This window comes from Castor canadensis, chromosome 2, assembly GCF_047511655.1.
Source record: "Castor canadensis chromosome 2, mCasCan1.hap1v2, whole genome shotgun sequence".
Classification (NCBI taxonomy): domain Eukaryota; kingdom Metazoa; phylum Chordata; class Mammalia; order Rodentia; family Castoridae; genus Castor; species Castor canadensis.
The window spans coordinates 94202559-94274647 of record NC_133387.1 but is presented as its reverse complement, the minus strand read 5'-3'; the positions used below and the strand labels follow the sequence as shown (position 1 = coordinate 94274647).

The window sequence follows — 72089 nt, the reverse complement described above, 5'->3', positions numbered from 1 at the left end:
GATGGCAATTTGAGGCTAGTGTGGACAAAAAAGTTGGTGATACCCTAGATCAACAAAATAAGCTGGGCATGGTGGGTCATGCCTATAATTCCAGCTACACAAGAGGCAAAAGGTATGATGATCATGGTCCAAGGCCAGCCACATTTTTATAGCTTTATAGCTTTAGCTATAAAAATAGCTAAAACAAAAAGGGATTGGGGGTGGGGGCCACGGCTCAAGTGGTAGACGGCTTGTCTGGCAAGCACAAGGCCCTGAGTTTAAACCCCATTAGTGCCAAAAATAAAATAAAAAAGGAAAGAAGTAAAGAGAGAAGGAGGGAGGAGGGGGAGAAAGGAGAGAGGAAGGGAGGTATGGAGGGAGGGAGGGAGGGAAGAAGGAAGGAGGGAAGGCCATAGTTAGGAAGTCCAGACCACCTAATAACCTTCAACCCAGCTTTTAAAAGCTCTCTCATACTAAAATACAACTGTTGAGCTAAGTTACCAGGCAATGGAGACTTTGAGCATGAAATAAAGAAATGAATACAACTCAGGAAAGAGCTGGAGGTAACAGAGACAACACAGGAAGCAGAGGAAATTTCAAAACTCAAGATTCTTTAGTTGGAAATCTCACAGGAAGGACAATAAGGTATCACAGACAAAATAAAGGAGGAAAGAACCCTAAAAAAGTAGATTTTAATCAAAAAATTCTAAGAGTCAAACAATGGGGTTCTGAGGAAGAACAAAAGTGGAGAAGAAAAACCATGTGAAGAATGGTTTTTCAACCTGAAGGTGTAAGTGCCCAGACTGGTGGAGTGCAGCAAACTAACCCAATGAGAAAGATGAAACAACAAGACCTTGCAGGGAAATAAAGTTGACACGATATACCCAAAGCTGTGAGTGAAAAAAACAAACCACAGAAAAAGGAACTGATGGCAGATAGCCCCAGACTTCTGAAAACTTAAGCTAAAGCTGAGAAGACAGTGAAATGACATCTTGAAAAAGTCTGAAGAAAAATAATTCTGTAACTAGGCATACATTTATCAAGTATAAAAGTAAAATAAAGAGATGTCAGGGCTGGACATGGTAGCTCACACCTGTAAGCCCAGCTATTCCAGAGGCAGAGAATGGGAGGATCATAGGTTAAGACAGAAATGGTCAAAAAGTTATGGAAACCCCATATTAACAAAAAAGCCAGGTGTGGTAGTACTTGCTGATAATCACAGCTATGAAGTAGGCACAGGTAAGAGGATTGTGGTCCAAGCCCAGATCCAACAAAAATGCAAGACTCTATAAGAAAAATAACTAAAGCAGAAAAGGGCCGGGGGACATGGCTCAAGTGGTACAGTGCCTGCCTAGCAAGCACAGGGCCTGATGGAGTTCAAACCCCAGTACTGCAAACAAAAAGTTCAAACATGCAAGATGTACATATGGCCTCCAAGCACACTCACACTGTTTGGAAACTTCCTGAGAACGTCCACTCTGAAATGAACAAGTAAGAAAGAGGCCAATACGGGGGTCCAAGCAGCAACCCATCCACGCACGGCTGTCCTCCTACCCAGTCAGTGTCTAAGAATCCTTCTATGATCTTCCATTCCAATTAACTAATGAAACACTTCAACTCCCTGTTACAACCCTAAAAGAAATTTGTTAGTTTACTTTCTTGTATATATGAAGACAAACCAAAGAACTGGCAGTAACTCAAATCATTTATTCAAATTACATTTGAGTTCTTCTCAAATCATTTATTAAAATTACATAAAAAATCAACACTAACAAGTTCCATACACAATTTAGACCTTCTATACAGCCAGCTTTTCTGTCCTCAAGTCTTAATCATGTCAGCCTAGGACTGTCAGATCCTTAAGTGGAAGGTGGAGACCAAAAGAAATAAAACAAGTTAGGATGGGTACCAGTGGTTCATGACTGCAATCTTAGCTACTCAGAGGCAGAAATCAGGAGGATAGCAGTTTCAGGTCAGTCATAGCAAAATTGTTTCAGAGATCCTGTCTTGAAAATACTCAACACAAAAAAAGGGCTGGTGGACTGGCTTGAATGGTAGAGCACCTTGCCTTGGGAAGAAAATCATTAATACCCTTAAAAAGAAATAGATTCATGAAACAAAAATAAAATACTACTTTTAAAAAAGGAATGTTCACAGAACAAGTAATTCTTGAAAATTAAAAGCATAACAAAAACAGAAAATGCAGAAGGGTTAGGAAATAAAATTTTTCAGAATATACAACAAAGTAAAATTGATTACAACTGAAAAAAGAAAGATGCAAAAATTAAAGAATTAAGAAACACAACTTCCAATAATAAAAGTTCTGAAAAGGAAAACAGTAAGTAAAGAAATAACACAAGAAAGTTTCTCAGAAATTAAAGAAACAATCCATGAAATGAACTTTCACAACAAAGAGAATGTTCTTTAATCTTGCAGAAAGGAAGGTGAGAAAAAGGAAATACAACTAATAACTGGCAACAAATACGGATGAACTCTAACATCAACAGGAATAAGCCATAGTGAAATCTTGGAGAGTCCCCGGAGACACACTTTGCAGGCATAATCACTGAGAAGAGGCATAACTTTGACCCCTCCACACCTCCAGCCGGTGCAGAGAATCTCCACTTCATGTTAAAGGGAGAAACAAGGAGGGCCCCAGGCCGCCAGTCACTGGCGCCCAGACGGCTTGGGAAGACACGGACCAGGTAAGTTTCGCAGTGTGGTACTCCCAAAGACAAGCCTGGGCCAGAGCAGCATAGCCCCCTGGACAGACTGACCTCCACCCGGGAAAAAAGAGAAACTGAGTAATAAGCAATAAGAACAAATAAGACACGCAGGAAAGAGGGTGGGGCGCACTGAGTGCCAAAGATTGGGGGAAGGGAATCCTTCCTGGGACTGTAAATAAACAAGCCAGCCTGGCTGGAGAGCCTCCGGTGGGAGCGGGGGCGGGGCGCACACCCAGCAACAAGGAAAACTCCACAGGAGAGGAGGGAAGACCCACTTCCCACGTGAGCTGTAAACAAACACTAAGGCCTGACAACATGGGGGCAGTGTCACTTTTCCCAGTGCTTGGAAAGGGGAAAGCTTGTAGCAGAGGCTCCCGCACAGGAGAACTCTGAGTAAACAAAGCCTACAGGGCCAGGTGAGTGCTAAGCTCACCCCAGAGATCTGCATAAATAACGCCTCCAGCTACAGCAGGCTGACAGCAGCAAGCAGGCAAGCCACAGCCGCAGATACCATTCTCAGAACTGTCTCCAGACTCTTTTTCTTCTTTTTCTCCCTACCTTTGATGAGAGAACAACCGAATTACACCTGCAAGTGAAAAAACTTACTGAAACTGTACTGCATTTGAACTTGGGACACTAGGTGGGGTTTTTTTTCTTTTTTCTTTTTTTTGTTTTGTGTGTGTGTGTGTAGTTTTGTTCTACTTTATGCATCCCCTTTGATGAGACAACTACAGAACAACATCTGAGGCACCATCTCTAGGATTGGAGACTGAGACAGACACCCAAATTATTGAGACTGAAACTTCATTGCATTTGATCTTGGAGATTTTTTGGTTTTTTGTTTTTTTTTAAATTTTCTATTTTTCATTTTATTTTAATTTATTTTTATACATAGATATTTCTTTCATTTACTTATTTTTTATTTTTATTCTTATCTTTATTTTTTTTATTTTTGATTTTCAATCCTCTCTCTGTCCCTCTAATGTCTGTTCAGCTTACTGTCAATTACTACACTAACACTCTGCTTATACCTTTGAAACTTTCTTGTCTGAAACCTTGTTCTGCTTTCTCCCTCTTGTCTGTGTATTTGATTTTCCCCTTTTCTTTAACTTCTTGCTTTCCATCTCAGCTCACCCTTCCATTCTAAATATTACCATTGTTATTATTACAACCTAGAAGATACTTAATTGCACACAGTACAGGGAGAGTAACAACACCAAAGACAATGAAGGGAAGACAGAAGAAACAGGGAAACCAGTTTCCCCACAGCAAAAGATTAGTACAGGAACCAGAGGGAAATGAAGAAAACAAATACTCAGATTCAGATGCCAACAAAATGAAGATAAACTATGCCAAAGGGCCCAATGAAGCCCACAAGAATAATTTAAAAGAAGACATACTACAAGTACTCAATGAGAATTTTATAGAGATGATACTGGATAGGGTCAACCAAAATGTACAGGAGACACTCAAGAAATTCCAACACAACAAAAATAGAGAATTTGAAAAGGCAAAAGAAGAAATAAAGGAAACCATAGAAGCACTGTATAAACACCAAAGTGAAAGAGAGAACACAATGAATAAAGGGATAAATGAACTCAGGCAAAAACAGACAACATTTAAGAGGAAAACAGCCAGGATATGCAAAACCTCAGAAAAAAGAACGAAACAGAACTGCAAAACAAAACGGAAGGCCAATCCAGCAGAATAGAACAAACAGAAGACAGAATCTCAGAACTTGAAGATGAAATGGTAATTAAAGGAAAAACTGAAGAACTATTAATTAAACAACTCAAGACCTGTGAAAAGAAAGTGCAAGAACTCACTGACTCCATCAAAAGACCAAACTTGAGAATCATGGGCATCGAAGAAGGAGAAGAGGTGCAAGCGAAGGGAATGCGTAATATATTCAACAAAATAATAATGGAAAATTTCCCAAATCTAGAGAAAGATACTCTCATACAGATGCAAGAGGCCTCCAGGACACCAAATAGACCAGATCAAAATAGAACTACTCCACGACATATCATCATTAAAACAAGTTCAGAAACTAAGGAAAGAATATTGAAGGCTGTAAGAGAGAAAAAACAAGTAACATACAAAGGTAAACCCATCAAAATCACAGCAGATTTCTCAACAGAAACATTAAAAGCAAGAAGAGCGTGGGGCGAGATCTTCCGGTTACTGAATGAAAATAACTTCAACCCCAGGATACTCTACCCAGCAAAACTATCATTCAAAATAGATGGGGCAATAAAAGTCTTCCATGATAAGCAGAAACTAAAACAATATGCGACCACAAAGCCACCACTACAAAAGATTCTTCAAGGGATTCTGCACACAGAAAGTGAAACCCAACTTAACCATGAAAATACAGGCAGTACCAAACCATAGGAAAAGAAAAAGCAAGACAGTAGAGAGTAACCTCAACTTAGGTACACACAATCAAACCTTCAAACAACTAAGACAACTAAATGGCAGGAATTACCACATACCTATCAGTACTAACGCATAATGTTAATGGACTTAAATCACCCATCAAAAGGCACCGCTTGACGAAATGGAATAAAAAGGAAGATCCAACAATTTGTTGCTTACAGGAGACCCATCTCACTGACAGAAATAAGCAGAGGCTTAGGATGAAAGGCTGGAAAGAGATTTACCAAGCCAATGGCCCCCGAAAACAGGCAGGAGTAGCAATACTTATCTCTGACAAAGTAGACTTCAAACCTACATTGATCAAACGAGATAAAGAAGGACATTCCAAACTAATAAAAGGGGAAATAGACCAAAAGGAAATAATAATCATCAATCTGTATGCACCCAATGCCAACGCACCCAATTTCATCAAACATACCCTGAAAGACCTAAAAGCATATATAAATGCCAACACAGTGGTTGTGGGAGACTTTAACACCCCATTATCAACAGATAGGTCATCCAAACAAAAAAATCAATGAAGAAATCCAAGATCTAAAATATGCAACAGATCAAATGGACCTAGTAGATGTCTACAGAACATTTCATCCAACCTCTACATAATATACATTCTTCTCAGCAGCCCATGGAACCTTCTCCAAAATAGATCATATCCTAGGGCATAAAGCAAGTCTCAGCAAATATAAGAAAATAGAAATTATACCGTGCATACTATCTGATCACAATGCAGTAAAAGTAGAACTCAACAAAAGTAAAGACAAAAAACATGCAAACAGCTGGAAACTAAATAACTCATTACTTAATGAACAATGGATCATCGATGAAATAAACGAGGAAATTAAAAAGCTCCTTGAAGTCAATGAAAATGAAAACACAACCTATCGGAACCTATGGGACACAGCTAAGGCAGTCCTGAGAGGAAAGTTTATAGCCATGAGTGCATATATTAAAAAGACTGCAAGATCCCAAATCAATGACCTAATGATACATCTCAAACTCCTAGAAAAACAAGAACAAGCAAATCCCAAAACAAATAGAAGGAGAGAAATAATAAAAATAAGAGCTGAAATCAATGAAATAGAAACCAAAAAGACCACACAAAGAATTAATGAAACAAAAAGTTGGTTCTGTGAAAAAATAAACAAAATCGATAGACCCCTGGCAAACCTGACTAAAATGAGGAGAGAAAAAAACCCAAATTAGTAGAATCAGGAATGCAAAAGGGGACATAACAACAAACACCATGGAAGTCCAGGAAATCATCAGAGACTACTTTGAGAATCTATATTCAAATAAATTTGAAAATCTTAAAGAAATGGACAGATTTCTAGATACATATGATCATCCAAAACTGACCCAAGAGGAAATTAATCACCTGAATAGACCTATAACACAAAATGAAATTGAAGCAGCAATCAAGAGTCTCCCCAAAAAGAAAAGTCCAGGACCTGATGGATTCTCTGCTGAATTCTATCAGACCTTTAAGGAAGAATTGATACCAACCCTCCTTAAACTGTTCCACGAAATAGAAAGGGAAGGAAAACTGCCAAACACATTTTATGAAGCCAGTATTACACTTATCCCAAAACCAGGCAAAGACACCTCCAAAAAGGAGAACTATAGGCCAATCTCCTTAAAGAACACTGACGCAAAAATCCTCAACAAAATAATGGCGAACCGAATTCAACAACACATCAAAAAGATTATTCACCACGACCAAGTAGGCTTCATCCCAGGGACGCAGGGATGGTTCAACATACGAAAATCTATAAACGTAATAAACCACATTAATAGAAGCAAAGACAAAAACCACTTGATCATCTCAATAGATGCAGAAAAAGCCTTTGATAAGATCCAACATCATTTCATGATAAAAGGTCTAAGAAAACTAGGAATAGAAGGAAAGTACCTCAACATTATAAAAGCTATATATGACAAACCTACAGCCAGCATTATACTTAACGGAGAAAAACTGAAACCATTCCCTCTAAAATCAGGAACCAGACAAGGATGCCCACTATCTCCACTCCTATTCAACATAGTACTGGAATTCCTAGCCAGAGCAATTAGGAAGAAGAAGGAATAAAAGGAATACAAATAGGTAAAGAAACTGTCAAAATATCCCTATATGCAGATGACATGATCCTATACCTTAAAGACCCAAAAAACTCTACTCAGAAGCTCCTAGACATCATCAATAGCTAGAGCAAGGTAGCTGGATATAAAACCAACGTAGAAAAATCATTAGCATTTCTATACACTAACAATGAGCAAACAGAAAAAGAATGTATGAAAACAATTCCATTTACAATAGCCTCAAAAAAATTCCATTTACACAATGGAATTCTACGCAGCCATGAAGAAGAACGAAATGTTACCATTTGCTGGTAAATGGATGGAATTGGAGAACATCATTCTGAGTGAGGTTAGCCTGGCCCAGAAGACCAAAAATCGTATGTTCTCCCTCATATGCGGACATTAGATCAAGGGCAAACACAACAATGGGATTGGACTTTGAGCACATGATAAAAGCGAGAGCACACAAGGGAGGGGTGAGGATAGGTAAGACACCTAAAAAATTAGCTAGCATTTGTTGCCCTTAACGCACAGAAACTAAAGCAGATACCTTAAAAGCAACTGAGGCCAATAGGAAAAGGGGACCAGGAACTACAGAAAAGGTTAGCTCAAAAAGAATTAACCTAGAAGGTAACACACACGCACAGGAAATCAAGGTGAGTCAATGCCCTGTATAGCTATCCTTATCTCGACCAGCAAAAACCCTTGTTCCTTCCTATTATTGCTTATACTCTCTCTACAACAAAATTAGAAATAAGGGCAAAATAGTTTCTGCTGGGTATTGAGGGGGTCGGGGTGGGGGAGGAAGAGGGAGGGGGCAGAGTGGGTGGTAAGGGAGGGGGTGGGGGCAGGGGGGAGAAATGACCCAAGCCTTGTATGCACATACGAATAATAAAAGAAAAAAAATCAAGATTAAAAAAAAAAGTCTGAAATCAAGACAAAAATAAAATGTTAGCAAAGCCTACAATTTAAAAATAAATAAATAAATAAAAACAAGAAAAAAAAAAAACAGGAATAAGCCTCACACAAACGTGCTTCTTCCAGTGAAAATCGTCTACTTCATGACTAATTCTTTCTGAACTTGATTTCCTACTAACAGAAATACTTACTCTCCAAAATTTTGACTTCAATTCCAAATCCAAATTAAATGACTACAAGTAATGGGAGTACAACTACTAGGACTAACACACTCATGCACTTACACACACACATACACGCCACATAAGGAGAAGAGACAGAATGGGAAATCAATGGAGTAAAACATGGAAAGACCCCAAACCCCACGTGATAAAGGCTTGGTCCCCAGCTCAGTGCTATTGGAAGGTGGTGGAACCTTTAAGAGGTGGAACTTAGTGAGAGGTTTTAGATGTCTGGAGGATGGGTCCTCAAGGGAGATCATGGGAGCCTGACTCTTGCTCTGGCTCCTTCACTGCCCAGCCACTATGAGGTGAGCAGCTTGCTCCATCACATACTCCCCACCATAACATGCTGCCTCATAACAAGACCAAAAGGAACACGTCCACCCAACCATGGACTGGAACCTTCAAAACTGTCAGCCAAAATCAACTTTCTCTTTATAAACTGATTACTCAGACATCTGTTACAGTAACAGAAAGGTGACTAATATAATAGGACTTCTTGGTTAAGAGGACTTTGGAAATCTCAGTTTCAGTATTCATGAAGCTCACATACTTTGTTTCCTGTCTCTGAATCCACAAACCTCTGTACCCAGTATGGCTCTCCTTCTTTTATTTAAACCAGTCAAGAGCGTTTTTTGATGCACTATTTCCAAAAAGAAAGAAAAATATTCTTTTTCGGAATTCTATTATTTGTACACATCTTTCATATTAGTGAAAGTTATAATAACCTTCATGTGCATTTGTATCTTTCCAGACAGTTAGCTATAAAACATTTACCAATGTACCACTCCCTAAGGGTAAAATATTAATCATGAAATACCATCCAATCTATTCTTACCCAATAAAACACAATGACTTAGCCTGTGTTAACTCCAAACTCTAGAATAATACTAAAATCAAACTAAATAAATAAATGGTTTAGTTTACACACTTGCTATCTGCCCCGGGTTCCAACAACAAAAGGTTCTGGTGTTTATCAATCAGAGAATTACATACCCTGTGGGCGAAGTTTCTAACTTAAGACCAGGGCCTCCATACACTATTAGACTGTAATAGACTATAGCTTAGAAATATCAGGGTATTTTATGAAATAGATAAATGTAGCTATGAATTAACAATACAGCTTTAAAAATACTTAACAATGGGCATTTTAAAAAAATAATAAATAACTTAGAATTTCAGAAAAAGAATTACACCAAGAGTAGGTTGTGCTTGCAAAACACATCTCACTTTATCTTCTCAAGTCAGAGCTTGGCAGCCGGGCCCCATTCACCCTATGGTTATTTCCTATTTTCTCTGCTACTTCCATTTCTGGTTTTAAAAAAGGACTAGTTATTTGGCTTTTGAAAACTTGCATTTGTATTATTTTAAAACAAACATACTTCTAAAATAAAAATTTTCATACTCAGTCTGTTCTGCGAATTTCTAATGTGCTGGACAAATTTCAACTATTATTTCTCAATATACAACACAATTTGAAAAATTCTAATCACAATTTTGATAGCCCTCTCTTTTTTCTTAACTTGCATTTTAAGAAGTCCCAGTCATAAAATTAGAAGGGTGATTAAACTAACTATTGAAGAAGAAAACATTAAGAACTAATATGAGACCATTAAAAATATATCACTTGACAACATTTAAAACTGCAAGGAAAAAGTGATAGAAAAGAAGCCATAAAAAAAAATATTCAACATAATGTACACACCAGGAACGGCACTGTGGTATCATTTACACCTCTGCCTTGGGGAGTAACGGAAGGTCAGAGCTTCCTGAGAATGCAAGTGGTACCATTGTGCACAAGGATTGCAAGCTCAGCTGGGGTTGGGGAGTTCTAAGAGAACTGTGAGTTCAGAGTGCTGTGAAATCTTTGAAATCTCCACAGGAACAAGCGTTTTTCAATGAGTTGGTTACTTGTGGCAGCCCCTAGGTAGCATTGAACAGAAACTGGTCATAGGAAAGGCCAAGGCAGAGTTAGGATTTTTCATGCCCACTTACCCCCAACCTCCAAGGGAGAGAAGAGGGGTTAAAGGCTAAGGTGATAACCAATGGCCAATGATTTAATCACTCAAACCTATGTAATGAAAATTTCCATAAGAAGATAAAAGGACTTGATTTGGAAAGCTTTCAGACAGTTGAACATGTGGAGATTTCTGAAGGTCACTGTACCCAGAGAGGGCACTGTACCTCTTCCTAATGACTCACCATACACATCTCTTCATCCATATCCTTTGTTAATATCCTCTATAAAGAACCAGAAAACTTAAACAGGTGTTTCATTGAGTTCTGTGAGTCACTCTAGTAAACTGATCAAACCTAACAAGGGAGCTATGGAACTCCCATTTACAGTCACAGTCAGTAAGAAGCACAGGTAAAACCACCTGGAGGTTGTGATTGGCACTGGAAGTGGAGGGCAGTCTGTGCAACTGAGCTCTCACCTTAAGGGATCTGGCACTATCTCCAGGTAGTGTCTGAACTGAAAGGAATTAAGAGGACACAAATGATGGTTGATGGTGGGTAAAATTCCCACACTTCTTTGGGACCAGTGGTCCCAGAAGTCTTCTGTGTTGATTATATAAAGTAGAGGCTATAGTAGGAGAGACTGAGTTTGTCTTCCTTCTCTCCTCAGTTATCTTTGCTTAGGGCTAGAAGAGATTCTTTGGGGGTAAGAAAAAGCCTACAAACTGCAAAGACAGAGCCAGAAAACAAAAATGTGTGCTAATAATGCATGTCACTGTGGGGTAGAGGAGCTGGACAAGGGATCAAAACCAGTAAAGTGACACCAGGAGGAGAGCTGGAAACGACCATTTGGAAAACCCAAGTGTTCTAAAGCTCCTTGGACCACCCTACACTATAGTCTACAGCCTTTAATTTTATTTTTAATAGATAAATAAATTGTACATAGTGTACTCTGAGCAAATTAAAGACTTGTAAAAATAAAACTACAGTAAAAAATAAGATAACTCAGAGCATTTGCAAAATTCATACAACAAACCAAAGATCCCCTGACACCCATCCTACTAAATATGGTACACTCCCTACTTTTTCTTTTTTTGATGATACAAGGGTTTGAACTCAGGGCCTTGTGCTTGCTGGAAGGCACTCTTCTACTTGGGCCACATTCCAATCCTTTTTCGCTTTAGTTATTTTCTGGGCAGGAGCTTGTGTTTTTACCCGGGGCTGGCTTGAGACTTTTATCCTGTTACATATGCCTCCCATGTAGCTGGAATTATAGATGTGCATCAAGGTGCCTAGCTTGTCTAGCTAACTTTTTGCCAGGGCTGGTCTTAACCCTGATTTCTACCTCCTGGGTAGCAGGGATTAGAGGCATGAGCCATTGCCTCCACCTAAACACGGTATACTCCATTTATTTTCAAATTCTTTTATTTTTATGTAAAAATAGTTCCTGGGAGCAACCCAGGTTCCCTGAGGTAAACCCCTCAGGTCATATTCTGCAGTTTTAAGCAACACTGTAATGGAGCACTTACTCTTGACTATGGGGACACATGAAAGCCAAGGGTCCTGCAAGACCTAGCTCAGCCTGAATCCTGACCCTCAATGGTTCAATTTTCTGATTTCCTTCATTTGTTTTGGAGTAAGTTTCAAACTACCTTGGCATGGAGTCTTTCGCCATCCGGCCCAACCACAGTTCAAATTTTAATGGCCCACCACACCAGCTGCTCAAGAACATGTATTTCAAGATCAGGCTAAAGCACCCCTGCACTCAGAACAAACCTCTGCTGACTCTAGAATTCTAAAACTTTATCTTACTGCCTCTCCAGCTTCCATTCATACATATGCAGCCATCCTGCTCCACCCCTGCCATCAGAGTCCAAACACACAGGATTATAAAAGATACTGCTTGGTATGTACTTAATGTGCTGACTGAACAATTGAACATGCAGCTCCCATGAAGAGAGAAAAGACTATCTAGGACAGTTTGGGTTAAAGACTGAGAAAGTTCAGGTCAGAACCTAAATCACCAAGAAACCCTTTCAACTAAACCAGAGCCTTAAATCCCCTTCAGCAGATATTGCACCTTCAGCCTTTGATTAAAAGGTTGTAACAAGCATTTCCAGAAGACAATTTGAATATTTATTTAGTAAGTGTTGAGAAATACTTTCAATTTAAGAAAACATAACTATAGATTAGCAGTTGAGCAGTAACACCATGTTTCATATGTTAATTTCTGTTACCTGAAATCTAACCTCCCAGATGTGATCAAAGCACCTGTAAGACAACAGGAGGTACTCCACAAAACGAACATGTCCCACTAAGTGCCTCTCTCTTTGGCTCACTATGATTCTGGGCAAACTGGCCAGATGCCCAGCCCATCAAGTCAGCTTCCCTTCCTGATTACCACATTCTTTTGGTTAAGTTATTTCCGTATGTCTTGTTTCATAAACAAAGTCTTTCACATCATCTTTTAATCGTGCATTTTCATTTCACTTTCCCCAATTAAATAGTTAAAATAATTTTCTTAGACCTGAGCCAGAAACATTAGCATCAAAGGGTTTTAAATCTATATGAAAACATATTTTAAATCAATCCAATTGTTTCCTTGTGTGGTATTTATTGAGTAACTACTATATACTCAAATACTAACCTAGAAACAATAGATGTTTGAGGAACTAAACCAAAAATATCACTCTTCCACAGCAAAGATAATGGAATAACAACAGACTCAAACTAGTAATCCCACATACTTATACTCGTATTTCTGTACTACAAAGAATCAGTGAACAGTAACAAAGAAAATTCTAAAATTTCTCTCGAGATCAAACAGTTCAAATATATACATAATGTGGTAAGTTGTCAGGGCACCAGTGGCTCACAGCTGTAATCCTAGCTACCCTGAGGCAGAGATCAGGAAGATCACAGTTCAAAGCCAGTCTGGACAAAGTTTGCGAGACCCTATCTTGAAAACACCAACACAAAAAAGGGCTGATGGAGTGGCTCAGATGGTAGAGTGCCTGCCTAGCAAGCATGAGGCCCTGAGTTCAAACCCAGTACCATCAAAAAAAAGAAGAAAAATTAACATAAAACCCTTAAAATGGCATCACTTTTAGTTTTAGGAATGCTGCTCGGCTGTAACTCAGGTCTGATATTAAATATCCATGAAGAATAGACTTCTACTTTAACATTAGCAAACAAAGGTCATTAATATCTTCGGTAATAAATTACTTTTCCCTTAGGTTTTATGCAAACAGTATATATTGTTTATTCTCAAATCCCTACAAATAGTTAAAATTTATCAAGTACCCCACCATGTTCCATTTAAGCCTCAAACATATTTAAGTGTGGTTGGCCATACCAATTGTAAAATCAAGCAAATATGAAATAATTTTGTAACTGAAGTAGGTATTTTAGGTCTATTGTTATAAAATTGAACAATAAGTCATCAACGACTATTAACTAGAACTGTTTTTATTATATCTTATAAATAAGTACTAAAATATTCTTACCTTAAATATGTGCCATATATGAAGAATAATGCCATCATTAGTCCATTTAAAATAAAAATTACAGCAACATAAAAGCAAGCAGGATCTCCCAATCCTTTAAAAATAAACAAAACATAAGTTCTAACCATAAATTGCTTTATATGTGCAACAATTTATATTAAACTGCACTTATTTGGAAGGCAGTTGCCAGATAAATTAAATGGTTGCCTTGTTTTCCACATAAAAACATGACATTAATGCAGCACAGAGATGAGAACAGAATAGCAGCTGTTCTGTTTAAAACAGAGCTGAAAATATGCCTGCCTCCTAGAGAGGTACAGAGCCTAGGCCCCATTTTTGGGTCTGGTTGGGCTGCAGTAGAGTAAGGGAACGGCAACACCAAAAGTGCCTTCTGGGGCGAGGGTATTGGAGGATGCGTGGCACACAGCGCTCCGGGCCTAGAACAGAAAAGCCTGGCTACTCTGAGGTGCCTCCCTTGCTATACAAAAGCCTGAGGCACATGGGAAGGCCATGTGAAGGTGTTCCAGCTGACAGTCCTAGCTGAGCTCAGCCTCCCAGTCACTCCAGCCCAGGGACAGAAATGACTGAAGCAGCCTGTAGTTCCGCACACTCTGCCCATCCATGGGAGCCTTATTTGCTGAGGACCTGATATCACAGAGACAAATCAGCCCTGATATAGACTGCCCAGATTTCTGACTTGCAGAAACTGTAAGCATAATAAAATGGTTGCTATTCATACCACTAAGACTGGGGTGAGTTTATTATGTGACAACAAATGACTGGGCAATGTTACAGAAAGAAACTCACCTTCACAGCTTTCAATAGGACTGAGTCCTTCTCCTCTGGTAACTGTCCAACATATCTTGGTTTGAATACCAATCAAGTCCATTATTTTAGTATAAATTCGGTACCAACTGGCCAAGACCACCTATTTTTTAAGAAAATCAAGGTACCAAGAAAAAATTATCCTAAAGAATTTTCATTATTAGAGTATTTTCCTAATTACCCAAAATCCCCTTCCTGTATTATCTACTTGACTCCCTTTAAATCTAGTTAAATAAGGCTCAAAATCTCTTCCACAGATTCTTCATGGGTTAATCTTTCACTGGTCATCCATGGGTAAGAATAAAATATAACAAGAAATTTGCAAGATTTGTTTTTAAAAGAAGAGTCAAACAAATAAGTAGATATTGTGTCTACCTGAATAGCTCTTATTTTTCAAGATATGAATTCTCCCTCAAATAAGAAAACATAAAACAATTCTTATCAAAATCCCAAGAATTTAAAATTTAGCTAGAAAAAATTTAAAAAAGGTAAATAACTAAAGGGAATATTCTAATAGATATCAAAGCTAATCACTTAAAATAATTCAACAGTGACTGAGGATCCATGTAACTGTTCTGGAGGCAGTGGCTGAGCTAGCAGGTCCTCTTCCAGGCAGAGATACTCACTGCCCCAGTGACTGTGCAGAAGGCTAGAAGCTGACACCACAGATGACCCCCAGTGGGACTGGCCCGTGGATTGGAGAAAGTAATGCTGTCAAGGTCACACCCAGTACACACTGGCAACCTACATACAATGCCTGATTAAGCAATAGAGGAGAATGGGGGTGGGGGTTTGCCTCAAGGCAGGATAAGTCTGTAGAGCTAGCTAACAGGGTTGGCTGAGGCCTTTGTCTGTGACTGCATCACAGCTCAGCTAGGCCTTGGCCTCATTCTGCTCCATTCACCCTCCTTCAGGTGTTGACCCCAAGGGCACTCCCTGACACAGTTCCTGCATGCAAATCTCCATCTCAGAGTCTACTACCAGGATCTCAGCCTAAGGCAATACTGAGCTGGAATTCCAAACACAGGACAATGTATATGCATAGTAATTTTGTATATATTAAAAAAGCTACTTTAAATCAGTGGGGAGAGGATGAGGTACTCATTAGAATGCTAGGTAAAATGAAAATATAAATATAAAAATGTAATTATAAACAATGAAGATTTTCTACATGTGTGTATAGAAGAAAAACCATAAATTAAAAACATTATAGACAAAATATTTCTATGTAGAAAAATATGTATACATAGGTAACAAAAGTATGTAACATAGTAAACACAGGGCTAAGGAAATGTTTTATCCACTTGTAGCACAGGTTTTATACATCATGCATATAATAAATCAGCTCTTACAAAATTTCAATAGCAATATAGACAAAGGGCATGAACAAATGATTTTTAAAAGTGAAAACACATTTATATGGATTGAAATATATATTATATAAGTGAAATACATCAAGTAATTATAATTTGTCTATCAAATCAGCAAGAATGCTGATAAACATTTCAAAAACACTACTTGTGGCAATTTCAATTAGTGTAACCTATATGGAAGACATTTTGGCAACATAAGACAAAGCTATTAAAGTATATTATGTGTTACACTAAATAGTTCCACATCAACAAATTTATAGTTTAAAAATTAAGGATGTATGTAAAGATTCAGCTTCAATGATGTGTATTGCAGCTTTGCTTAAAATATTTAAAAGATTGAAAACAGTTACAATTTCTATAAAAAGTGAGCTAAACAGCAATGGTAGATCATACATGCAGGCATAAAAAGCAATGCAGTGAAATACAGATGACATAGCAAGACGGTTATATCTTCTTCTTTTTCAGGGCTGGGATTTGAACTCAGGGCTTTGCAATTGCTAGGCAGATGCTCTATTGAGTCATGAAGGTATTTATAACCAGAAAGATGATAATAAATTTTCTTAAAAGACAAAAGGCTCATATAAAAAAATGATATACCTTGTGATCCCATTTCTGGAAAGCAAATTTGTATGTCACAGAAAGTACTTAAAAGCAGTACTTCTGTGCAAAAATGCTGAACCTTTATCTCCTCCATAATCAACTGAACTGGTTGATGTAGAATCTAGACTCCTCTCCCTCGACAGGAAATGCCTGAAAGTCCACTAAGGGCAGCTGCTGAGCAGAAACCTAGATAGACACAACCCTGCCATCAAGATCCCTTCTGACAGGTTGCCCAAGAAGGGAACATGCAAGGAAGTGTACTTCATAGGACAGCCCTGTATCAAGTCACAGAGGAAGGTACAGCTCAGCTATGTTGTGGAGAATAGTTAGGGATGTGTCAAAATGAAAGCATGGAGGGCAATGAGAAGCAGAAAAAAATTTTACTGGTATCATTGTCTTCCTCCTCCCTGACCTCCTAGGTGGGCTCACCTTCTACCCACCCCTCTCCCCAAGAAAGTATACTCAAATAAATGAGGAACCCCAGAGATGGAAGGAACACTATGTGGCAAATGAGATAAAGTAATTCCGTGCCCATGCTATAATCACTACAAACATATCGAAGCTACCAACCTTTCCCACTTTCTAAACAATGCAATCACAATTACATTTCTCACAGAATCAGTTAAAACTCTCCCAAATCAATAGTGATGTTTTCCAGATTTTTTCTCAACATATTTCTTCTTTAAAAAATGATAAAATTTAATATGCTGAATTAGAATATAGATTTGAAATCAGTACTTAATACAAAAATCAGTTTTAAAACAGTAAAAAACAATCACGAATGGAAAAAATAACTTACCTCAGGGTAAAGATTGAACCTTTTCAATGTATTAATAACAAGGGGGTATTCAGTCAACTTATCATTCATGATCATCCACACTCCATTAAAAAATGAGGGTGCTTCCACAATAGTCTTGAAGTAAGAATAATATAGTCCCTGAAAAAAGAATATGCTCCAGTTATAAAAAAGGCACACAATCATTTTGCCTTTTCTTAGCTTAAAAATATTTAAAATACATTGTTTTTGAAAATGCACTGAAGCAAGTAATAGCTACAATTAATTTCACAGGTTTCTGATCACTGATAAATTCTTTGGTTGCAAAAAAGTATGTACTTCAGAATAACCTCATTTTAATTGAAATAATTAAATGCAAAATAGCTTTAAAAATAGGTTCAATATTTAAATATATGCATACATAAAACTCAGTGTACCTCACCTATGAAAATTCTATAACCCATACTAATGTGTTAGAAAAACCTACATTCATGAACAAAGTAAGTGGTTTATTATGGAACTAAAATTTACCAGGAACCAAGAAATCCTCCCAAGGCAAAAAACCCATTTCCTCCTAAGTGCTTATCTGAACACCTAACATTGTATCAATCACCGTTCCTCCAGATTTACATGCAAAAATACAAATATGTTCAGAAGGCTGCAAATTGATAGATCACATAAATTTCATTCAAAAAATAATTTTACAGATTATTTTCCCTCAGGTCAGCTCAGCAGATATTGAACTGCTGAGATGGGAAGGGATCCTGCTTTGAGGGGAAGAGGTAATAATTTACTTTGACATGCAACTTTGAAAAGATAGCAAAGGTGGAGTAATACATGGGGCAAAAAACATGACAGTACGAGCAGCTAGGGAGAAAATCTAAGTGCCAATACGACCGCCATAGATAAACACAGGACAAATGCTGTCTTCTCTACGCTTTTACCTAGCTGTGCTCCAGTTATCAGTACCATCAGTGGTCAAACTCTAACTGCATATAAGGTTCATAAATCCAAGTGATTTGCCTATCCAGAGCTGAACAGTGTCAACAGAGTTGAACATCCACCAGAACCTCTGAATGTGACCTGATTTGGAAATAGGTCCTTACAGGATATAACCAAGTTAAGATGAGGTCAAACTAGATTAAGGTGAACTCTAATTCAAATACAACCACCATCTTTATAATAGGAGGGAAATGTGTACACAACAGACATACAGGAGAAGGGGGCCATAGGAAGATGGAGGTAGAGACCAAAGTGACACATCAACCACGAGGGGCTAGGAGGCAGCAAGGGAGAGTGTTCTCCCCTGCGGCTCTCGTGGAGCAGCTGGGCAGCCAATCCCTTCAATTCCCTCCTCTAGCCTCTAGAACTGGGAGAAAATAAATTGCTGCTGTTTTCAGCAATCTGAGTATACTTTGTTATGGCCGTCCTAGAAAACATCTCTGTCTACTTTGTTCTATAGGCTTGATTTTACAATCATATAAATAAATGTTTTATTTAATCATGAAACAAAAAATTTTGAGTTCTTAATTATCAAAATAAGAAACTATTTATCAAGTTGGAATAGACTTTCAAGTAACTGTAAGATATAGGAATTTCACTGCATCCTAGGATCTGCATCCTAAGATCCCAACAAACTGTTAGAAGATCTTAAATTATTTTCAGTCTTTATATTTCTAATAATACCTTTGGTATTTTTATTCTTAACAAATAAAGCAATTTAAAGCCAAATTTCTGAGACTAAGAGAAAAGATACAAGCTAGATGCCGGGGAGGTGGGGGCGGGGGGCGAGGCTGTATGCCTACAACCCCAGCACTGGGAGACTGAGGAAGAAGGGTCCTGAGTTTGAGGCCAGCCTGGGGAGGGAGGGAAGGACAGAGGGAGTAGAAGGAAGGAAGAGAGGGAGGGAGGGAGGGAGGAGGAAGAGGAAAAAAGGAAGGGAGGGAGGAACAAAAAATTAGATAAGTAAAGAAGTCTAATCCTAAATTAAAACTTTAAAATGTGAACAAAAATTCCTGATTTATTTTCTTAGAAAAAATTGTTCTTAATTCTGTCCACTAAAAGTAACTAGAACAATGGCCAACTTAGTAGCAATGACCATCTACAGCACCAAGATTGTGGTGTCTAAAAACCATTTGGCACTGAAAGGAATTGAGGCTTATTGTAAAAGTGACTATTGCCAGGTCAGAGGAGGAAAGTGGAAACTACAAGAACACATCAGGGTGTATCAAGGACCAGCAGAGCAAGTGGAAGAGCTTGTACCAGCTACAGCCAGGGAAGTTTACAAACTATGTTAAAACTCAATCAGAACACAATGATGCCCCAACAGAAGGAACTCCACTGGTTATGACTAGAAGATGCTGGAGAACCAACTCATTTTTCTAAAAAGTAGTAAGTAAAAAGAAAGAACCAAGCATTTATCTGTCTTTCCACTAAGAAGTGTACTGGAGAGAAACTAAACAGGTACTGTGGAAAAGTTCTTTATGGAAGTATAGTTAATAAGTGTAGGGAAAAAACATCATGGGGCAATTCTAAGGAGAAAACTGACCTATACTGATGGCTGGGCTCTAACAGCAAGACTACTCCTAAAGTCAGTAGGCAAAACGAACCTCTCAGAAAATGAGACAAGCACACACCCAGGAAGTATTCCTGTTAAAAACAGAAGTCAAATCTTCAGCTATCAGGAGTAGAATCCATCAATTTTCAGGAAACTCAGGACAATTTTTTTTATTATCATGTTTTATTATGGATAATTCTGTAAGACAAAAAAACTACATTCTTCAATGAATAAATGGCAGAAAAACAAAACAACAAAAGAGGGGAACAGGAAATTATAGATTAAAAGCCTTAATAGATACAGCAAGTAAATGTAATGTGTAGACCTTGTTCAGATCCTGACTTAACTTTTTTAAGTGCCAATCATGTCATTTAAATACTGATCTACATTTGATAATTGAAGAAACTGCTAGTGACAACTATACTGTGGTTAACAAAAAAAGAAAAACATCTTGTCTTCTGAGAAACTTGTGAAGGTATTCATAGACAAAATGATACAATGTCTGGAATTTTCTTTAAAAGTGGTAGGTGAGGAGGGGTGTAGCTATATGTGGTTAGCAATGTTGAAGATAGAAGATAGGTAAGGGAGAATTGTGTACTTTTTCTACTTGAGTATCTCTTTGAAAATTCCCACAATAAAAAGCTTAGAAGGCTTTAGAATCTCTTACTGGGCATGAAATCCCAACAATCAGGAGACTAAGGCAGGAGAATCTCAAGTTGGAGGCCAGCCTGGGCTACAATTAGCAAGATCCTGTCTCAAAAAACAAAACAAAAATGGAATCTAGAATCCCAAAATACTACAACAAACCATGTAGTGGAAACTAACCATTTCAGTGCGAAAAGCCATCTCCCTTTCCAATGTTGACAGGTGAGAAAAATGGCGATCATTTTCAAAGAGGTGTGTTATGTGGCACCTGAAAAAAGTCAAAACAACAAATCAGCAACGTTGAAACTTGTAAAAGTAACTGTGAAAGCAAAAATACAGTATAAATGTGTAGATAATTTTGTGATACAACTATAAAATAAGACTGCATTTGTCTTCCACTCAGTGTATCTTAACATTTCTACTAAAATTTCTCTCCATAAGGAAATATAATCCAATTAAATTTTAAAGTTAAAATGAATCAGAACAATGACATCTGAAGTGCAGTACAATAAAAATATGGATTAAACTGTAAATGCTATTGGGTTACCATTTCAGAAATGCCTGATTAATGAAATTCATGTCTCTTAACCAGAAAATTAAAAAAATTAATCTTCTACTCAATATGTATATTAATGTTAAGCAAATTAGAATTTCACATATAGCCTCTTTAATAATGGATATAATTTTTATTAAATAATTGTATCATTCTGACCCTGACTTAATAATTAACATACTTTTTCAGACTATTATATTATGTGCGATATATATTCATCCTTATCATACTGAAATTTTTCCTTTAAAAATATGTGAAACAGTTTTATTGTTATAAACATCTACATAAAACGTGTATTTGGAGAAAGAATAATCTTACCAGTGCAAGATGGCTGCAAAGGCAGCTGAAAGAAAAAAAGAAATTTAAGTTACTATTTTAGAAAGAAATATTTTCACCTTTATAGATATACACTACAAAGATGAGTTTGCCAAAATTTGGAAGTGGAAAAAGTGAACCAAGATTGGGAAAAGAATACTGACTTTCTAAAAGAAGCACTGGGGGTAGGCTTCTACCACCAGCAGACTGGATTGAGCAAATAGCTAGCTATAATTTTCATTCACTTACTCAATCAGCAAAATGTATGTGGGTCTATTGTTTGGCAAACACTATACAGGAAACTACCACAAGAAGAACTCAGAGGAACAGAACCAATAGATAAGAGTAAAGAAATATGGAGGCCAAGGCAGCAGGATTGGAAATGCAGACAATAACCACTCTTTATATACTACTGCAATGTTTGGATTTTTACAATAAAGCTTACTCTTGTTTTTTAAAATATAATAAATATAAATGTTAGGTGAAAGAAGGAGGGAGGGAGATGAAGAGAAAAAGGAAAGAAGAGGTAAAAGAGAGAAAGAAAGCTAATCACATAAATCTCACATGAGAATCAACAGCTGCTTTCTGCCCAAGTGCAAAAACATATTATGAAAAATCCAGAAAACATTCAACTTCTCTATATCACAAGGAACATCTGATTGCAAGCTTCTAATTAACAACCACTAAGCAATCCAACTATGAAAATGCTCTTGGAAAATAAAACCAAATCACTCAGATCTTACTGCTTTATATTAAAAGTGGCATTTGTAACTTTCTTAATTTAAAAAAATTTTGCCTTGGAGACATTAATGGTTACAAAAGACAGAGTTATTCTTTCTAAATCATTGAAGTTACAAATATTTTAACTTGGTTTGTCACTTGAAGTTTTTTATAGGTCACAGGCTATATTTATTCTTTAAAATTTTAACTTTTCTTTGAAAATGACAGATGTTGAAAAATCTATTTGCTTCATTTTTAATTTTTATCTTTAAAGATTTCACCAGATCAATATAAAACTTGGGCTTTATTTTCTCAATGATCCAATTATTATTTTCTGAATAAATGATTTTTCTAACACTTGCATAAAGTGTAAGAAATGATACTTTATCCTACTGAGGACTTGTCATGTAACCATCGGTAATCTCTTTGGGATTAGAATTAGAATTTCACTTAGAAATTAATTTGGGGACAATCTACATGTAATACAGTCTTCATATCCATAAATACAGTATATACCTTCAATTACTGCTTTTCAATTGTCCTTGAGGCAAATCCTATCAGTATAGTTAATACCAGGGGATTATCTCATATCTCTTACTCTCAAGCTTTAGGACAAGAACTTCAGATTTGGAGTTTTTCAGAATTTGGAATATTTGGAGATACATAATGAGATATTTCGGAACGGGGTTCAAGTCTAAACACAAAATTTACATATGTTTTATAAATACACAGAACCAAAAGTGATTTTACACAACATTTTTAGTGCACCTGTATTTTGATCATGACTCGCCACATAAGGTCAGATGTGGAATTTTTTCACTTGGGACCTCATGGTCAACACTCAAAATGATTCCCAGTGACCTCATGGTCAACACTCAAAATGATTCCCATTTTGGAGCATTTTCAATTTTGCATTAGGGATACTCAGACTGCACATATTTCCTGAGTATTCTAACATTTTTTTCTGCTAATATCCATGGAATTTTTTAAAGGTATACTATTGGACATTATGGCTAATGTATCTATTTTTAATGTATCTATTTTTAATGTATCTATTTTTGAACAGTATTTTGAGATGTATTTATGTTTGGTTCATTTTCTAAACTAGAATTCATAGTTTTTTTAAGTTTATCATCTTCAATTCTCCATTTTAAATAGCATTATTAACAAATGGTAATTTTGCTCCTGTTTTATGATGCTTCTTCCTGCCACTTGACAATAGCAAGTTTCTAGACTACTACTAAATAAAAAAAAATTCTGGCAAAGGGAGGGGGTGTTCTTGACTTCTGCTGACTTTAACAGTAATGCATTTCACATCTTGCGATTAAATTAGCTTTGAGTTTCACAATTCTGGAGTAATAACTAAGGTTTTTCAAGATCATAATCCTTCTATGTCCTCAAATACCACAATCTTCTCACAGAAGAAGCAAGATGTATTGCTCTTTAATTCCTTTAAGTCGTTCTTTCAGCGCCACCAGTGTAGACAACAGAAAAGTCTTGGACTTCCTGGCACGGAACAGGCACTTTTTCAGTCTCCAGGGTCCCTTAACAATCTCCTCAAGTTTTGAATTCTTCTGTTCCTTTCAATTTGGTAATAATCACCTTTGAATGCTTGCTACATAGCCAGCACTTTTAAGTGTGTTATCTGCATTAGCTCAATAAATTTTCACAAGTGCACTATGTGGAAGGTACAAATAGTTCCCCATATAGAGAGGAGGAACTGAAGCACACTGCAATTGAGTAACTTGTCCAAGGATACACAGCACAGCAGGTAACTGGGAAACTGAAGCTAGACAAAGAATTCTAACCTGAGAACCATTTATTGTATGGCTCTACAAGACAAACGCCTAGGACTCCTTCCTTTAAAATATTTGTAATCTCCTCCCTCTTTATTTTAATGCTAAAATTCATGTCTTTATATATATATATATAGGCAGCATATTTTATAGAAGCTACTAATCCTGACATAAAAATTTGGATATAAAGTTATTAAAAATTGAAGTACATATGTCATTTGAAAATTAAAGTTCCAGTAAATACTGTTTCGTGAGCATGTAATTTAAATATAAAGACATAAAATGGCAGAAACTTCTGAAAGTATTCCTAGAGCTTTTCTTGCCTTATGCCTTCAGAAAAGAATATTCTAAATTCCTTTCTCTAAATTCATTTCACGAATTATCGACCTCTTCTATGTTTTGGGGGAGTGTAACAAAATTGGTAATTCATTTTTTTCTACTTTAACACCTATGCCCTTTTTGGGGAGCAGGAGGGGCAGTATTCTAAAGACCTGTATAGGCATGCTAAGTTTGAGACCACGTCCCCTTTCTACTCCCCAGGGTGTAAGGACAAGAATGGTGATGCCCATCTGTGGTAACCTGCAGGCTGCTCAGTCAAAGCAGCAGCCAGCTCGATGAGTTCCTGGCCACAAAGAAACTTTCTCATCATCCTACATTTCTTCCCTTACATGTGTATTTCACTAGTATTTGACTTAAAATTCAGACTTTTGATTTCCACAACAACCTTTGACTATTTTTTCCCATTTCACAAATGAAAACCTGGTCCTCAAAGAGGTTAGTCCCCAAAGGCACGTAACTGGTGTACCTACTGAACCCCATGGGTTCTAATTCCAAACATGGGTCTCCTTCCACATAACAAAGCTGCATCCTTTTCCATCTGTGGACATTTGGTAAGCTTGTGTTGTAAGAATATGCACCTAAAGAAGTGTATTGTGAAGCCCAAAATGATATGCAAAACTGAAAAACACAGCCTATTCCTAAATTGAGGTTAAGTCTTACTTAAAGCATGCTGAAGGGTTGGCCTCATTAACCCTCAACCGACAAAGTGACATTAAAAGAGATTAAAGAAACTCCTTAAATCGATCTTGACCAGGTTTTCAAATCAACCTTGACAAGCTATATATTCAACCCCTTCAGATTATTACCAACCATTTCTTATTGTTCTAAGGATCCATTCTGAGTTTTAGAGGTTTTCTTCCAGAAGCTGAACTAATCAGCACTGTTTCACACCAGCGTGTCATCCTGAGGCTGAGGTCAATTTCTAAAATGTTCATATCAGGCCTCTCCCTTGAAAGGCCTCATGCTTCCCACTGCTCAACCCCCACCACAGGCTCTTCATTCTAGTTGTGTTAAGCAACAATTCTCTAAAACCCCAAGTGCTTTAAAATGATATTGTTCCTTTGCTCCTGTCTGAAAAATACATAATTCATCCTTCAAAGTTAAAAGAATTCATGTCTGACATTTCGTGCTGCTTGTTCTGCTGCCGTAGCAGCTGGGATACCTCAATCCTGGCCCCAAAAGAGGTAGCCACTTACATTGGTCTCCTGTGCTACAGCGTTAAGAGCCCCAGGGCTGAGCCAGGACGTAAGTCACCTATGTACTAATTCCCCTAGAACCATGCCTGGCACGTCACCTTTGAGGAACTGTTAGATTAATATTCCCTTATACCATGCAAGAGAAATTATACAATGCATTCAATTAAAAATTTAAACATGCAAAATATCTAAACAATCCAAACCAAATGGTTTGTATTACATGAAGACATGTTCACAATTCTATAGTACCTGGAACAAAATTCAGCTGTCATGGGCCAAGTAATGAAAAGGTATTCTTTCAGACTCCAATTTGAAAAAGAGAAAGAATTCAGGTATCCCACAAGGTCATCTCCTTCCTCACTTCTAGTGTCAACATTTTTGTGGGAGTTATGAATGCTTTAAAGCTAACAAGCAACTAAATGCCTGCTAGCTGTATAACGTTTTCTTAGAAACCAAGAACATTCAAGAAATATTAGTCAACATCACTGCTCTTAAATGTGAAATCTGAGAGAAGATTTATCTGAGATAAAATGAGAGAACACATTAAGCACTCAAGCAGATGGCACAAAGTCTAAGAACTGTAAGAAATCTGAGAATGCAGACCAGCAATGACCTTCTTAGGACACAGTTTATTAAAGAAGGCTCTTGGGGAGACAGGGGTCTCAAGACATGGATACAGCTTCAGTGGGGGTGTACAGTAGATTGCCAGAAGACAAATACAAAGTAAAGCTGGATGTGGACTTGGATCCAACATGACAAAAGAACTCCCATACTAATGACGGTAGTATGAAGCATAACTAATAATGATGAGGACGTGCTATTTTACTGAGGGCCCACTAATTATACAAAGTGTCAGGATCTCAGAACTCCCTGAGCACCAAAGGGGAGCTTAGTCAGAGCTTCCCCATCAGTGAGCCTTGCAGTGCCAAGAACAACAGAGACAGTCTCTAAGGGAAGTTGCCTCTCAGCTTTGAAGAGACCATATATTTACTCCACTGAGCCATTTTATTTTCTGTACATTTCATGATGTGAAAAGGGTTGCAAGCACTGAGCTAGTTAGCAAAGAAACCAAGCATGTTTCTGAGGGAACACTGTAAGGCAGCAGCGCAGAACACAGCAGTCTAAACCCTGGTGTTGCATTAGACTCATCACTGGCACTAAAGACATGCTTGACTGTTAAATCTGAAACTCCAGGCTTTTATTTTTAATACACAAGTGATCTTGGTGTACAATCAAGGCTGATTATCACTGGTCAGAGAATGACTAGGATAAAATCCAGGTAACTGTTTATAAAGCTTAATGGAGAATCGGCCCCTGGGTGCTTCAAGTGTCCTGGAGTCTAGCAGTGAGTTATCACCTGAAGGTTGGTTATCAACACAGAATTTCAGCACATATTCCATTCCTCCTGACTACCAATCTACATTTTAACAAGACCCTGGCCCCTTAGGTAAATGTTTTTAAGACGATGTCTCAACACTGATAGCACACTAGAATTCCCAATTAGCTTTCTACTTTACCAGGTCTGGCACTGGGACCAATTCTGATACATACCTGGAGGTAAGAACACCTACCTGGGAGGAACACGCTAAGGCTGCATTGCTAGACCTGGCTCTCTGAGATCCTGATTCAACAGATCACTAAAAGCTTAGAAACCAACATTTTTAACAAAACCTCAGGTGATTTCATACAGTCCCAACTTTGAGAAGTGCCAAATGACAGGAAGTCCTAGGAGAAGAATATGGTAACAATTCAGGTGTGAGATGAAGAGATCTGGACAGTAGTTCTTAGGAAAAGACAAACAGAAGTTCACTATGCTACCCAGGTTGGTCTTGATTTCAGGATCCTCCTGCCTCAGTCTCCTGAGTACTGGGATTACAGAAGTGCACTACCATACCTAGTGACAAGTATAAATTCAGAAGAATAAAGGAGAAACGGGCAAAACTTGATAACTGAAGTAAAGGATTAAGAAAGGGAAAGAATTAAAATTAAATTCTCTACTTCCCCTTTCTATGAAAGTCATTCCTACAAAGAAACATTCCCTAGGTTTTATGTGACATAACTTAACTTATCCTCTCAGAGTCTCATATGCATAAAGCATAAGGGATTTTTGCTTGTTTATCTCTATCCCCAGCACTTTAATGACTTTGAAGAACTACCTACAGCTATTACTACTAAAAAGTGGGACGCCACACTCTCCAAAGTGACTGCACAGCAATTTTCTGTTTTCATTTTGATCTTTCTGCTCCCCAAACTACAAAGCCTTGATAGGCTTGCTACTTTTATTTTCTCTTTTGAATTAGGGGAAAAAATTCTGTTTTGAATAGGAAAAGGAATGAACTCAATTTACTAATACACTGATCTTCAAACCAAGAAGCAGGGATGGCTTTTAAAATTCAGTGGTGATATGAAGAATACTGCTCTGAGTCAGATCTGGAATTCACAATGTCTGCATATTGGTGGTTCACTTTAATTAATCAGAATCTCCTGTATGTATTAGGCATTGAACAAATCAGTGCATTACAACAGTTAAAAAATTAGCAACTCTTAATTATAATGACAATGCCTACCATCTGCCTTCAGTTGAAGTTTGCAGAATACTTTCAGAGATGAAGCAGAAATGACCCAAGAGTCCTGCTGAGGCAGATGGGGCTCTTACGTTCCCATGAGACACAAGGCCACATGACTAGGATGCAGCAAGGCTTGGAGGAGAGCCCGGGTTTCTCTGACTCCAAGCTCAGGCATGAAAATGTTCAGCACATTTATCCAAAAGAGTACACTAACACACAAGGAAATGTCTTAGAAATCACAAAAGCAGCAAGGACAAACCCAATATATGAAAATGGTAGAGCCTGAAAAGTGTATGTCACCATCCCAAGCAGAATATAATCAAGCTTCTAAAAAGAGAAATATACAAAGTAAATTTTCACATATTTTAAATATTTATGTAGAAATAATAAAGCAGGCAATACTTACAACAATTACCAACATGTGTTTTAAAGACAATAAATTCTAACTCCCTTTAAGAGTCTTAGCCTTCCTTCATGTGAATTCAAATATATCTTAATCAAAAGGGAATTCATGTTAATAATTTTCATAAAGTAATGTCCTCCTTGTGGAGAAAAAAATTCCATTTCAATCTTAAGATTATGAATTCCCTCTAAATTACACACTTCCCTCGAATTATCATAACTTATTGTTTAATTTAAATAATTAAGAAAATCATGATACCTATATACTATTTTACTCTTTCTATAGCACTACTAAAAACCAGCCAACACAATTGTTAAAATTCAGAATTCATTAAGCTTTCAAAAATTAATTATGCAAAGGTTGGGAATAAGGATATAAAAATTAGAGACATTCCCAAAATGAGCAGAACCAGCAAAGCAATACTCTTTTTAAATTTTATCAGGTCTTGGGATATACGAGGTTGTCTTCCCATTAGTGTGCCTTTGACTTTTGATCTGAAATCTACAATCTGACAAATGTGAATGGCAAAGCCAAGAAATCTTAACTTTAATCTCAAACTTCACCCACTGAACTGTGAACTGGTCTATTCACTTGGCCCTATGTGTTTCCCCTTAGGCAAAATTTTAGGCAGTAAAGTCCTAGATTTTTATGAAATTACCATGGGCATCAAAGATGAGAAAAGAATGAAAAATACGGTCTTCTAAAAGTTTTAAACATAGTAGAAAACAGTAGCACTGTGACAATTATGTAACTTTTATGATTAGTATTAAAATTCAGAGAAAAATATTCTGCCATTTGACATTTGCAGCAATGAAATGTTACAAAAAGCAGTGGTTATTGTTAGGAACCAGGAAAACGCAGTGCAGAGCAAAGCATTTTAGGCATATTTGAATTAGTACAGTAACAACACGAATAACACCTCACTCTTCTCAGTTACTAGTCTTCCCAAATTAAGAATCTATCTAGGCAGCAAGTTTGCAGAAGTAACTGATGAAGTGATCCTCAAGTGTGTCTAAGATACAGTTGGTGCTACAGTATACTAGCAGATAAAAGTCACCTCCACCCTTGGACACAATGGCATTTCTGTAAGTGACTTTAGTGACAGTTGTGCTATTATATTAACAGTCTCTGCTCTAGTAAGTTAACACTATTAAACACCATCCAAGCACTTATCATGCAATGGCAATAGAGCTGAATAACACATCTGACCACAGCCTAATTTAGAAGAAAGTCAAACATGGGAAAATGTATCAAACAAACACAAAGATAGAGTAACTGTTTAAGAGCCCTCAGGGAAACAAATAATAGTGATGGTGCCAAGAAAACTAAAAAGCAGCATTAAGGCACAAAAATGTACTACAACGGTTGTAGACTTATGTCTTCTGAAGATTAATTCTTCTACTTTTAAATGTATTCCTATTAAATGATTCTTGATTGGAATATGAAAGGTTACCCATAGAGATCTTTATGGAATTAAACAACTGCATAGAGGATTAGACCTAGAATAAATGAATTTTTTTTACTAGTTCTGATAACCAGTAACCATCTGAATGAGTAACTAAAGAAAACTAGCAGACAGTTCCCTAGAAGATTGATGTTCCAATGGCTTCAGTAAACCACAAGCTAATATAAAAGCTGAACTTATAAAAAAAAACTTAAGACAAAGCACATAAATAATAAAGCCTCGAGCTCTCCCACTTGGAAATACATACACAGATTTGTAGTCCCTACGAAATGTAAATGTCACTAACATAAATATTTAAGAGACATTAATACACCTAATATAGTCATTAAGAAACAGGATAAAAATTCAAAATGATCAAATCTTAACACCATTCAAATATACGAACTTATGTGATTAAAATTTAATCTGCTTTCACTATCGATGCCACATTACTGACCAAAAAAGTCCATCACAAATAGACTATATGCTTATATTTACACAACCAAACTTACCATGCTGAGTGCTAATGAGAAACTAAAATGTTTAAATGATTATAAACATTCTTTAAAGTTAACCAGAAATCTACTTTAGAAAAAAAATGGTTTCAAGCATTGAAGAAACTCAAAGCTCCAAATTCCCACCTCACATGCTGGCTTTCCAGGGAAATGCATTGGTGGGATGTCCACATATTAACACCAACACCCTCAGAGCCTCTGAAGACGGCCGGTGGTCTCTCATCTCAAGCTTCTTCAGCTTTTTTGCCTCTTAAACCACCACTAACACATTCTCTTTCTGCTTTTTATTCCTTGAGCTCTATGTATCACCCCTCTTGTCCTTCTTTCCTCTGAAGAAAGGAAGCAGCAAACATTTATCAAGCACAAAATGCTGTGGTTTCTCAGAACAGGGTGCTGTTTCATTTCTCCTCCTACAATATTCTCGCCTAGACAAGATGACTACAGCATAGCAGTTAAGGGCATGAACTCAGGAGCCCCGCTGCCTGGGCTCAAATCCTGTCTCTCCTGCCTGGGGGTGTGGTATGTGATCCTGGGCAAAGTTACTTAACACCTGTGTGACTCTGATCTCCTGTCTGGTAAAGTAAGTATGATAATCACAATGTCATGGTCAGGACTAAGTTAATAGCAAAATAAAACAATCTAAGGCACTGGTAACAAAGCCTGGCACAGAGCAAGCTCCCCACCCCAACTCTCAGTAAGATGCTACTTATGGGAATAGGAATTCAATTACTTTAAGTTTGAATGCCACCCATTTGCTGAAAACTCCCATTTTCTGTCTCCACACAGACCTTTTCTCTTACATTCCACCACCAATCTGACATTTCTACTTGGACGTCTCACAAATGTCTCAAAAGTAACATGTCCAAGGTACAATGCTTGCTCCTTTCTCCTCAAACCTGTCCCCCCCACCCCCAGTGTTTTCAACTTTAGTGAAGACCCCCAGTCTTCACTGTCTCAGTGAATATCAACATTATTTCCTCAAATAGAACAGTCAAAAACCAAGGAGGTACTCATGACTCCTCACTTTCCCTTACACAAAACTAATTAATTTAACAGTAAATCCTATCACTTTTGCCTCCAACATGTCCCTCAAATCCACCCACTTCTCTCCATCTCCACAGTCCCTCCCTTTATCCGAGCCAACAACTAACTGTCTTGCTGGGCCATTTCCCAAGTACAGATTTCTCAACATAAAAATGAGCTGCATGAACAGTTAAACCAAACCTCCTTTTCAGGATCTAGTCAACGTGCCAATTCTCTTCTTTCAACAAACTAAGACCTGCCCCTCATTAGAAGATGCTGCTTGCTCCATCAGGATGCTCTTTTATCTTCTGTTATAGCTAACATCTCTTCTTCCTAGAAGTCTCAGCTTTCAGGCTACTTCCTCAAAGGCCTTTCCCAGCTTTGTTTTAAATAGGTATTTATTGGCTTTGGGGTACTGTTTGCTTGTTTTCTTGTTTCCCCTATCTCAGCAGCTTTTTTCTTTCCTCCATTTACTACAATTTCCTGCATTTACTACAATGTGCAGTTACTTTCATTTATTCACTCCCCTCACTTCAGATTGTAAATTCCATAGAGGTGGGGACTACAGAGTTCTTTTGTCCATCTTATCCCCAACAATGAGCACCTGATACAGTAGGCATCCAAGCATTCAATAACGGGTGAACAGGAATGAACATACTGTGCTAGTTTACAAATATTACCTCATTTCTTCTTCACCATAATCAAAGCATTGATTATCTCCATTGTAAAGATAAGAAATATTGAGGACAAACATAAACTCTTAAGTGTCGCAACAGGCTTTAAATGCAGGTCAGTATTGAAATGCTTTTGCTGCTTCCACCACACTGCACCAACCCCACCCATCCTAGTTCCCAACACCCACACTCAACTCTGCCTTCACCCAGCTTCTTACCCCTTCTGTCCCTAAGAAGTCACAAGGCTCTCATAAATTGTGGATAATAAAAGCAGTGGTTCTGAATGAGGCACCTTTTTCTACAGAGTAACATCTGCCAATATCTGGAAGGCATTTTGGTTGCCACCACTGGGGAAAGTGCTACTGGCATCTAGTAGCTAGACACGGGGATGCCACAAAACATCCTGCAGTGTACAGAACAGCCCCTCATAATGAAAAATTACCCCACGCAAAATGTCGTAACGCTGAAGTTGCAAAACCCTGCTAATAAAGAACCAGGTTAGAGCAGGGGTGTAGTGGCCATTGGCCACAGGAACCGGGCACTTATGTGAATGAGTCAAATAAGAAAGACATAAGATACAGAACCTTGTATCATCATTTCTGTATTCAGGTTATCTTTTATTATGTTTGTTTTATAAATGGCATCTTATAGTCCTCCACCACAGACATGCTCTGTGCATGTGTTTTGACATGTACCTTTTTTACTTCCACCCCTGAAATACAGAACCCTCTCCACCTATGCTTCTTGCCTCATTCAATAAGGGACACAGGTATAAGAAAAATTTATCGCCATATTAGGCAATAAATGACAACTGACAGTGCCAGTTTTGGAGAAAAAGATTAGGGGAAACACTGGCAACTGGACTGGCCATGTCACCATTTTAAGCAGGGGTGGGGATGGACTTACCTAGTTCCAGCAGATTGTTGCCATTTAGGAACACTTCCTTCTAAGATAGGCAAGACCTTAAACTTTAAAGACCACTGATACACCTGCCTCTGTCTTCATACCTCTATACTCAGGTTTAAGTGGTTTGATGTGTGCTTTATGAATCAGGATGTTTGAAAGTTTCCAGGAGCCTCTAGTATACAGCTAAGATTGAGAACCACTGGTCTAGCCCAGGTCTCTCATTTAACATGTGCACAAACCAAAGCTGAGAAAAGCTAAATCATCACTTAGCCATTTAACTAGTTTAAAACAGGCACAGGTTTGGGATGGAGGGATATCTTCTTGAAAGGCAGTGTTTTCAACTTTAGGTCATAACATTGCTTCATAAATCAACTTAGTGGTTTGTGAACAGCATTTTAAAAAAATAGAAAATCAGGATGTACTGCACATAATAGGGGTCAGTATTGTTATACAGGACTTCTTCACATCTATGCACACATGTAGTGGTCAGTCTAGATTCCCTGCTTTCTCCGCCTTGCTCCCAAACCCTGCAGCATCAATTGGTTCTGACAGTAAAAGGTACTAGCAGGAGATCAAAGCATAAGAGCAGAGTGTTTGGGTAGCTCTTTCTGGGTCACCTTGCTTCCACAGTGTAGCTCCCACCAGGTGCAGTCCTGGTGAGCCCAGGTTCTTCGTCCTGCACATTCCCATTGCTGACAGCTCCTGGGTAGCTAAACATCATTTGTGGGCTCTTCAAACTTTCTCAGACTTCTGAAAATAGCCCACTTATTAAATCCATTTCCTGCTGCAACACTGACATACATAAAGATATTGACAGACACAAAGACATATCTATGTATTGGGTTGGGATTTCAGGTGTGTGCGGGCTTAATGTGTACTGTGAGGTGTGGCAAAAAAAAGTATGAGAAACACTGTCAAGGTTATTTCTACCCCGCTGCCACTTCTGGCTGACAACAGGGAACAACTGCACTGAAAAAAATTCAAGAACCCCTCTTTAAACTGTTACCATTAAAAATAAAATAGTAAATAATGTCCATATATATGTATTGCCATACATACTAACTAAACCAGACTTTTAAACAGTGTATTAGCACTGCCCAACAGAGGAAAGGGTGATTTATCAGTACTCAGCACATACAAAGAAGAGCTCTAACCAGCTTCTAACTCTTAAAAATCCGTGTTTCTATCATGGAGCTTCAAGATATAAAGAGAAACAAATTATTTTTGTCATATCTTAAAATTCAGTTGTTAACAGCACTTGATCAGCCAAAAATTAACTCCTGAAGAACAAAAGAATATGTAATGCTTGTCAATATGGAAGACCAGGAGCTATGTTAAAGTCCACAACCAAGTACTATGCAGTGTGAGCTCAGCTTTCACTCATTCTGAAAGGGGAAAGAAAAGAGGAATGAGGCAGCTTTCAAACATGTCTAAACTACTCTTCTCTGCAGGACCTGAGTGGCTCTCTGATGCTTTGGGGGCACGATGGTGTGGAAAGAATATATATGACATCAGTGTATAAGGTTACAGGGCCAGAGATGAACCCAACACCCAAGATCCAGGCAGAACCATCTCTCAAGGTACCCTGTGACCTCACTGCAGATGGTCAGCAGGACAGAAAGTCTCTGGACCACAGTGTGTTCATTCAACTTACACACATCTGATAACCACTGTCCAGGGTACACCCAAGAATGTGGTCCCCAGCCAACACTGTACCTCCTCTTACAATGCCCAAGGGAGCAAGTCAAGCAAAGTGCCATCTACTGCCTTGATACGCTGTATTTAGGTATGGGTATTACTAATGCAAATATGTCACCCAATACAAGAAAATTCAAAGGAAATCCAAGTACATAAAAAGAGAATATGCAAAAAAGGCAACCGGTATAGTATCATCATTCTAAGGTCTGTCATTGTCATACCCTGAAGAAGCAAGGCCATTCCATAATTACTAAAACGTAGTTACTGTTTATATGGGCCATTCAGGGAAAAAATGCAGCTTTATTCTATCATGAGATATCAAATTACACATCTGCTTTTATAATAGGAATTAAAATTCGTTAGATACTTTAGACACAAAGTACATTTCCATGCATTACCCCTGGGATTTTTCGTTTTTCTCCTCCGGATGTCTCTGTGGAGTAAGCAGAGCAGGGCATAATTCCACACAGCAGACAAGAAAAGGCACCCAAACAAAGTTGCCTGAGACTTAAAGCAAGCCAGATCACTGTGGGCTGGCTCTGAAGGGTCCCTCTCATCCACTGTATCATGCTGCCTCCCCAAGGTGAACTTAACCTGGACACTGGCCAGGTTTGCAAGATCGCTACTGGGGGGTGTGGGGGGAGGAAGGAGAAACTGCTGAAAACCCTGGATTTTTCTAGTCCTAAATCTACTACACAAAGTACACTAATATCAATGCCAACCTTCCGGAAATCATTAAAACACAGTGCTGACTGGCTTTTTGTGACTGAGTGGCTTCTAGTGGTGGCTGTACTAATTTTGCTGCGTTCTATTCCTCCGCCTAGCTGAACTCCAAATTCTTGGCTAATAGAACTTTAGATCAGTAACAGAATGTAAAAAAGATAGTGAGGGATAAAACACCAGTAATTAAATAATTCAGTAACCAAAGCCCATTATGGCAATCAATACATGGGAAAGGCAGTGTTACCGCATTTCACTGGTCGACTTACAAAAATTAGGCCTATTATCCAAACTGCTATTAACTTGCCTATTTGGAAACAACCAGGGAACAAAGGAACCTGAAGTCCGTCCACAACACATGAAGGCTTAAACTTTATTTTCAGCACACCACTACACACCAGCCATGTGATGCATGCCTGAAGGAACAGGAGCATTCTTCACCAAACATACCCAGGGCAGCAGAGAGAGTTAAGGATAGAGCACCCGAAACATAATATAAACTGCAAAGTGACTTGTGTGGGTGGGGTGGGAGGGGGAATCACAAAGTGCCACTGGCGATGTCTGAGGTCAACAAGAAAAAAAAAAAGCAAGCTAAAATTTAATTGTAAGTTTGGCAACTTTCTAGGACAGGGAACGTGCTTTTGCCCTCCCCACAGCAAACCCTGCTGGCGGTCAGGCCGAGATAACGGGAAGGCGGACGGTCGCGCCAATCAGCAGCGCCCGTCTCCTTAGCCCAGAGCTGGCCGTCCGCGGCCCGGCCGGGCAGCTATTGATCTCGGGGCCATGTTTTAAAAGCCAAGACAGACACTGGTGGAAAGGGTGAACGGAGAGCTGGGCCCGGAGGAAGAGAGGTGGAGATAGGAACGTCCCAGGAAAAAAGTCGGAGAGGGCTGCAAACTGGCGGGGACCGGCCGACCGGGCTCTGGGTGGCGGAAGCGAGAAGAGCGGGGAAGGGGGGGGGTCAGCGCCTCAAAGTTCCGCGTCCCGCCAGAGCCGCGCGCTCAGGGCTGCTCACCTAGGAGGAGCGTGCTCCAGGTCCGGCCGCGCCCCGCGCGCCGCAGGCCCAGCGCCCCACGCAGCCCGGTCGCCAGGCGCCCCGCCAGGCTGCGCCCGGCGGGCGAGGCGGCGGGCTCAGCGCGGGGCCCCTTCCTGCCCGCGGCGCCCTTGCGCCCAGGGGACTGGGACGCGCGCTCTGGCCCCGGCTCCCCGGCGCCGACGTCCGGCGCCCCCCTCAGCGGCGACTGCGAGGCGCGTGGCGGCTGGGGCGGCTTGGGAGCCGCCTCCCGGTGCTTGTTCCGCGCCTGCAGGACCATCTTGGCATAGTAGCGCTCGCTCGCTGCGCGCGCCCGGAAAGCGACCGGGAAACCGCGGGCTGGCGAGGCGGCCGGCGCCGCTCACTCTACGCGGGCGGGCGGAGTGCTGGCCCGTCCCTCCGCGCGGGCTAGGAGGCGGAGAAAGCACGAAGGCCGGGCGGCGACTGCCTTGCCTGCTTGGCGGTACTGCCGGGAGGCGGCGCCGGACTCGCGCGCCAGCCGCCGTTGCCACCGCTCCGGTTGTCACGGCGACCGCGGAACGCCGGGGGGCGGGGGCGGGGACACCCTGAAAGCAGCGCAGCCCCGCCCCCGCCGCCCCTCCGCGCCGGACGCGCGCTCCGGATGGCCAGTGCGCACGCGCGGACTTCCGGCACGGGCGGGGCTCGACCTCGCGGCCGCCCTGAGACCCATCCTCCACGTCCGCGCGGGGCTCGGTGGCTGCGGAATTGTGGACAGTCTTCCGGAAGCTTCCGTCCCGCCCTCTGGGTGTGGCGGGGCCCAAGGATGAGCGCACGTCCCGCGGGGTGCGCTGCTTCAAGTTGTGGCCCCCTGGAGCCTGCGCATGAAGTCCAGAGGAGTCCGCACCGCCAAAGCGGTGCAGCCCCAGGGCAGCGGGCTGGGCGTGGGACGTTGGAGAAGGTGCCCCGGAATAGCCAGGAAAGGGCGCTGTGCGCGCGCTCCGAGAGCCTTGTCAGCCTTCCTCCCGTTAGGCTGGGGGATAAAAATCAAGCCATGGACTCCATTTACTTTACAAAGTGTGGCCTCACCACTCAGCGCAGCTCTAAAGCCTAGGAAAATTCAGAAAACCTGGCAGATTTAACCTTCCTTCCCTCCACCCCAGCTCCGCGCAGCTTCTAAATTCAAGGATGTTAAGGATGGTGAGACCTGATTTTGAATAGCAACGAAGTATCTCGTGGGCATCTGATACCGGTTGAAGCACACCCGTAAACTGAAAAGCAGTGTAGGAGCCCAAGCCGAAATCATGATATGGACAAGCATGAGCAGGAAAGATACCGGAAAGTATCTTTCAGTCAGTTCTGTCAGTGTCACTTGCTGCAACTTTGCCTTTCTTAACAGAAAACAGGAAAAGTTTGTGTTCCTAAAATGCGAGTCTACGCGAAAACGGATTTTCTTTCTCATAGCAGCAGAAAATGTCAGAAAACCCGGCAGATCTTTTTTTTTTTTTCCATTTTTCTTTTATTATTCATATGTGCATACAAGGCTTGGTTCATTTCTCCACCCTGCCCCCACCCCCTCCCTTACCACCCACTCCACCCCCTCCCACTCCCCCCCCTCAATACCCAGCAGAAACTATTTTTCGGCAGATCTTAATTAATCCTCCTTCCCTCCACCCCAGCATTAGTCGCACAAAGCCCTTGAGCCTGGTTGCTTACAACAGAGAGGTTCTTTTCCCGGCTATGCCCAGTAAGCTTGTTCCAAAAAGTCTGAGTTTTGTAAACCAAGGCGCAGCTTCTGCTCATCTCAGTTGTAATTCCAGGCACTTCGCGTGACCGTGGGTTTTCACTCTGTATTTCTTTGCCTAGAGATTTATTTATACCAGCATTCCTTCATTGTTAGTTTTTTTTTTAAATAAAGAAAAAAGAGAAAATCTTTTGCTTTCCTAATGATTCCTTGTACTTTGCAAGTTTTCTGTTTAGATGTGTATTGTAGCAGGGAGCAACTATTTTTAGACACTGTTTTTTAAAAAATGATTGAAAGTGCCATCCAGAAAGCTTGGAATCAGAAACAAGGAGGTGTGAGGTGGGATTAATGCTGAATTTATGTTAAAAGAAACCCAATTCAGTGTCTATTAAAGATAAAATAATAACTTGATTGATTTTTTTTTTAATGATTAGAGAGACACATGGAAAAAGAAGTTTAGCATTTGAGCTACAGTATTGGATTGCTTGTCTCCTATATGCAATGTCAGGAATTGCTTCCCTTTACCTTGTACTATCTTACTAGATGACATGCTTTTTGAATAAATGAGTGAATGAATACAGGAAATAACAAAATCAAATGATCATAACCTGTCCTATAGTACTCTTGAAAGTTAGCTCTAGTCCCTTTCTCTCATAATCTTGAAATTCCTAAGGATACACTCCTGTTCATCTTAAACTGTCCGTCAGAGCCACACACAGATCCTGGCTTTGAATATTTGCCAGATTGAATTGAAACAGGACCACTCATGTGTAAGACCTGCCCAGTGGGATTTTGTTCAGTTATATGGAGAATCCAGACAAAAGCAGGGGAGCTATTGTTTTTAAGTTGATAACTGGTGGGTGATAGGGCATATGCCTGTAATACCAGTACTGGAGGCTGAGATGGGAGAATTGAGTTTGAGACCAGCCTGGGCTACATAGTAAAACTGTCTCCAAAACACTTGATAATATTGGCCCAGGTTCCAAACCCTGCCCTGATCCATATAGCCCTGTCGCTATGAATCTCGGTTTCTTCATCCCTAAAATTGGGGTAATAAAAACATCTGCCTTGAAGGTTTGTAAAATTTAAGACAGTGTATGTAAAATATTTCACAGTTACATCCATCAAAATTATTGCTCCATAGGTGATCAAAGAAATTATCTGAATGGAAGTAATTGCTCAGTTGAGTTCAGAACAGTGAATGGATGATGTTTAAGAAGAATGGAATATTCTAGCAGAACCTCAGGATGGGTTCTGACAAAGGAGCTGAGGGCAAGAGATCAAGATCAAGGACAGCTGTGTGATCTTGGGCTAGTCCTGCCCTCCCTGGGCTACCAACTTCTCAGCTGTCTGAGCCATTGATCCTTCCTTGAGGTTCCCTGCTTTCTAGTGGTGCTTTACAAAACAATGCCGATTTCATGTGTCATTAAGCCTAGACAAAGTTGTAGGCACTCCTTTACCACCCCATCCGAAAAAGGATGATGTTTCACACAAAGAGAGTAGTAGGGTAGAAAGTAGAAGGGTCTTGGCTGATTATATGCCAGATTTCATTTTATCTTGATGAGACCCAAATCAGAGGGGAATGGAGTTTAGTCATGTCTGTATCTTTAGGTCAGTGCCTGCCACATAGTGGTGGATGTTTAAAAGAAAAAAACTTAGGCTGCATTTTTAAAAGCATATACATGATCCCATGAATCAATCTAAGGTTATAATGATTTCAAATTAAGTATTATAATTACTCTAACTTTAATGTGCTTTTCTTTCTGGGATTTCCAAATACAGGAGAAACATAATTCCTAATTCGACATTATAGAAATAGTGGGTGAGACAGACAGATTCCAAAGACAGGAACCTGAAAGAGCAAGTACTCAAATATCACTGATCTGATCCCTGGGACACAAGCTCAGTCCTTTTCCACTATAAGCTATACTTTCAGCAGTGAAATAAAATCTTTTAATTAAAAAAAAGTCCCTTTAACTTTAGTGATGGAAATGAAAGAGATTCTAGGGAAAAAATAAACATAAAATCAAGATGCAGAAACATAAAGCTTAGCAATATTCAAGTATAGGAGCCAGGGAAACATCAGATGGGCAGTGAGAAAAGTAAATTCAGTTAAAGGAAGACTTGCTGGGAACCAGTTTCTTAGCTTCTCTATACTAGCATTTTAAAAGCTCCAGTAGGGAGCCTCTACATGCTCCCCTTTTCCTCCCACTTTGCTCTCCTACCCATAGAGTAACAGACACAGGAGCGATTTGTGACATTTATTTCTTGTTTCCTGGAACTAGATCAATTGATCTCTGTTTTGGAGAAGTGTCCTAAGATTAGATTCTAAGTTCTGACCATTGTCTTGGCTCAGCAGTTTCTTCTACCAAGGGGGGAACCTAAACTGGGTGCCACAAAGTATATCTGTGTAAAGTTCAACTTTCGGCATAGCTCCAACATTAACTTGTCATGTGTTTGGTGTAATGTATTCCTTTAGCCTGGTGAGAACTGCCACAACCTGCATGGCTAAGTTGCAGAGCCTGACTGGAAGTGATGGGGAATGAGAAATAAAGACACAGTACCTGAGCCAGAGTGCTTATTTCATAGGTCAGTACAAGGAAATGAATTAGGTAAAAATCAAGCTTCAACAATTCTTTGATCTAAGGTAAAAGGAATGGGGTCTGGTGGGCTAATTTTCCTAAGGCTATAGAAGCTTAATTATAACACAGCTGTTCTGGAACCATCAAGGCATGCAGGACACCTTATCTATAGGTATTGATTGATCTGGCCTCAAGGAGTTTTCTAACATTCCTGGTACTTTGTCTATTTTTGCATGGGGGCTGGTATGCAGACATAGCAGTTTGTTTTCTTCAAGGGAGATGCAGGAACAAAGGTCAAGACACCAGGTGCTGGGAAGAATGAGAGTAAGAGAGCTCTGCAAGTTCCTACCATGGAGAGACTTTGCAAGCTCTGTCATTTCCTAGCCCAAGGTCCATGCCTAGTCTCTAACATCTCCCCCTGTTGTATTTCTTAAATGCTCCTGATGCATTTCTATGTCTAATCTGAGGAGTCACTTTTTGATCTTTCGAGCTCTGACTAAAAGTAAGCAGAAAAAACAAATCAATAATACAATGCCAATGAAATACCAGAAGGGATGTTTCAGAGTATTTAAAGAGTTAAATCCTTGTAATTCCTCTAAAATAATCTTTGCTATATCCGCAGGAGCAATCCGTGTGCTCACTGCATGGCTAAAATTTGCTGTCTTAAGGCTTGTAAATTAAGGGAGTCATTGTTATTTTCCCAGGCTCCCACGACATGTGGTTTAACGAGTTTCCATGGGAAGTCTGTGGCATTGTAGGGTGCTGCAGTAACACAAGTATGTTGGAAGCCTGCATGGCACAATAACTCTTGAGGGAATTTCAGCATTTGAACTTCATCTCCCATAGCCACCAAAACAGCTTCTAGAGAATTTAAGCAGATATAAATTTTTTCATTTATAGCAACTTGTTGAAAGATATAACTGACATTTTGTGTTAAAGTATTAATGTAATGAGCACTTTGAATGCTTTGGGAGAAAACTACTGCAGCAGTAGCCATGGTGGCAATAGCAGTGATGGCTGCTAGAATGCCTGCTATCACGAGTGAGTCCTACAAATCTCTTTTCCCTTACTAATAATGTTTTTATTTCTTTGACAACCTGTAGACCTCTATCATGATACCATGGACCCATGAAATTTGTAGGTACCAAGACATAGGGGCTTTGTTTTACTATAAGTAAGCTGCCATTTATGTAATTGTCCACACATGAGGTTAAATTGCAATTAGAACAAGAGATATCCAATTTTAGAGATGTTAATTGATCCAGCCAACAAAGCAAAAGGATGTTGAACACAGCTTGCAATCCTTTAATAACAGAGCCGCCTGAATGACTAGTTAGATTAATGGTAGCAGTAGCAGCTCTGAGCTTCCATATATCTGACTGAATGGTTCCTTGAGGCATCTGGTCCCACCAGAGGGGAGGTCCAATACCCCATAATATTAGTTTCAAAGTGCCATTGTAAGACCAATACACAAGCTTGTAGCCTGTAATGTTAATAGCCATTGGAGAAGCAAATACACATTGTTCCCATGAGGCTCCCTTATGGGGGCGCCAGGGATTGTGTTTGTCATAATAGTGGGAAATGTGAGGCCAATGTGTAGCGTTCTATGGTTCAGTGGCATAGAAGCCAAGAATTCTAGTTTTTTATCAAGAAACAGAGTACCATTCCATAACACAGCACTTTTCCAAATAGGCATGAAAGGGAGACAATGAGGCAAAATGTAAATTGCTACTTTATTGCTCTTCATATTTTATCTTCTGTCTTTTTTGTAGCCGACCTTGTAATTTAAACTGTTCATGCTCCTATGAATGTTCCTGAGAAACTCAAGAGTCCATTATTAGTCCTAGTTATAGTGCACAGTCAAGAATTATTCTTGCAGGGGGTGTGTCTGTTAAAGGACAGTTCCTATTATGAAGGGCTTACTATGTCCTTAGTATCTTAGCACATATTAAAGACTTCAAAAATTCACATACTAAGTCCCCATTCCCAAAGGGCTTAAAGTTTAGAGAATAGGGTAAGCGAGAACAAATGTAGCTATATGGGAAAATGCTAAAAATTCTGAAGAGAAGGGGTGATGGCTGTCCTGATTGAGTTTCAGAGAAGAAGTGAATTTTGGTTTAGGCCTTGGAAGTACAGGTTTTGGTTTGAATAGAAGGGAACATGGAAAAGCAGTTGTAAACAGGGAGCAGTAAATTTCCGATACACTTGGGCAATATCTAGCACATAGTACATACTAATATGAACATCTCCTTTTTAGAATGAAGAAGAGAAAAAACAACTAATATAAGATTGAGGAATAAAGGAAAGATTAGAGTAAGTGAATTAACTAATGAGTAATGCTTAGAGTGCCTTGGGCTGATATTCTGGATTTCAAAGCTCCCCAATCTTTCTAGATAAGCGCTCCACCCACACTGAAAGTGGCCTTAGGAATACTCAGAGCCAGGACTCAACTTCTAAACTCTTTGGGCCAAAACTTGCATCCAGTATACCTCCTCTAACTCCTTACCATAAGCCTTCCTCTCAAACCTGCCCCCAGACACAAAAGAAGAATTGGGACTGATTTACTCAAACATCAAATGGTCAACCTCCTATCCCCATTACCCAGGTATAACAATTCAGATCTGGAATATCCTTCCCAAGTTCATGGGTTAAAGCCTTTATCCCCAGCGGGTGAGGCTAGTGGGAATTGGTAGAAACTTTAGAAGGTGGGGCCTAATTGAAGGATTAATAAGTCTTAAGGAGTGTTACTGTAAGACGTACTCCAACTGCTTTATATGAAAAGCATGGATGCTTTACTCCGGCCCAGGAACTATCTAAAAGCTGGAGAAAAGCATCGCACCTCTCCTTCATTTTGTATCTGTCTTTGCTCTAAGCCATTCTCTCTGCAGTCACCTTGCAACCACCTTGGAATCAAGGAAGGACAGGAATGATTGATAACATCTTCATGGCAAGGGACCAACACTGTCTCCAACAGTATACCCTCCATTGGATGTACCACCTGCCTAACTCCAGATAACAACTGGAATGTCTCTGAAAACAAGGACTGAGATAATGACCAACAAGAGCACACCTGTGACTGGAAGTGTTTAATTATCCATACCTTTTGTCCCCTGCCCCCAGTTATTTGCCTGTTAAAACCTATAACTAATGTCTGCACCCTGAAGATAGCTGAAGATGAGCTGAGAACTTACTTTGCCTCTTCCCAGGGCATGTCCCCAGCAGTGTAATAAATCCCCATTCTCTGCCTTTACTGTGCTGCTTTATTTGGTGATTAGGAGTTAGTGGCCAGATCTGGCATGTGGAATCCCAGGAGTCTGGGCTTTGGGTCCAAAACTCCAGTTTCATGACTTTGAAGAGGGTATTGAGAATCCTCCTCCTTTATTTTTGTTCCCTGGCTGCCATGATGTGAGCTGCTTTCCTGAGCCACCATGCTTCTACCTGATGTTCTACCTTGCCTCAGGCCTAAAAGCAACCTGGCTAAACAACTGTGGACTGAAACTGTGAAGAAAAAGAAATCTTTCCTCCTTTACATTGTTTATCTCAGGTATTTTGTCATAGCAACAAAAAGCTAACTAAGATAGAAAATTGGTCTACCTCAGACCAACTGTGTCCTGAGAGGTGGTGACACTGTTTTGATACACCTTTTCATGTGATGGTTCAGAAGTCTTTGAAACTGGTTTGCAGAAGGAATTTGGAAAAGTGAAGAAACACACTGGGAAAAACTTAGAAATCTGTATGCAGAGGGTGCTAAAGAAGTAAGAGAAGAAGAAAACCTTGGGCTCCACCCAGGCACCTGGTCCTTCTTGGAAAGCATCTGGTAGACTTCTAAGGCAAAGCATTGTTTTCTTCCCTTGCCAGTGACTCATGCAGGAAAATCAGGCCTGACTCACCATTGTAGGGATCATTTACTTTTTTCAGAGGAATTGAGTTTTGAGAGGGTTTTCTGCTCCTATTGTTATCTAGTTGCTTTCCTTCCAAGGTCCAAGAGAATAAGGCATGCTGTGGACTGTGACCATATTTTCAGCTTTTCTGCCACCAGATAAGTATATTTCATATATCCTCATGGGATTTTTTTTTCCATTGGGAGGTCATAGTGAAGAATTCCTATACCTCCTTTCCCATTTTTGTTACCATTGCAGGCAGCCAAATATCTTCCAACTTGGAAGGAAGAACAACTTCCAAATTGTTCTTCACCAGACCCACTGTGTCATATGATGTAATCACTTGTGATTTTCATGATGAAAGAAGTTATTCCACTGCTTGGGAAGGCCCCACAATGCCTTCTCTTCTATAACATCTTAAACACAAAACATATGGTGGATTCTGTACTCAGTCTAGGGAGATATGATACTTATGAAGGTACAGACAGAAGCTACAAATTTGTATTATGGAATGTGGACAAAAGTGATTCTGTGATATATTACTGTGCCACCTGGACTGGCACAGTGATTCAGACCTGGCTTTATCTATACAGAAAGTATGACTTGTGGCAGTTCCTGGTATACAGGGTAGATAGACACCCATCTCACTTCCTGCCACAGACATCACTGAACTCTGAACAAAGAATGAATCTGAGACCAACACCAAAGAACTATGTCATGTCCTACTCCTACCTCAACAGCTGAACCTTGCCCACAGCTGTGCCCCAAGGGTTTTCCTAAAGGCCAACTGCCATCTCCAAGTCTTGGTGAGCCAGCCTGGCCACGCTCTCCCAGGACCTGTTGCAGGCCCACTCAACCTGATGTCAGTAACAGACAGGGTCACTTAGGGCCTATCTCTTACATGAAACAATTATGAAAACATTATGGAAAGGCTAGTTTTATGCATTCATTTACCCAATCATGATCAAGAGAAAATGGCTGGGAATGAAGATTATTTCTTATGTAGCATTATGAGAAAGGATGGAATGAAAAATTGGTGTTTTCAGGCAGACTTCATATGCAGATTGCCTTCTGAATAAACTGGTATCTCCCTCACCATAACCACATATGGTACTGTTAGAATGAGAAAATGGGAAAAAGTGATTTTGTACATATGAACACCCTTGTGTCTATATACACTGTGTCAAAGGACTTCAACAAATCAAACTTCAGTAATATAATTGGATTTTCTCAGTGACTTACAAGCCAGGGCACCCAGTCTGTAATCAGATGGGACCTCATTCTGGATGGGACAGGGCAGTGGTATTTGCATGGCAAACTGAGCAGGAACAGGGATGCAACACAAGAAGACTGGTGAAATTGATTTCTCCTTTTCTATGGGGTAAAGCAGAGGGACTTCAGCAACCTGCCCCCACAGGTGCATTGGGCTCCTAGTGATGGATCACTGTGAATTTCCTGTTTTTCTCCATCACCAATTGTTTTGAGTTTTTCAGAGCATCTGCACTTGTCCCTAAGACTGTGCTTAAAATCAGAAGCTCAGATTAACTCTGGCCTGACATGTTCCCTCTGACCAGGTGGATCTACAGGCCCTCAGTGACAAGAGCCCACCTGGTGCTGCATCAGCGGTGAGGTGCACTACCTTACCTGAGTTTTTGAGAAATCATTATGCGCCGTACTTAATTTGTAGAATTGCAACTTGGTCATTTAAAATTAATTGACTACTAGTATGAGGAATGGTCACAGAATTCATCCTGTTGGATTTGATTTTCATTGCTTATTGTGACCTACTTGCCTATGTCTCTAGGTCTCCTCTGTTCCTGATATTTTTAACTAAGTCACATATTTAGGATGATAAGAGTGGAGAACTTTTCAATATCAGGAGAAAATATAGACAAAACTCCCCAGAGAATTCTTAACGTCTCTGCTGTACCATGCTAGCTCTCTTCAGGAATGTTTGCTTTGGGATCAGGGGACATTGGAGCTTAAAGACCACAGATACTGTTTTTTGGAGAACATGAGAAATTGTCTTAGGTGGAGGAGACCATTTGGAAGCGCTCACATTTATTTTTATCCAATGTCAAAATAAAGCAGGAAGCAGGTGCATGAAAGTGAATCTTTGTCTTCACATTGTGAACATTCGAAATATGTTACTGTAGCTTATTTTTGTTTTTTGGTCCAGTACTGGGGATGGAACTCAGGGCATCATGCTTGCTAGACAGATGCTCTATTCCTTAAGCCCTCTGCACTTTTTGCATTAATGTTTTTCAGAGAGAGTCTCTCCTTATGCCAGGCTGGCCTGAACCATAGGATTTGTGCTTCCTCCCATAGCTAGGAAAGCAGGCAAATGCCATCATATCCAGCCATTTGTTGAAATGGGGTCTTGAATATTTTTGGACTGGGCGGGCCTTCAACCATGATCCTCCCCATCTCTGCCTCCCAAGTAGCTAGGATAACAAGCTTTACCACAGCACAACCCCCTGTACTGTGAATTTTGAAGAAAATCTTAAGAATTAGAATTATAGATGAAGTTGGACCAACTCCTTGATTGGTAAAACCCCCTTCAACTATCAATATACACTTATAAAAATAAAAGACAGGGAAGTAAAACAGGTCTTCTCCACTAGTGAGTACGGGGAGAGTAGGGTATCAGGAGAGGGTAAAGAGGGTGAAATTGTCAAATGTAATTTGCAATCATGCATGAAAATAGAACGATGAAAACTGTTGAAGTTGTTCCAAGAAGAGGGAAAAGAGGGATGAGGGAGAGCAATTGAGGAGGTAAATCTAATTAAGATTAATTGTACACATATATGTAAATATCACAATTGATATTATATGCTAATATAATATCAATTATTATATGCTAATATAAAGAAGCTCTAGCAAAACAGAGCTTGTCCCTCAAATCCCTGTTGTACAAATACTAGCATTAGGGAAGTCTGTTGAGGGCTTAGTTTGTGCCAGGCATGGCATAGCCCTTTTACAAGCAATTCTTCCTTCCTGCTTTATGCTAACTCTCTGAGTAGGTACTATGATCACTTAGGAAACTGACACTCAGAAGTTATGAGACTTGCCCAAGGGCACCACAGTTCTCAGCCTCTTGTTTTGCTATAGCAAAGACCTTGACCTGCACAGAGTTAAGTGGGAAGACTGGGGAGACCCCGAGAGGCAGAGCGACTTGTGGTGAGTCTCACACTTTGTCAGAAGGAGGGTCTGGGTCTGAACCGAACTGCTGTCTCCAAAAAACTGGGTCACTGGACCTGTGGTTGGCTTTGAGGTAGAGCGACTGCTTTGCAGGCGCAATACCCTGAGTTCAAAATCCAGGCCCAGTAAATTAAACCAAAACCAGTAAAGCTAGGGCACTGACTATACCCACTTCTGCCCCAAGACAATGGCATTGGGTAAGTGGGTGTGACAGTGTCCAGTTTTCCTCATAGCCTGAGGGTGGGGAAGTCAGTAGCCAAGGGCATCTTTGGGAGGTCTTGTGCAGAAACAGCTGAGATGAAGGCACTCCACAAATGACCTCACAGTTGACAATGGACGAAGCAGAACCTGGAATGCGGGGACAGGCACTCACATTCCAGAGTGGCCCCAGCAGCTCACTTCGCTGGAGAACTGGAGAGACAAACATGTTCTCTTGCTGTCTCCGTGCATGCGAAGGCTCAGAGGACAGGACAACCCAGAGTGAAGGTCATGACCATGTCTTGACACGCTGGGTCAGTTCTCGCTCTGGCCGACTCAGGAGATTTTCCCACAGGATCCTAAAGGTGACTCAGGGTGACCCAGGGAAGGTGATGAGGGCCAGCCAAAACTCTGACCCTCCAGGGAGCACCCACCCATCCCCGAACATGTATGTCTGTGTGTGTATCCAGGAAAATTTCTTCTGGGCCGTCTTCACTTTTGTGTCTGGCAACTGGTGATTTTCCATTTTACTACTGTGACCATGTCTGAACTGTCTCTCACTCTTCCTGGTCAGGGTGCAAATGAGTTGGCCCCAACTCTGGCGGACCCCTGCAAGGCAGGGATGCTCAAAGCAGGCACGTTGGAGGAGCTGGTGGACCACCTGGTGCCTGCCCTGCTGTTCGGGGACCCGACATACATCCCTATCTTCCTATGCACTTATCGACGTTTTGCCACCACCCAGCAGGTACTGGACCTGCTGTTCACTAGGTAAGTGCTACTTCCCAGGTAGGGGACTCACCCTCACTTGCCTAGGCCTTAGGCTTGCCCCTGGCCTGTGGTATTCCAGTTTGATTATGGGGAATGGTGTACTCAGAGGTGAACCCTCATTGGGTGTTGCCAGGACCAAGTGGGATGAACCCTGGAGGTGCTTGGCAGACCTGGCCCTGCACAGCGGGCTGCCCGGGTCTCTGGGTCTGTGAACAGTTCATGGGAGACTTCTCCTCCCCCATGACGCAGTTCTCTGCCTGAGGCCTCTCTTATCTGAAGCATTGGCAAAGCATTTACCAGATTATTGAGATGGTCCCACAGGCCATCTGGAGGATGTAGACAAGGTGCCCCAAGACTACTGTGGCATGTGGAAGGATCCAGGTGGGCTCATTCATTGCACAAATCTATAGGCAGCACCTACTGTGTGTGGATGAAAATTTCCACACACTTAGCATCATTCAGTGAGATGAACAGGAAAATCCCTACCATCCTCAGCTCCATTCCTATTGGGGAGTCAGCCAGGAAGCCTAGACGTCATCAGCAGGTACAGTAGATATGACTCTCTCATGGCCTCCTCTAGATACGCCTCCTTCTTCCTCTACTCTAATGAGGTTGGTGGACCATGGCAGCAACTCAAACTGTGAGTGGCCTTTGGGACAGAGGGATGGCACCTGTCTCCAGTGGCGATATTTGGAGATACGGTTTGGGGAAGGCTGGCCAAACTGTGGGTCCCGTATATCTTATAATTCCCCCTAGAGGACTGTGGTCTAGGGCTTTGCCTGCGGGTGGAGGGAGACAATAGCTATTGTGACAGAGCCCTGACGGAGGGCACTTGAGTACCTGTGGAACAGCAGGGAGGTTGGGGTCTCAGAGCTGGGCCCTATGAGAATCCATCATCCTCATCACAGCGCATTACACCCGGTTGGACATCACAGGGACAGAAAAGTTTTGAGGCCTTCATACCTTAGGAATAGACACTACAGCTGGTTCCTGGAGGCTCAATGTGTGCTCGAGCGTGTCAGGCTATGCCACTCAGAGAACAATGTCATGGAAGACACCCTAAACATGACTCATGCAGAATGGAGCAGCAGGAGCCTCCAGGAGGGGAGTGCTTTCGATGCAGCACAAGATGTTGCGAAGATGAAGGCCCAGGCTGTGGGAATGACACAGTGCATGACACACAGTATAGGGTGAGGGGCTTCCCAGAAAAGGAAGAACGGCTCACACCTTTGATCTAGGTTTCCCTCCCTCAGAATTTGCCTGATTACCTGACCTGGTTTCCTGACCTGCCGATGTCTGGACAGACAAAGGGGCTTGGGCTGGGGAGTGCTGGCCTCTGAATGGACAGGGGCAGTCACAGGATTCCAGTTGTCACGCGTGTGCTGTGAGAAGCCTGGGGTGGGGAGGGCCAGGCCTCTGACTCTGCTCGCTGCCTGTCTGCTCCCAGAGCCATGTCATACATCTTGGGTACTTGGCTGAACGAGTACTCCAGGGACTTCACTGAACCTCCAGACTTCCCCTGCCTCAAGAAGCTGGTGGCTTACCTGAAGTTCAACATGCCTGGCTCAGAAGAAGAGCGCCATGCCAAACTTCTCCTTGTCCACCTTGAACACCTGGTATCCAGCGAGGAGAAGTCTGAGGGTGAGGAGCCTGGGGAGAACACAGACCACAGGAAGAGCAGTCTGTGCTGGGCCCCACAATATGGAAGCTCCAAGGCCGCCATTGGGCCTGGAGAAAGGGAGAGACAGGGGTCACACAGGCAGTGTGATAGGGTTTGGCAGGGCATCCTGTTGGGTGCTTCTGTGGCAGGCAACAGGGTTTTTTTCCTTGTTTGTTTTATTTTTTCTGCTTTTGGAAAAGCTCAACAAGGAAATTTGTCTCTTCCTGCATCTCTCCATCTGCAGTGATTTGTCTTGGAACAGCTCCACGGCTAGAGCCCACTGAGGCGCCTCTTCTGGCACACAACCCCATGGCTGTACCGTCATTAGGTCCATTGCTGCTGCTATCGCAATCTTCAGAGGCAGAGAGGGCTCTAACACCTGCCCTGGAGAAAGAGCCCACTCAAATGGTAGCTCTAGAGCACCAGTCATATTCTGGATGTTCTCCAGAATGGGTTCCAGCTCGCACACAGTCCCTTGAGCTTGAGCCAGCTCCGGCAGCATTCCTACCAAGGGGCGCTTCCTGGGAATCCCTGGAGTCAGTGGACAGCCAAGCCAGCGAGAAGAAGCCATCCTTTATGGTCTTCCCTCCCCAGCTGGTGGCACAGCAGTTCACACTAATCGACGCTGTGAGTGTCTCATGCATGCAGGGAAGGGGAGGGATTCCTTCTGGCCTCTGCTGTCCAGATCTGCCAACCCTGGTCCAGAGCCGATTTCCAGTCCATGTCCAGCTCCACTGATGCACACACCATGACCGAACCCCCCTTCACCTTTGGACAGGGGACATGGGCCCAACCATCAGTGACTGTGAAGAATCAGGTATTGAAGCAGAGGTGCAGCTAGGCCATGGGACACCTCTGTCTGCCCAGGGGGCCTCTCCAGCCTCAGCACTCATTAGGCGCCTGAGGGGCACTACACACATGGCAGACATAGGACTAGCATCTGGTCGTAACAAAAACATTGCTGGACTGGAAACAGAGTATTTACCTAGGGGAGGCCAGAGGTGTCACCTTAGAGGTGCTTGGACATAGAGGGTAAGCCACTTTCCGGGGAGTGGACTGAGAGTTTAGAAAATGCCACTCTCCCTCTCCTGGCATCCTTTGTTTTTGGTTTTTTTTTTTTTTTTTTTTTTTGGTGACTCAGGTGCTGGGCATCCTTGATGGTAAGGATGCAAAATCCAGACACCTTCACTGTGATCAAGCCACATCCACAGATTCACAAATTATAGCCCTACATCTGAGAGCCAACCTGGGCCAGGGGGCAGTAGTTTGCAACAGTGCCAGGTGACACTGACCTTGCCCCCAGGAGCTGTTCAAGAAGGTGGTGCCCTACCAATGTCTGGAGTACATCTGGTTCCACGGGGACAAAAGCGCAAAGGGGCATGTGGCACCCACCGTTCGTGCCGTTGTCACCCACTTTAACTATGTGGTGAATTGTGTGATCCAAACCTGCCTTGGGGATGAGAACTTGGATGCTTCTGACAGAGCCATGGTGGTGGAGAACTGGATCGAGGTGGCCTGGGTATGCAGCAGGAGGGGCCCGGGACAACCCCTTCTGCTCTCTCTGCTCTCAGGGTATGGGCTATGGTCAGATTCCCTGCATAGATGCCAGGTCCGTCCTTCCCAGGGTGACAGTGACTGGAAAGTCAGAGTCCACGGCCACAGTGCTGAGTACCTCCTCTCGCTGTGGCCTGGGGGTGAGCTGACATCCTGGTCTGCTTACTCCTTGGTCCCTTGCATGACCCTGGAGTTCCCCACCATCTGTCTCAGCCCCAGGGCCTGAGGCAGTAGAAAGGAGCTCCACGTATGCCTCACTGAGTCCTCATCCCCAGGAATGTCAGGTTCTGAAGAACTTCTCCTCCTTCTGTGCCATCCTCACCGCTCTGCAGAGCAAGGCCATCCACCGCCTGCAGAGGACATGGAAAGAGGTTGCCAGGTGGGTGAACTTCTCTCTTCAGGTGCACCATGGCCACTGTGAACCCACAATTAAGCCGGCTGCAATCACTGAGAGCAGGGTTGCTGATATCCAGTACTGTACGGATGAACCCAGGGCAGTAAATCTGTGGCAGGGTTTGGCTTCCTTGCATGTCACAGAGGACAGGGCCATATGGGAGATTTTCTTGTTCTTACATTGTAGCCACAGAATTCTGTGGATTTAAAATAAAATGGCGCCCTCACTGGAAATGGTGGGGATCTGTTGTGCAAACAGTAAGGTCCTGCTCCAGACCCACACATCCTTCATGCACAGTGGAAACATTTGTAAACCTCTCCTCTGGTCAGGTGGAGTCTTGGGCTTATAAAAAAAAAATGGATTCACACTCATCTCCTCTCCCACCCTGACCAACTGTCACCTTCTCTCTGACCTTCTTGTAGAAGGAGCTTTGAAGCATTCCAAACTATGTCAAAGTCTTTGACTCACAAAACCAACCAGCTTGTGAACAGATAGCTGCTCTGTCAGGTAGGTGGAAGTCGGAGTGCAGGTGGCAGTAGGCAAAGGGGATTGGGGGTGTCAGGATCGTTAGTTCCTATGTGGAAATGGTTTTGTAGCGTTCCAGGCCTGTTTCATCTGGATGAAGGGAAGAGGGATCTGTTTGGTGCTCAGGGAGGTGGGGCACTGTTTCAGGAAGAGGCGTCCTTACTGAAGGAATGTAGTAGAGGCAGCCAGGGTGCTTGTGGAGAGTAGAGGAAGCAGCTGGATGGGAGGTCTGCTGCTCCCTCATGAGGTGTAGCACTGGCCTGACTCTTGAGTGCACAGAAGGGGATGGCGCTGCCACCATAAAGCATCCCATCCCATTCCCTTGAAGCCAGATCCCTGTCACCTTCCATGTGGGCAGCACAGCCAGGAAAGTGGCCTGCTTAAGAATGTGGTATCACAGCTGGCTGCCTGTGGACCAGGTAGGCATAGAAGTCACCTATCCACACATCCAGACCAGAAAGAAGATCTAAGTTCACCTTTTCCTAGAGAAGACATGGCGATGGTCACAGAGAACCTAGGAAGGCTCCCACACAACTGGGAGCTGCAGGGTACCCAAGGGTCTCAGAACTACCTGTCACCCATGAACTCACCATGAGTTTCTGCTAAAATGCTCCCAAAGATTCCATATAAAAGAGGATACAGAGCCTCACTGTACCTGGTCATGGTCTAACTGTAAGCAGACATGGCCCCTGGGAACTCAATCCCGAGTGGACAAAGGCATTTTTGTGCTGGGGAACGGCATGAATGAGCTTATGGAGATGAGAAGCCTTTGGCACAGCCTTGGGCCTCTTCATGATGGCAGTGACCTCAGGAGGACTGGAGCAGGCAGGAGTCTGAGACATTTTATCCCTCTTCCCTCGGGCTCAGCTCTGCTAGGATTCTTGGCACATCAAGGACACTGTTGAGGAACCTATGGGAGCTGGACCCCTTGTCCCTTTGCCCCTGAAAGGACTTGTGCATGTCACCAGACCTCTCTGGCTTTGTTTTCTCATCTGTCAATTGGAGGGATGATGAGCCTAGGTGCTGATCCCAAGGGTGACTATGAGTTGGTAGGGAGAAGAGGAAGGACAGGAGTCCTCAGGTGGATTTACTGTGGAGGGGGAGTCAGAACAGCACCAATGGCAAGAAGGAGAGATTGGGTCCTCACCGTCCCCATGACACACACAGCTGTGCGGTTATCCGCATACTACAGATGAGAAAACAGGCAGAGGGAGGCCAGGATAGCAGGTGAGGATCCATGTCAAGGAGTGTTAGGACAGAGACCTAATCCACAACTGCCACAGCAGATGTCAGGAGTGTTGGTACAGCCCTTCAGGACACTTTCAGGCACAGGGTTTGGGAACTGGAGTGGTGAGAGGATGTCCTTGCTAATGTCACCTCAACCTCAACAGGGAGGAACTTCCAAATTGGCCACCCTGTGCAGGAATATCTGGAGAGGCCGTGGGCATCCAAAGGAGAGCTTGAGTGAACATGCCCAAGGCTAGGGCACCCTGGAAGCTGTAGTGGACATGGCTCCACCAGATATTCACACCCATTGCCCCACTTACGGTTATGCACCATGAGATACCAGCTATGGAGCGTGGCAGGTCCAGGCACACTGAACATCTGGCATCCTGGCAACATGAACTCTAGCCAGCAGATCCCGAGGGTGGTGGGGGTGGGGAGGGGGTCAAATACTTTTCAGATGTTCCAAATGCCTGCCTGGGAAGTGAACAGAGGTAGTTGGGGGTCGCAGTGCCAGGAGGAGTTGCCCTGAGGACAGGAGAGAATGCCTTGATCCTCAGACTATTCTGAGTGGGAGTTGCTAGTGGGAATAGGGGCAGGCTAAGAAGCCCTCAGCACAGGGCCCTGGACTTTGCTTATTATACCCCTCACAATGCTTCAGGGTGTCATCAGTGGAGCCATCCCCTTCCTGGGAACATTCCTAAATATCATGGCCAGGGTGGAGAGCAGTATGGAAGAATACATCCATGTGAGTGACCACGGGTTTGGGGAACTAGGGCTGGGTGGTGACGGCCCCTCGGTGACCGCTGAGTTGTCACAACTCACAAGACACAAGGGCCTCACAGCTGCCCAGTTTATACCCACTGCACCAATGGTACCTGTTGATTCCCTGGAGCTGCTTGACCTTACAATCGTAGGTGGATGGCAAGTCCATCGGGTGGTGACCATGGGAGTGTGACACCAGGTCCTCCAAGGTCAGGGGGCATGTGGGACAAGCAGGGCTTTTTCACTTGAAGACTCACTCTCTGATGTCCTCAGAGAGTGTTGGGGAAAAAGGGCCCTGAACCTAGAAGCCCACTTAGCCCTGTCCAGGACTGAAAGCTGGCCTTAGTTCAGGTGTGGTGTGCCCCTGGTGGCCACTTTGGAAGCTAAGTAGGAGGCTGGGAGGTCTGAGTGGTGGAGGGGCTGTTTTCTAAGCACCTTGGCTTTGTCTTCTAGGGTGGGCAAGTAAATCTGGATAAATGGAAGAAGGTAAGTCCATGCTTCCGCCCTCTGAGGGGTTGGACCTGGATTCTTGGTTGTGTTGTACACTTAGCTCCATCTTTGCCTCTTGATATCTGGGACATTTGGTGCAGAGAGGATGGGCCATTCACAGGAAGGTGTGACTCAATTGCTTCCTGGGAGTGGGTGCTTGAACCCTGCTGTGAGAACATGGAGGAACCTGGGTCAGAGTGAGAGGAGTGACAGTGAGTCAGGCCGGTCACCATCCTTTCCTCTCCCTGGCCCAGGAATTTAAAGTCATCACAAATATAACTATGCTCCAGTCGGCCTGTGAAAACTACTCTTTCCGACCTCATGAGTATTTTCTGGAGTGGTTTAGGGACACGGAAGTGCTCACCATGGATGAGAGGTGAGTTTGGGCAGGCACTGGGGGAATACAGGGGTTGCACATCTGGGACTGGCTCCTGAGAGCCTGAGGCTGTGGCCCTGTAAGCATGTCACATTGCTGTCTAGCAATGCCTGGGATTTGGGCTCAAACTTCCAAGAGAGGCACTGGGTTGGAGCCAGGGTGTGGCTCCTGGTAGCCTGATAGCCACCACTGCCACAGCTACAAACTGGCTTGTGACTTGGAGCCACGCACAAAGAAAACCTTTTTCTCCATGAAGACCAAGAGGACCGGAGCCAGGGGGAAATGCTTCAGCAAGTAAGTGCCTGATCCCAGGTAGTCAAGGGAAAGAGAAGGTCCTGGCAGTGGGAAAGGGAGCCTGACAAGCTGGCTTTGGCATCCCACCTCAGCTCTGGCCTGCCCTGTGACTAAGTGGTGTGACCTCAGTTCTCTTGGCCTGTGTTTTCTCATCTGAGAAATGGGTGATGTCTCAGAAGGCCAGGTGAATGGGATCCTGGTCACTGACCAAGCATCAAGAACAGTGCTTCAAGCAGAGTTTGGTTAGGTACTGGGGCTGGATGTGTACTTGGGGAGGCTCCTGAAATAAGCCAGCCCTTCCATCCAGCCACCAGGCCTCCAACACAACTGTGAACAGGAGCGGCAGTTTCCAGGGAGAACCCTGGAATGAGGTCAGGTGCAGCCCTGATCTTAGCACTGAGGACACCGGAGATCCCTGCAGCCTGTACTTGGCAGGCTCTTCTAGCGTTGACATGAAGGACATCCACAAGACTGTTACCCTGGAGGCTTCTGCTGACCTGGAAGACAAGGTGACCACCTGATCATCCCCCTCCTCTCCTGGTGACAGCTTTCTACACTCTCTGTCCACACAAGGGTCCAGAAGCTTGGGGTCCTAAACAAGCCTTTCCAAATCCCCCAGGGCTGGCTGCCCAGAGAGCTGGGAACCCTGCTGTGTCTGGGCTTCTGCTGATGTTGCTGTCTCCCACAGTTTTTGCAGTCATCCTCCAGTCATCCCTCAGAGAGTCCCCCATATCATCTCAACCTCCAGCTACCCCTGCCTAGCATCAGGCTCCACAACACCCATGGCGACCACTTGTACACACGGCACCTTTTTCTCATACCTCTCCAACTCCCTGTACTTGCAGTCCCTCTATCATCAGCAGGAAGGGGGACAGATGTATCATCCAGGTCAGCCCGGGTGAAAATAATAGGAACAATGTCCTAGGAAGTCCTGATGAGCCAGTGGGAAGGCCGTTCCCTCTGTGTCCTAGCTGAACCAGCTGAAGCACAGACAGGCCAGCAGGAGAAAGTGCCTAAGACTCAGAGCCTGACTAGCGAGGGGGGATGGAGCAGAGTTCCCAGGCTGAGGGAAAACAGGCCCCAAGTGAAGGATCAAGGGTGGGGGACATGCTTTCGGGAATTGTAAGGGCCCAGTGGCTCTGGAGGACCTTGACTTTCTTTGGAACATGACGGAGCCCCCAGCAGTTACATCAGATGTTGGCCATGGCTTCTGGCCTATCCTTGTGCTGTTGCCTGAGATGGAGGGAGGCTGCTTACGAAGCTCCATTGCAATCCAGCCTGGAGAGTGGGGGCCACAACATGCAGTGGCCATGGAGGTGACCAGCAGTGTCAGTGTCTGGGAGTCAGGTGTACCTGGGTCCACAGGTTCTGCTCACATGTAATTAGGCATCCTGGGGACAACTATTCTCCTGTGCTGATTTCCAGCTGCACATGAGTCCTGTGCAACCCTCTGTCTGAGTCCCACCTGTGATGGGACCATCAGGGGTGAGGCAGCCAGGAGTCCAACTGCACTGCCCATTGCAGCAGCTTCTGGCCCACATTGGGCTGGCCTATAGAAGGCCACTTGGCAATCGTATGTCTCCTTCTCTCCTGGTGTTGGACTAAGACCATCCGCTGACCAGGCTCATTCATCTGGTCACCCCTGTGGGCTTCACAAAGTGGCCTGGGAGGAGATGACAGGAATTTGAGGACGACTTGGGATGGGAGCATTTGGAAAGAGCCCACTTCATTACCCAGGGGCCACTCTCAGGATTCAGGAGAAAGTGAGGGCCCACTCAGCCCAGGGATGAGCTCTGTGCTCTGGCTGAGTTGGTCCCAGAGGGTTCCAGGGCACTGTAAATTGGTATCCACTCTAGGGTCCCTGGCTTGATGACTTGTCCTCTGTTCTGATCCAGGTCAGCATCCAGAATAGTGCTCCAGGTGTGCAAAAACATAGCAGATATCAGGAGGAGTCCACAGACTCTAAAATTCTGGAGGTCTTCACAGCCTATTCTAGTAAGTTGCAGAAGCAGACAGTCACCAAGGCCCTTGGCTACAGAACACATGGCCACAGGGTGAGGATGGACATTGTGTTCAGAGTGGCCTGATCAACAAAAGCCCTTGGTGTTGCTGGCTCTCCTCACTGCCCCAGTGGCTGCTGGAACTCCCCGTCCTTGCTCGGCTTAGAGCATGAAAAGGCAGAAGTGAGAAATGGAAACAAAAGTCTTGTTTCATGGGCAGAGTGTCCTGACAGCTCAGTGTGAGAGATGCTTTCTGGCTCTGCTGGAAAAGTGTGCTTTGGAAAGAATCAGGTGCTGGGGATGAACTCAGGGGTCACATGGTTTCCTATCATGCACACTGGCGGGTTTTGGAATTATAGCACAGCTAAGAAAAGAAAAATCCCATGAGGAGGCAGGGTGCTCAGGTTCCTTGATGCAGGTCACCTAGGAAGATCCAGGGGATCCACTTCCCAGGGGATCCACTCAACCTCAATCATCATGGATGACTATAATAGTCCTCTCCTTGGGCCCTCGGGTGTGGGTCTTGTGACCTTTGCAGGGATCCAAGGCCCTTCTTCCTCTTCTCCAGCCTTTCTCATGCTGCACTTGATTCTCATGAAATGGCTGACTGAGAGTAAGGGAGTCTTGCCCACAACGAGCCTCCCCACTCCACAAGAGCAGAGAGAAGCCCTCCGGGACCTTACTATTCACCCCAGGATTACAGACAGTCCCACTGACCTTCCCTGGGGCAGGCACAACACTGATGAATCTCACAGAGGGGTTCATCTAACGGAAAAATTCAGCAGATATAAGTGGACCGCAAAGGTCCACTGTACATGTCGTGAACTCTCTGCTTTCTTTCCAATGAGATGAGCAACTCAGTCCTGCCATTAGGCTAGACAATCACCAGTGACATCCACTACCACTAGAAATGGCATCATAAACCCTCCTGTAGCTTATTGCAACATTGAGGTTATGGGGGTAGGGTTGGAGAGACTACAACTGTACAGAAAATTAAGAGGAGACCCAGGGAGGGCAAGAAACTAGAATTAGAGGTGACAATGCTCACAGGAGCAGGAGCCTTGTTGAGGGAAGACTCTAGGCCAAGTACACTGGTGGGAAAGAAGAGCCCAGCGGAAAGACCTGGACTTGCTGAGTTCCTGGAGCCCACTGCGTGGGGATGTCTTCCTGGAACATGGTTCAGGAGACCTGGGACAAAGATTGCCCTTTTCAAATACTTCAGCCTTGGGAGGGCAGAATTCAGCATAGGTGGCAAAGTCTAGAAATCCTGCTGTGGTGGGAAATCCCAACCTGCCTGTCACTAGTAAGAGGTATGTGAAGACCTCCAGGCCGAGCTCCAGCTCCAGGCCAAGCTAGGATATGTGTGAGTCTTTTTCTGAGTAAGTGTCATTAGGTTTCCTCCAGGTCAATACACAATCCATCCCTAGGCTGGAATCACAGAGGGAGGCCCTTCGTGGCCCTTGAGCTGAGCTGGAGGTATGTCAGGGCTATGGCCCAGACCTGGTTGGGTAGAGGCTCTCAAGTGGTGGGGGTGTCCCAGTTCCTGAGACCATCTCTGCCCCTCTGCCACCTGAACTCAGAAAGGAAGAATCATCCAATGTGAAAACTTCCCTGCACACCTTCATTGAGAGTCCTAAAGTCAAACATGGAACCAGTTGGACCGTCCCTCTTAGGAGGCGTAAGAGAGAGGCACTGCGCTGGGCATCACATGAAAACCCAATCCCAGGCTCTGTCACCTGCGCCCCAGATTGTCTTGGGTAACTTGTACATAATGTAAATACCTAATCTACATTTCAGTTTTAGGATTAAAATGAATTTCCAAAAATAGCATGGTCGTCTGTCACTTTGTTCCTGTCATTTCCCGTGTTAATACTGAGACAGAGCATCACACATTTCATGTTGAAAAGAGGACACACGTTGTCCCCCTCAAGACCTTCTTCCCCATCCAGCTCTCTGGTTTAGGATCCCTTTCCTTGTCCGAGGCGATCACCGCCACCTAGTGGTCATCTGGGGCATTACTGTTTCTTTAGGTTTGGAACTGAAGGAGATTAATCAAATCACTCAGTGTTCCCCTGGGCAGCAGCTTTAATTAAGACAAAAGGGAGCTGAATAGTGGGCAGAGGAAGAACGTTAAAAGTGTCATGCTACCAATATTGGTAGTCCAATATTGGTAACAAGTAAAATTGAAAATTATTGCACCTGCCAGTGACTCAGGGTTGTAAATCCTAGCTCTTCAGGGGGTAGAGATAAGGAGGATTGAAGCCAGATGGGGCAAAAAGTTCTCAAGATCCTGTTGAAAAAAACCCTTCCCACAAAAGGACTGGTGGAGTGACTCAGGGTGTAGGCCCCGAATTCCAACGCCAATACCGCAAAAAAAAACAAAAAAACATTACTGGGATTGATATGCCTGAAGATAGAATAGGATGGAGGAAGGATTTTGCAATATGCCCTTAGCTGAAAAACGAGTCTTGGCAGCTGAGCTAGGAGCTGCTGTTGCCCTGGCCCCGCCCTGCCTGCCTTATTAGATATGAGTGCATCTGAAAGGTTTGGCTCTCGTGTTCTGCCTTCATCCCCTGCTACCACACACACACACACACACACACACACACACACACACACACACACACACGGTACCTGGTACATAGTGGATATATATTTTTGAAGGGATTAATGAAAAGAAGAGAAAGAGAATGGACTTTAATATACAATTCACAATATGAAGACAAAGATTCACTTTCATGTACCTGCTTCCTGCTTTATTTTGATACTGGATAAAAATAAATGTGAGCACTTCCAAATGCTCTCCTCCACCTAAGAAAATTTCTCATGTTCTCCAAAAAACAGTGTCTGTGGTCTTTAAGTCCCAATGTCCCCTGATTCCAAAGCAAACATCCCTGAAGAGAGCTACCATGGTTCAGCAGAGACGTTAAGAATTCTCTGGGGAGTTTTGTCTGTATTTTCTCCTGATATTGAAAAGTTCTCCACTCTTATCATCCTAAATACGTGACTTAGTTAAAAATATCAGGAACAGAGGAGACCTTGAGACATAGGTAAGTAGGTCACAATAAGCAATGAAAATCAAATCCAACAGGATGACTGTTGTGACCACTCCTCATTCTATTAGTCAATGAATTTTCAATGACAATTCTACAAATTAAGTACAGTGCATAATGATTTCTCAAAACTCAAGTAAGCGAGTGTCCCTCAGGCCGCTGATGCAGCACCAGGCAGGCTCCTGTCACTGAAGGGCCTGTGGATCCACCTGGTCGGAGGGAACATGTCACTTTGGGTTTCTGATTTTAAGCACAGTCTTGGGGACAAATGCAGATGCTCTGACAATGACAAAACACGTGCTGATAGACACTACTCTGTGACTTGCTACCCCTGAAGGAGGTTTAGCGTCTGGTCATTAGCATGGATTGGCTGCACACCTACACGTCTATAGACCTGTACAAATGAATAGAACTGAAGCCCTGGGAACAAGGGGAAAGCATTGTTGAAATCCAGCTAACCACCTGGCCTCATCGCTGTGTCTCTCCAAACTCAGGAACTTACCAATACTCACACTATTAAAAGAATGATTATTCCAAGTGACCAAGGCCATAGGGTCTTCTACCACAGAGGCCTCCCTTCCACTCCCGAGTGAGCAGGAGTCAAAGCTGCCAGCTCAGACTTAACAGGAGGAAAAGCTTTTCTTTAAAATCTTAGTAGTCTAGAAAATTATGACTTTGTTTTGCCTTCAAATATTTAAAGTTATATCTGTGGCAGTAACTTCTACACTAAAACTTTATGTCATAGTATTTGTCTATCTGAGGATCTCAGACTAACTTTAGTTTCATGAATAATCCTTTCCAAATCACAGTTCTTTTTCCTACAAATTGACCATTCCTTAAATCTGAAATGTTGAGGGCCAAAATATTCTGAATTCTGAGACATATTTTGTGTTGACATGTCACCACAAATCGAAAACTCTGCCTGTAAAGTGCTGTGATGGCATGGTCTACTGACTACTACAAATACATTGCAAAATTTCCTCAAGGCTATGTGTGTAATGTAGATTTGAAGCAAATGAACTTGGGGTTAGACTTGCATCCCATTGCCAAAATATCTATTAGGTAGATATTCAAAAATTCCAAAACCCATACCACTGTTATTCCCACGCATTTCAAATGAGGGATATTCTGCCTTTCATCATTAGACACCTAAGCATCATCTTTGGATACTGGGGTGATCAAATCAGCCTCTCTGGGTGTCTTCTTTCCTTCTTGCTCAGTTTCCCTCAGGTGAGCTCTTTCCTCCTGTCCCACCATCTCCCACGTCCTCCCTTCAATAGTTTCTGAGTTAGAGTCTTACTGCCAACCTGCCCTTAGTTCAATGCAGCCACTCACCACTGTCATGATAACATTTGTCCATAGCTAAATATATGTGGGTACCTACTGTGGGCCAGGCACTGTTTGAGGTAGTGGAAATACGGCAGCAAGTAAAGCATCTGCTTTCCTCATAGAGCCTGTATTCCTGCAAGGAGAGAGAGATGACAAATAAGAAAATGAGTGCCTGGAAAAGAACAGAAGCAAAACAGCATAATAGAGCACTGGTGGCTAAACTGATATTGGCCAGATAGGCTCTCAGAGTCTACAAAAGGAGAAGAGAAATGGATCATTTCATAGAGAGGGCACAATTAGTGCAAAGTTCCCAAGACAATAGGAGCCTGCTTGAGTCAGAGCAGCAAGTGTCAAGGGTGGCTGTCCTGCAGAGAGCCTGGACACAGTATGGAGAGGATGACCGCAGAGCCTCCAGAGGCTTTGCAAGGCAAGATACAGCACATGGAGTTTCTTCTAAGTGCTCTGGCTGGCCTGTGAGTGGTTTTCACAGGAAGTGACATTATCTGACAATTTTAAATGGACACTCTGTCTACTAGGAGGAGAATGAATTGTAGGAGAGCAAGAGTGGAAGCAGACAAGCCAGTCAGGAACACAGTGACTGTCTAGAAGAGTGAGTCTGTCAGCAGGGTTGACAATGGGAATATTAAAAGAAAGGATAGTAATTTTTCATGTATATTTAACCAGATGTAGTTTTACACTGCACATGTGGCATGAAAAAAACAGAAAGCCAATCCATGAAGAAGCATCTCCTGCTTAGGCTGAGCAAATGGATGTGTTTCCAGTAGAAGAGTGAGCTGTTGTGTGTGTCTTTGGGTGACCATGTTGAGTCTGACTTGATTGGACTCTCAGAGAGGCCAGGATGTAGACTGGACATGGACCCACTTTCTTAAATTCTCAAACCATACTTTCCAAAGTGGCCCTGGATGCCTGACAGCTTGTCTTGCAGCAGTTGCAAACAGCATTCTAGACGTAGGAGTTTGGGCTAGCATGAGTCTCCTGTGCCACAGCTTTTCATCTGCACACTTCCCATTCTGGCCAGGCTAATTTTTCCTCCACTCTGATCCTGTCCCTGCCAACACACAGACACACACGCACACTCACACTCTCACACACTCACACCATCACATACTCACACTCTCACACACTCACACCATCACATACTCACACACTCACACACACTCTCTCACACAAACACTCACACTAACATCCACCCACGATAATGTCCACACTCTCATGAGGGTTCTTCTGCTCATCTGACTTCACAACCTTTGCTTCATGGCTTCCTCAACCCAGCTCCAGGTCTACTCCTGTCCCACATGCCAGCCCCTCCTGCAGCCCACCCACAGCCCATCTCCCACTCACTCCCTCAGACAGCCCAACCTTCTCACTGTTGGTCCATTGTCCACAAAATGGATGACTCTTCAAGGCATGTTAGGCGAAATAAGCCAGTCACGATAAGCACTATATGATTCCAGTTAAGTGAGGCTGCTAGAGCAATGAAATCCATGGAGACAGACAGTAGAATGGTGTTTTCCAGAGGTTAGGGAAAAGGAGCATAGGGTCATTGTTTAGTGGTACACAGTTTCAGTTTGGGTATGTAGGAGAGTTCTTACCTTTAGGAACCATTGTTGTGGTTACACATAGCATGAATTTGCTAATGCTAGTGAACTGTACTCTTTAAATGATTAAGATGGCAAACTTTGTTATGTGTATTGTACTGCAATTTTTACATCAATTTTAAAAATCCAGCTTGGGCTGGAGGTATGGCTAATGTGGTAGAGTACCAAGTACAAGACCCTGAGTTCCAATGCTAACACCACAAAAAAAGAAAAGGAAAAAGAAGAAAAACAGACCTCATTCCAGAGAGCTTTGACCTAAAGACGAAAAAGTTTCTACATTTGTTCTCTATTTTTCTAGGGACATTGTATAAGTCATTCTCTCTGCATGCTAATTTGGGGCATATAGAGGACTTTGCTACATCCCATTTAAAAAACAATATATTTATCAATAGCTTAGAGTGGGCATAAATACTTATAAAGAGCTGGTCTTTCTGTAGCACTTCAGTGAAACTCTTCCAATAACTCCTGTCAATCAGGGTTATGCCAGTCACGTCCATCCTGTGTGTGTGTGTGTGTGTGTGTGTGTGTGTGTGTGTGTGTGTGCCCACAGGTGCTGGGGACTGAACCCTGGGCCTTGTATATGCTAAGTCCATGCTGTAAAACTTCCAATCTTTTCCACCAGTGGAAATCAATCTTTTGATTTACTTACTCATCCAATAACAGTTATTCTAGCTTATTGAGTAATGACTACATGCCAGGAAATGTGCAACTTAACATGTATGATTGATATTTAGCTAATCTCCTAGTAGGTGTTACTACTTTCCCCAATTTTTAGAGGGAAACGCAAGCCCAAGTGGAACTCAAATTCAGATCATTCGTGATCCACCTCCCTCACAATGGCCTCAGGTGAGCTGAGAATTCACTAGAGATCTTCAACATCATCCCCTCCTTGTTGTTTATCTTCTTTTATTATTGGGAAAGCTTAAAAGTGTACAAAGGAGTAGAAAAAAGAAACATCATCTCATAGTGGGATAAACTAATCAGCTTAAATAATGGTCCATTTATAGCCATTCCTGTGTCATTTTTTCCCTCACTATTCATCCCATAAATTTTTTGATATTATTTTATAAAATTTTTACTTGGAAATAATTTCAAGCACATATAATTTGCAAAAATGAAAATAGTAGGGGAAGAGTGGTAAAGCGTATACTTAGCATGCAGGCAGCCCTAGGCTGAATCTCCAGCATAAATTAATTAATTAATAAAACGCCCATTACCCTTTCCCAAATTCACGTATCGCTAACATTTTATCCCACTTCCTTTTTTGTGCACTCTCATTCTCCTCTCTCTCTCATACACACTTGTTTCTGAACCATTCAAAGTTAGGTTACCCCTAAATAGATAGGGGCTGAGAATGGAGCTAAGGAAGAGATCACTTGCCTAGCATATAGGAGGCTTTGTGTTGGGTCACTGGCACTGCAAAATATAAATACATAATACTATATTTCCCAAGAATAAGGATATTCTCTTACTCATCTCAGCACAGCTACAAATGCCAGCAAATTTCTCATTCATTCAATGCCTGTGTCTACTCCTCCATTCCTTCTCCAATTTCATGAATTGACCCAATGATGTTGTTTCTTCATTTCTCTTCCTTCCAATACAGGGTCCAGTTTTACATCAGGCATTATATTCAGTTGAGCCTCTACTAATCAGGGAGATTTTCATAGCCTCTGTGTTTTACGACACAGATTTGGAAAAATAAATCCCCTTTCCTTTCCTGCCTCCATTCCCAAGTACAGGGGTTGAACGCAAGGCTTTGCACTTGCTAGGCATGTGCTCTATTGCTTGAGCCACATCTCTACCCCTTGTTGCTATGGTTATTTTGAGATAGGGTCTCGTTTTTTGGCCCAGCTGACCAGGACTGGGATCCTCCTATTTAGGCTACCTGCAATAGCTAAGATGACAGTGTGTACCCCCATGCCCAGCTTCTTCTATTGTGAACTGTTTCCCAGGGTGACCTTAAACCATGATTCTCCCAACAACTAGGGGTACAGGCATGAACCATTGTTGCCCAGCCCCCTTCATTTTTAATTTATTTTTTGTGGTACTTTGTTCAAACCCAGGGCCTCAAGCATGCTAGGCAACCTTCCTGTTTTTAATAGGATGCTTCCAAATTTGGGTTTGTCTGATGTTTATTTATGATTAGATTCAAGATATGGGAGATATTCAGAATACCGAATAGGTGATAACTATGTACCTCTCAGGGCTTCACATCTCGATGCATGTGATGTCTAGCTGGCCCTTATTGGGGATTTAATATTGATCACAAGTCAAGAGTGTTTCTTCATTTCATCTCTGTACAGTTTCTGAGTCTGTGGGAAGATACTTTAACATATCCTACTTATCATCAACATTTTCCCTAAATTCAGCTTCTCTGTTTACCTTCCCATTACTACAGAATAAATGATGCTAAATCCCAGTAGCCTAAAGCAGTAACTATTTATCATCTCAGGCAGTTCTGGTGCATGAGGAATTTGGCAGTGATGTGGCCAGGCTGTTCTGGCTCAGGGTCTTTCTTTCATGAGGGGACATTTAAGGCCTCGGCCAGAAGTTCCAGCCACCTGAAGACTTCTGGGGTCAGAGACACCACTTCCAGGATGCTCCCTCTTGTGCCCAGAGTTAGTACAACTGAGGAGCTTCAGGCCTCTGACACCTGGAGCCCTCTGTTCAGGAGTGTCCTCCTGACATGACAGCTGGCTTCCCCTTGAGCAAGTGACCCCTGAGAGAGCAACACCCCCTGGGATCAACTCTTGTAAGTCACACAATGTCGCCTCCCCCATGTTCCAGAAGTGAGTCACTAACTTCAGCCCACATTCAAGGACAGGAGTCCTAAACTCCAACTCTTTTCTTATACAGCTCCGACCTTTGCATGGAGATTAACAAAGGATTCGTTGACCTATTTTGCAGCCATTGATGATTCTTGATTGCTTCAACCCTTACTCTTAGCTACAAAATACTGATTTTTCCTCCTACCTTGTGTTATGTTTAAGCAAATCTAGCATCATATTTAACTTGTAAAGAGTTAAGAATGGGGTTGGGAATGTGACTTAAGTTTAGACCACATGTGTAGTAAGTACAAGACCCACAGTTGAACCACAGTATCAACAGAAATATTTTTTTAAAAACCCTAAAACTGTATCTCTAAAAGATAAAATTTCTATGTTTCATATTTTAAAATGAAAATTCTTCATATTGTTAAGTAACAAATCAATATTTAAATTTCTGCTTGTTTTATGATAACTTACTTTTATTGAGATATAATTTACATGCCATAACATTCATCCTTTTAAGGTATACAGTTCATTAGTTTATAATATATTTACAGTGCTGGACAACCACAAACTCTCTTATTTCATTGCTCCTATAAGCATTGCTCCCTGTACCCATTGTCAGTCCTTCCCATTTTCCTCCCAGCCCCTGTCGACTATTGCTATGCTGTCTATTTCTGTGAACTTGCCTACTCTGGACATTTCCTATAAATAGGATCATACAGTTGGTGGTGGTTTGTGTCTGGTTCCTTTCTCTTAGCATAATGTTTTCAAGATTGAGCCATTCTGTGACATCAGTTCATCCTTCCTTACTCTTATGGCTGTATATTGCATTGTATGGATAGCCATTCACTTTTTGGCTATTATAAATAATGCCAATACAAACACTCATACATATACAAGTTTTGTGTGGAATCATAATTATTTTTGTTTGTTTAAATAAGGACCAAAGTGAAGTCTACATGATGCCACTGATTGATAAATCTTCTCAGTCCCTAAAGGTTACTCTTGAATTTCTTTTTTCCTCATAATTATTGAAGAAGTCAAATTGTGTGCTGTACAGTTTTTTCAAAATCTGGATTATACTGCTTGCATCCTTTCATGTTCCTTAACATTTTTTTAACATCAATGGTTTCATAAATTGGAAACTGGATGTTGAAACTAGATCTGATTTAGACTCCACAGGCAAGGCAAGACTACAATACAGGTGGTCTGCTGTTCTATCAATTTAATGTCTACTTGTCTCTGCCCTTTTCGTATGAGCAGCCATTGACGATCATTGCCTGGATCCATTATGGAAGGAATTAGAAATAGTGATGATCTAATTCTGCCATTCCTTCTTTTTTTATTAGCTGAAATATGGAATAAAGAAAAAAGTTTGCCTTCAACTCTTTTGTTACCTTGTGATACCTGCTAAAGAGCTATTTTTACATTCAAGTATGTCAATTCTTGGTCAGGAGTTGAGGTGAAAGCAGTTTTGCCCCACCACATGCTCTCACCATGGTGCGCTGCCTTGCCACAGGCCTAAAAGCAAATGGCCCAACCAATCATGGACTGAAACCTCCAAAACTGTGAGCCAAAGTCAACCTTTGCTCTTAGTAAGTTGACATTCTCAGGTACTCGTTAGAATAATAAACAGACTTATAGAATCCATGATACATATTTGTTGAATAAACAAGTGAATCAAATCTTATTTGACAGAACTCATGACCAAGAATGACTTACTTGCATTTAAAAATAGGTCTTTAGAACGTGAATAGGAAGCAAGGGAAGATGCACGGGACCAGTTAGGAAGCTCTATTGAAGGACATGATGGATTATGGAGTGAGAAAGGAAGAAATGATAGACATTTATGAGGCAGAATCACCAGGATTCTGTGATTGATTAACTGTTGGGAGTAGGAGAGAAGAAATAAGAATGACTTCCTGGCTTAGGGCAGGTTGGTGCCACTTGCTGAAATAAGGAAACTGAAGAAGAAGCCAGTTTGGATTTTAGAGTTTGAGGTACAAAAAGACATCCCAGTATAAGTATTGATGGGCTTTATGGAGCTAAGCATCAGGGAGGTAGGCTGGGGCCAGGTTTGGAAAGGTCCAGCAAAAAAGATGGTCATGATATTGCCTGGGGAAAATGTATGGAGTAAAAGGAGAGGAGGCTAACTTTTGAACTCTAGGGGACATCAACATTTGTGAACAAGAGGTGCCTTCAAGGGAGGCTGGAAAATGCAGCCAAAGAGATCACAAAAGCCAAGAGCATGTGGGTCAGAGAAACAAAGAAGTGAGTGGACAGATGACAAGATAAGTGAAGACTTGCGTGTCCTGTGAACCTAGATATATGGAGCTCATTCGTGATCTTGACAGGAGTAGTTCAGTGGAGTGTTAGAATTAGATGCCAGGTTCCTGTGAACTTGAGAGTGACTGTAAAATGAGGAAGCAGAGATAGTAGATATCAAGAATATCTATGAATGGAGGAAGGCAAAAGGGTGGGTGCCTTAGTGAGATGTTGGTTTAGGGGAGGGATCTAATTAGTACAGGAGCCATTTTGGCATGCTTAAGATACTGGAGTCAGGCAGAAGCGTGGAGAGAGGACCAAGCAACTACTTGATAGAGGGAGGCACCAAGATGTTGGGATAATATAAAGAGAAGTTGGCTATATGTGGAAGTGAGAGGCTCCTCCTTGTGATGGGAGGGATGGAGACTCTTGGGTGAGTCTGTGGGACTATGGCACCTCCTAAGGGGTGTCCAGTTCCTCCAAAATTGAGGAAAAAAGGTCACCATCTGGAGGAAGGCCCTGAGTCAAATCCTTATGACACAGAAAAGAAAGAGAAAAAAGCAAGGATTTTAACCTGAAGCAAATGAATCTAAATGAGTATCCAGTGAGTGGCCTAACGACACAGAGTAACTTCTAATCAGAACAGTAATTTGTGCATCAGTAGTGGAATGTACCTCAAGGAAAAGGAAAAAGGATGGAAAAATCCTTTTCTTTGTTTATTTTTTTGGTTCTGGAGATTGAACTCTGGTGCCCATTCTTGGCTACATGTGCTGTACCACTGAGCTACACCCCTGTCCTAAATGAGTGAGAGCTAATCTCTTGTTTTTAACCAATGTTAGAACTGGGATTCTCTGCCTGTGAGAAAGGAGCCATAAAACTAGAAGTAACAGCCCTTGCCTGACTTGGATTTGCAAGTATCTGAATGCACTTGAACAGGTTGAGCAGGCATAGGTGACATTGAAATAAAAGCAAGCCAGAATCAGGAGCAGGACTACAAAACACAGCATGACTCCACAGCAATAGGTTCTTTGGAATCATTGCACAATGTTTTACAATTATTTAGGGAACTTCCTACACTTAAAGGTAATAAAAAGATTATTGGTTTCCAAGAAATAGCATATATTTAACACAATACCATGCTGAAATTTCAGACAGGTAAGTATTGGTTTGCACGTATGCATTGTAACCCAACTGAAAATACAGATATGTGATTAGAAAGAATACTACCATTTGATGTGCAAGGCTTTGCGGAAAAAAAAAGATTGTTAAGGCAAAAAGAGTATAGTGAGATGAAAGGAGGACCAAGGACCTAAACAAGGGTGACTCATGACACAGAAGATGGAGGGAGAGTGGGAACGGAACAAGTTAGGGGATGAGCAGCAAACTGCCAGCTGAGGCAGAGGTGACCCTACTGTGTAGAGTCCCTCATGCAGCTGGGTGTGGGGCCTCAGGGAAGCTTCTCCAGGGCAAGCCACCTGCTGAATCCCAGGCATGACCCACCCCTATCCACCTCATCACTGCTTCTTTCCAGCTGGATGAGCTCCACCTACACATACTTTATTTAGTGGGTTTCCAGTACAGTTTTGTTTTAAAGGTGGCAAGGAAAATTATTAGGAAACTTGTTTAAAATGCAGATTATCAGTCCCTGCGTGTAGAGAGGAGGCATTTGTTCACGGTCATAGTCTGCATATAGCCTGGGAAGTTCAAAGCCTGTGGTTCCTGTCCACACCTTGCCAATTGCTGGTTTGGAAGGCGGTATAGGTTGCATGTACTTCAAAGATCTCAGTTCTGAGTGTTGGAGGTCCCACTCCCCAGTAAATTAAGTTTGGGCTTTTTTTTTTAAATTTTGCATCTATTTTGTTTTTTCCTGAGGCAAATATTTTTCTGTAAGTTCTCAATAACTAGTATTTAAAATCCATACACTTGTGAGGAGCACATTCAAAAAAATAAACACATTTTCTCAATGGAAATCATGGGAAAAATAAGACTGGGACATTTTCACAAAGTTTACCCTCCACCTGTTTTTTTTGAAGCCATGTTTTGAAGGAATAGACATTGGATGTCTATAATAATTCTTTAATCCTTCAACGATGGATCTTGGAATCAGATCTTACAAATACTGCCAAGAAATGAGGTAGGAAACATTGGTGTGTACTATTTATAAAACTTTGTTAAGAGGCTTTGCAGATGTAGTATTTTGTGATCGCTGGAATGATGTATTTCATGGTCAGAAGAGTCTTTGTGGTAGCTGGACTTTCTTCTTGGAACCTGAAGGAGGGTGATAGTGGGGATGCCCAGAGTTGTCAGTGGCTACCTTCAGTCCTGCAGGCCTTATCCCTGAAATTCTAGAAACATTAAAATCATCTGAGAGGCTCTTGGATAAATTGTGTTGTGGCCTGTGACAAAGACCAGTGAAGAAAAGCACTAATCTGTCTGCGTTATTGGCTATTGGAATGTGCTGAATAGGGCTCCTTGAGAACTCCTGTGAGTGAACTTACTGTCACAGTGTGCTGGTCAGCTTGCTGTTGCTGTAACAAAATACTTGAGGTAAACAACTTTTAAGGAGGAAAGGTTTATTTTGGCTCTTGGATTCAGAGGTTTCAGTCCATGGTCAGTTGGCTAAATTGCTTTTGAGCCTGTGACAAAGTAAAACATCATGTAGGAAGCACGTGGCAGAGCAAAGCTGCTCAGCTTATGGCAGCCAGCAAGTGAAAGAAGGAGAGAAAAGAGAGAACAGGGTCCCACAATTCCCTTCTAGGTCACACTCCCCATGACCTACCTTCCTCCCACTAGGCCCCAAGTCCTAAAGGTTGCACAATCTCCCTCTAGTGCTACAGTCTAGGGACTAAACCTTCAACCTTAAATGTCCTGTTGGGGTCACTTAAGATGCAAACCACAATATCCACATGCAGAACACTGAAACTACATCCCTGTCTTT

At 42.2% G+C, this 72089-nt stretch overlaps 2 protein-coding genes across 5 annotated transcripts in view; one reads left to right on the top strand and one right to left on the bottom strand.

The window, feature by feature from the left end:
• The window catches only part of Dpy19l1 (dpy-19 like C-mannosyltransferase 1), a 121599-nt gene extending 84662 nt beyond the window's left edge, over nucleotides 1-36937 (bottom strand). For 2 of the 4 annotated variants that reach the window (XM_074065304.1, XM_020170494.2), the window contains exons 1-6: nucleotides 36481-36937; nucleotides 21468-21492; nucleotides 20777-20864; nucleotides 17419-17556; nucleotides 14629-14749; nucleotides 13822-13915 (exon numbers count right to left, since the gene is read on the bottom strand). In XM_074065304.1, coding sequence (XP_073921405.1) covers nucleotides 13822-13915; nucleotides 14629-14749; nucleotides 17419-17556; nucleotides 20777-20864; nucleotides 21468-21492; nucleotides 36481-36778 — 764 coding nt within the window. In that variant the 5' untranslated portion in view covers nucleotides 36779-36937. Of the gene's footprint in view, nucleotides 1-13821; nucleotides 13916-14628; nucleotides 14750-17418; nucleotides 17557-20776; nucleotides 20865-21467; nucleotides 21493-30570; nucleotides 30596-36480 lie in introns of those variants that run through there. The other 2 variants (XM_074065306.1, XM_074065305.1) reach the window with 2 other exon arrangements.
• Nucleotides 36938-48603: 11666 nt separating this feature from the next.
• LOC109690895 (ral guanine nucleotide dissociation stimulator-like) lies at nucleotides 48604-55145 on the top strand. Its single transcript, XM_074058023.1, has 7 exons — nucleotides 48604-48830; nucleotides 49411-49470; nucleotides 50278-50471; nucleotides 50735-51117; nucleotides 51794-52009; nucleotides 52320-52541; nucleotides 54849-55145. The coding sequence occupies exons 1-7, from the start codon at nucleotides 48604-48606 to the stop codon at nucleotides 55143-55145; spliced, it is 1599 nt and encodes a 532-aa protein (XP_073914124.1).
• Nucleotides 55146-72089: the final 16944 nt, after the last annotated feature.

Excerpts from the sequence above, each read along its gene's own strand:
- LOC109690895 (XM_074058023.1), top strand. The coding sequence starts at position 48,604 with ATGTCTGAACTGTCTCTCACTCTTCCTGGTCAGGGTGCAAATGAGTTG. Across the intron at positions 52,010-52,319 it reads ACTGGATCGAGGTGGCCTGG|GAATGTCAGGTTCTGAAGAA; the intron begins GTATGCAGCAGG and ends CCTCATCCCCAG. Across the intron at positions 52,542-54,848 it reads GTACGGATGAACCCAGGGCA|GGTGTCATCAGTGGAGCCAT; the intron begins GTAAATCTGTGG and ends ACAATGCTTCAG.